Here is a 67,794-nt window from a genome sequence, read left to right as displayed (position 1 = left end):
TGTTGAGGTCAGCAACGACCCAAACTGCTGAATGAGGTCAGATGATCCACAATGACCTTGACTGGTTGAGTAATGAATTCATGGAGAGGAGAGGACAAGGAGGAATCCTTCCATAGAAGGACACAAGTGTCTTGACTACGTATATTTACTATAGGTGGTAAAATGAAACCTGGTTCTCAAATGAAGGTTGACCCCAATGTGGCTGAGGAAAAACAAGGGTGGATCAACTCCCACTGCAAGTCCATCTGGCATAAAGCACTTCATGGCTGAAACGAACATAAGAAACACTATAGAGGATGGGAAACAATATGTTTCATGCTCGATATGAGCAAATAAATCAGACAGAGGAATAACATAAATGCCTGTTACCCTTGTACTTGAGGTCGCTGCTGCTATTATAGAATTTATGGTAATTGTCCTGATTACTTGTAGTTGGGGTAAATCAAGATCCTGACACTCTTATAGGATTTACAGAAATGTATTCCTGGTAGGTTAGGTGGACGCCGGGAAAATGAAAACAATATTTCATTTTGCACAAAGCCCTGTGGAACTTAAAATTGTAATAAAAACATAGCATGACCCAAAATATGTTACAAACACAAGATGTGGTTGATGCGAACATTTAGAGATGAGGAGAAATGTTACATTCGATTTTGAACCGCGTCGGTTTTCCTGCTGTAAAAGAATCCCGATGGAGTTATGTGCCGGGGACAAGCTGGAGAGTTGATGACCCCAGTAGATTGAGGGTGACACTGTGTTCCCACTAGTGGAAATGGCTTGGGAACCTCTGACGAGTATGATTAGTGTTTCAGTATCTACAGACGACCAGTTCAGAGTGTTTGGGTAGGTAGAGAAATTGGCTCCTGGAGAATGATTAGGAAAAACCTACTGATGCACAATGCTCCTTCCATATTAGGATTCAGATCACTTGTCAGTGAAAAATAGGAATCAGGTCTGGCCTCCTCTTTGGATAGACAGACCAGATCACGCCACCAAGGATGCAGGAATCTGCACAATATGACTGCAGCTGACGTTTTGTCGCACTCAGGGGAATGATGACGCTCGTTTTTTGAAATCTTTGCCATGGATGACACTTTGACCTGAGACAAGATATTTGCTGCTTGAGGATGTTGAGATCTGAGGCACGGAGGCCCAAGAGTGATGAGTGGCTCGGATGTGAAGTGCTGCTGAACATAGAAGCAGGCTGCAACACGAGGCCTGGCAACGATGAGGGAGGCTGATGATGCTGTGGGAGCTGAAGCGTTCTCTGGGGACTGCAGGCGTGCGCAGGCAGCTTGGATGGTATTAGCCAGAGACTTCATGAAGACGATGAGGGTGTTGTCTGCAGCAGATACCGTGAGCAGGAGACTAAGTTGAGATGAGATGTAGCTCGCTACTACGACAAGAAACCAATAAAGGCAATGCAAACATTTAACATTCGGGACGATTTCCACTGAAATGACAGTTGACATATGACTGGCTGATGGAGATAAAATCTGTTTGGCTTAAATGAAAGCATAAAAAAATCCATAGTCGGGTGACAATGAAGAAAGTGGGAGAGGAAGGAGAGAGAAAGAGAGATGTGAATGAATGAGAGGCATAAAGATGGTTCCTGATTGAACTTATGTTAAGATTCATTAGCACTGTGCAGAATTAGGGCAGGCTGTCTGGTTTCTCTGGGGGCTTTTTACACCGACAAAGATCATATTGATGTTTTCGAGAGACAGCTACTTTATGTTGAGCCTCATTTAATTCCTCTTCACAAGTATTGATAACCTGAACATCAAATAAAGAGCCCGCAATGAAAAGGGATGAACCGTTGGACTAAAGCCACCCCAGCATTGCCCTCTGTGTGCCCTTGTCAGCTGATGGAAATCTGGGTGGACATGACTAAATGGGACCTCTAGACATCAACAAAATCATTAAACACAGAAAGGAAACTCTATACATCAGTCCCGTAAAACACAGACTGCTGTATGCACTAGTGCTGCCACACTTACTCAAGAATTCGTCAGCACAATGGAACTGGGATCGACGTGTTTTTGGTCATTCTGTGTCCAGGTGTGAACATGGAGGACGGAGAGAACTGGTGCTCTCAAATCAACAGGCTGCAGCTCCTGCTGGATAAACTGGAGTGTCAGGTACGAACCTTCCTCCTGTACATTTTGAAGTTGAATGTAGTCATGAAAACAAACTGAATCTGAAAGGCTGAAGACATAAGAACACAGAGCTTTAATACTTTAACTCTCCGGTGGTCACGATGAATGTTCCCACGAAAACAAATACAGTATGTGGCAAGCATCAACATTAAATGTATGAACTTTGTTGAAGTAATGGGCTGATAGGAAATAACAAAATAGCTAAGGCTGCGTGGGCTATTTGCCGTGCTGTCACAGACCTGCCGCCTCGTTTTTAAAAACATTTTCATTAGTAAATAAAAGATAGCCTCCTGCATTAGTTTTGGAGCACAGAATATTTGAATGTTAAGAATAATGAGAAGCGCACAATTGGGCTACACAAACAGCACTGCAGACTGTCTGTACCTCAACAGCAATATCTTTAAACCTGCCTACGAGGCTTTCTCTGGTCTGTTTTGGTGTCGTGTTTTCATCATTGTATGTCTGGTACAAGGTGTCAGCTTAGTGCCCGGATGGTTTCAGCCCCGATGTGCCTGCTTGAAGAGACCCATTGTGTGTTTTCAGTCGTTTAAGTCTTCAAAAACCATCTATCATGTTACATGTTGTGAATTTCTGTTCAACTTTGCGCTGACAGCGTCATTCAGAACAAAGGGTGCGTGCGCTCGCAGCGTGTAGAAAACAATGTTTTTCTAAGAGGAGTCTTGCAAATCTGTGCATCTGTCAAACACAGAGCAGCCACCTCTCATCTCTCTTTATGTATCCTATGACCCATTCTCACGGCCACGTCTCAAAGCCTCTTTCACGCTCTCCTGCTCCATCTTCTGCTCCGTCTCATTCTCTCTCTCTCCTCTTTTCTCTTTATTAGCTCCCGTTATTCCCATCATTTCTTTCCCCTCCTTGCAGTCTCTCTCCCAGCACCCACCTCCCTCTAGTCCGCGGTTTTGACAACCCAGAGGGACTCAGACTGCAATATAAAAGCAATTCATAACCTGCAGGATGCGGAGTGCAATATCCATCCCCACACCTCAACACCAGCGCCTTCACACACATCCTCTGCCCATCCAGCTCCCTTCTCTGCTCTCTCAAATACAACAGAATGAGCTCTCTGCCTCAAAGGTTATTTTCCCCGTATGTACACGCATACGTGCACACACACACACACACACACACACACACACACACCGACACACTTACAGACACACACTTACAGACAAGAACCATAACCTTTAAGATGGAAAGCTCATTCTGTTTTATCACATGTTCTATTTCATTATTCATAACATCTATATGGACTGCATATTGTATACGTCCCACAGATAGATAGAAGTGTGGTGAACGACATGTTTTCCCACCAGTTTTTCTTTAAATCTCTGTAGCGTGGCTCTGACTTCATCTCATCATTCCGTTACGCTGCTATTACATTTTTAGCCCCGGGTTGGCATTATTGACTGAATGGATGTAACCTTTATACGACAACTCTGTTTGAAAAACATTAACTCACATGCATAAAAAACATCAGATGTTAAATACCAGCAGAGCAGAGCAAAACTAGATCACAGTAACAGCTATGATTCACGTACTTAGGCCATTTACTTTACCACTTTACTGTACCACATGTAGTCTGCAGCCTGCACACAGGTGCAATTTGTGCACAGGTGCAAATGACTGTGTGTCAGTGTGCTGAGGCCAGCGGTAGTTTTATCATTACGTGACATCTGTGCATAACTATGCAATGCAATAAAAGATGAGTGAAATATGTATAAACTCAGCTTCTGGTTGTTAGAAAAATCTCAGAAGAACATTTTGATTAAATCAGAAAATATAAAAAGTTAATGAAACAGATTCAATGCATCTACAAATAAAAAGAAGTGAGCAGGTTGCACAGAAGCATTTTTCCATTCTTGATGGCAGACGGATTCAGTGGTTAATTATTCACTGATCTTTCTTACCCAGATGTGTAACAGAGCCAAGAGCTTGTTCTCATATTTGTTACCTTCTTGTCTCAGGGTCCCAAGTTGGAGCCACTGAAAGAGGACACGCTGGCCAGCACGTACAAGTCTGTAAGTCAGCACTGATATCAGAATGTCACCTGGAACACCGACCACTTTGTTTATCGAGCAGAATTCATCATCATCCATGATAATGGCTGTAAACAGTTAGTGGTGCGTGGATTTAACACTGGCTGCCGCACACAGGGTGTAAACAGCTTGGTCATTGCAACACTATATTTTAAGATGACATGTTACAGGATCGTGATGTTACTCAGCCACACACTCACACAGGAAACTGGAACTCGTTTACAAGGCCTCATGTCAGATTTTGTAATCCAAACTCGCATTTCACACCTCTCAAGGTCAAACTATGTGCAGAAACCTTTCCATTGTCATGCCGAAACGCGACACTTCTCTGCCTGAGGCGACTGTGCAGCAGAGTTATCAAAACTCTCTCTTTGGTAGACAGTAGCTTGATTGCAGTGATTGTGCCTCACTGTGCAAATCAAGTAGAATACAAACGACGAACGAAGAAAGACTCGCTTTAATGGATAATTGGCAATTTAAAAGAGTGCGTTTACATTTTCATCTTTTAAAAAGAGCCAAACTCTTCTTCATTTGACATTAATCTTGGATATCGCTACATAAAATACAAGCAGTGCACATTGTTGTACCACTCTGACACTAAATAGGATTATTTTATTCAAAACATTTCACAATGGCCACAATATGCATCTCTGACTGCATGTTTAACTTCTTTCCCTCCAGCAGCACCCTCAGTGTCCTCTCTCTTTTTACTCCACTTCTGATTGTGACATCTCCTGTAGTTGCAGTACGTTCGGAAAAAGCTGACAGGATATTACTGAAACTCTTTTTCAGCTGCACTCAGCAATCACTCTCTCTAAAAAAACGCATTTCACTCATCCAGTTTGTTCACTGTCCTCATTCTCGATGCCAAGCAGCTCATCTGTTTCCTTCCCAAATGAAATGATTCCAGAACAGCCTGTACCAGCAAGTTTAGGGTCTGTTTTGTGGGCTCATGTGTGCTCATTCTACCGCGTTCTCAAACTGCAAAATGTGAAGTAGACAAGTTTCTGTTCATAAGGCTCACCTTGAAGCAAGAGTCGGGCTTAATTTGCTGTCTGAGTATATTTGACATGTTCATATGTGGACAAAAGAAATTACTGACTCATGATCTCCTTGAAAGGTGGAGATTGTGTGAAAACACCCACAGACAGGTGAGAATGTAACCTATAGTCAGGGGTAACTATGGTGACAGTTATATCAAAGCATTTATAACAGTAATAGTGAAGTTTGTGTCTGATTTCACATGTTTCCATACTGGTGGAAAAGGGCAAAACTGTAGAAATAGTAAGGTTTCTATGTCTCTGTTTCTTTGTGGATTTTAGAAGAAGACATCCAGAATAAAACTTTAGAAACCACATCTAAGAAGGCAGCAGTTTCCATGGATGAATCCCTTTCCCATGCGCAGTATAAATTATAAATGGTATTTTTACCGTAATTCCAGAAGTACATATTTTCTCACTCACCTTCAGTGGAGTCTGGTCATGCGGATTATTTCGATTTTATGAGCTGAGGCTTTGATGTATCCACTTGCAAAACATCTGCCTCAAAGACAGACGGGCAGTGTTCATCTGTAGTGTTTTTTGGTAGACAGTAGTTCAGTGACAGCTCTTCCTCGTGATGCCTGTTCAATGTTTAAACGTGATGAATTAAATTTCTCTCTCCTCCGGTGTACTGAGGCGGTGACAAAACTTATCCCAAACATGCTACATACGTCCAAAAATACGCCTTGTTGAAATGCAGATGAACCGACTCTTCAAGTCTGTTGAAACGGTGGCCGTAAAAGAAGCCATAAGAGAAGCTGCAGCAGTGACTCACTCTGGCATTAGATTGTTGAGAAAGTAAAGAGGACAGCAGGTTGACATGGTGCACTGGGAGGCCAGACGCCAGGCGGAGGACCTCAGTTCAAGCCCAGTTTCCCTGTGGAGGATGCTGAATCGCTGCGAGCTGCAGGGACGTTGCTTGCTATCTGGGCATATTGATTTATAAAGGGAAAAAAGTTTCGTCTCTTTTCTTCTGTCATGAGGTCCATGGATTGATATGGAAAACGGGTGACTGAGAGACTTAAGTTTTATGTAACATTTTCATTGTACATTTAGGTGATAAGTGGGAGAAAGAGCGTGCACCAGTGAACAAACAGAGCTGATATGAAAAATAACTTGCGACACTGACTTTCTGTGAGGTCGCTGTGCCGCTGTCAGTATATTATATGAAGAAAATGACAAAGCACTCTGAAAGACACTTATGAGGTATCATGGCAACAGAGTTATTATAGTGCAGGTAAAGTGTCAGAAATCTGTTATGTAATAATAACGAAGAATTTAGGAAAAATCATCAAATTTCACTTAATTACTTCACGGTTACTGCCTCTGTCTCACTTTGTGCAGCTGTTTCCACTCAGGCTTTCAGCCGCAGTGACAAAAAAGACCGAATGTACTGAAAAATGGGCCTTAAGCAGGAGCAAAAAAAAAACAAAACACGTGACATAACAGACATAACCACGTTTATTTATATCTCATCTGCTCTTAGTGATTGTGAGATACGTGCCCTCGGGGAGTTATGATCAGTTCATCATCAAATGCTTCAGAGGGATCCATCTTGACAATATCTGCACTCATGCCTGGACCTCAGGGGGCGGCGTGAGCTTGATGCCTCCTCACACACGCACACACCAGCCAGTCGTTTAATGCGTCATCTCATCTTGTTCCCCTCTCGGCCTCTTGTCTCATCGCCGACAGAACATCCTGCTGGTCCAGAGGCAGATGTCGGTGACTGATGAAAATCTGGACAACTTCAGGAAAGTTCTGAAGGGCTACATCGACGCCACCTCAGCCCACTCTGACAACCTGCAGTGAGTGTCTCCAGGCAAAGCGAGATACCTTTTAAACACTGTGTCAGGCTCTGCAACAAAGACGCAATGCTGAATCAGAGGTTTGAAAAAGCCAAAAGTGATGTCCATGAATAAACTGACGGGGGAAAGGACATTAGCTGCACTTAATGAAAAATCTCCATTTGCATTTTAACATCTATTATCGTTGGATATTAAAGCAGATTTTATGTGACCCCAAACTGTGAGCAGCTTGATTGAAAATTACCATTTTAATAACAACTGAATGTTTCCACAAAGCGACGCTGCCACTGCTGAAATCTTTTAGCTTTTAACGCTGTCTGCTGTCTTGCAAGAATCATTGCTGCCTGTCTCGTTCTGACATCTCGGGGAAAGATTCAAACTTTTTCGTGTAATTTATCCTTGCAAACTCGCTTTCACTTTGTATCCCTCTCTTGCCCCACTCTACTTTTCATCTCTGTCCTGCTGTCAGTGTGTCCGTTCAGAAGCTCCCGGGAAAGTCGTGTTACATAATGTATGAGTTCTGGCAAGACCGCATCTCCTGGATGAGGTCAGTATGGCGTGTGTGTGTGCATGTGTGTGTGTTGTGGTTGTTGTGCGTGTGTGTGTGTGTGTGTGTGTGTGTGTGTGTGTGTGTGTGTGTGTGTGTGTGTGTGTGTGTGTGTGTGTCAGATATTGGCAGACTGTTTGGCACTCTTAACTTTTTGATGGAAATGTTCCCCACCAGTGAAGATGAGCAGATGGCCCACCTCTCAGTTCTCTCACACACAGAAACACACATACACACGCACGCACATGGATGTAGTTTAAATGCTTTAAATGGTATCTATGCCACACACGTATCAATGAATATATTCATCTACCTTGCGGAACAGACCTGTTGTGTTTGATAAAAAATAAAGAATTTCAATTCAAACTTTGAACATTTTTATCTTTGAAAGATTGTTTGCTGTCTTCAAAATATTTGCCATTTTTAAATACAGAATAGCTCCAGCGTCAAACTCTCGACTACAACAGAAACACTAATGGACATTTAATTTTGCGACATTTAATTTTGTGATGCTTAACTCTGATTTCTCTTTTCACCCCTATTTTCCTCCTTCGTTGTCCGTCTCTGTAGCTACCTGCAGTCCAACGACAGTAAAGATTTCCAGCGTTGCATCATTGACATGTTGCAGGATGCTGAAGTAGTTTCGACTATGTTGCTCCCAGGTTTGTACACGTGTGTCTGTGAGTGTATTCACGTGTGTCTACAGTGTTAACGGACATTAAGTGGCATGAGTGAGAATGTGGCAGAAAACCAGCGATGCAAACCAAACAGGGTTTGCAGCAGTTACGGCTCAGCGACGTCACATTAGACCCAAACTCCTCAGGTGCTGAGAGGAATTCATACGTTCCCGTCTGCTCAGTTGCTCATTGCCTCTGTGATCTGTCATCTCTCCTGCGGCTTCAGAGTGGTCTGTGATCATACGGCGCTCGGTCACTCACACAGAGCCTTTCTCCCCTGTGTCAACAGCAATTCCGAGTCTTTTGAAGAATGTCTTCAGAAAAATAGCCTGACTGGGTTGTAGAATTGAGCATGACACAAGTATCAGGGATGTGTTCACACATCACATGGCTTTGAAATGGTCTCCTTGGTCATCGTAGGCCGTGATGCAAACTGTATATATCCAGATGCTGCTATCAGCAAGCGATCATCCGGTGTGGGCCAGATGACATTTGCAATGGTAGTATATCAGGAAATAATCTGCTTAACAGTGTTGCTGTCAGAGGAAATTATGCTTTTTTGACAAATATGTAATATTGTATTTTAATTTCCATCTGCGTGTGTGTTTGTGTGTGTGGCTCCTACGTTTCCTCTCTGCATTGCATTGAGGGATAATTAGTGCGCATCAACAGTCAACGCTCAAAATTCAAGTGTTTTGTTTTTGTTATTTTTAATTCATACTGAAAGACTTCTCTGAGAGGACTTTTGTCCGTTCTGGTGTGAACACACTGCATAATCAACCCCCTCCAGAAGCAGTCCATAATATGGAGTTGGGACAGACAGACATCATTATGTTGGCCTGATATCAGAACCTTTTTCACATTGGCTACTGGCCAACTGAAAAATAAGATTAGTTAATGTGATAATTGCAGAGTGTGTGTCACATTCAGCTGTTAATTGCATTAGTACATTAGGCTTGGATCTGCTATGACACGGTAAGATGTACTAAAACCCCCCGTCTGTGGAAATTGGGGGTGCATCCAGAATTTCTGGGCCTTATGACAAGAACTCACTTTGTGAATTTGGCTGTTGAGCCTAAAGGTAGAACATGTTTTCGAATCAGACACTTGCTGTGCAAATATTGGATGTTTCTAAACAAACAAATATCCAAATGGGGATATTCTCTCCAAACACTCTGGGCTACGTTCACACTGTCTGTTGAAAGGGAGTCGATTCTGATGTTTGGCTCTCACGGCACAGATCAAATACTCAATGCGTGTATTAGAGAGGTGTAAACAGGGTAGAAAAACTTCACATCGAATATGTTGTTGCCTTCTTTTGAACGCATTTGAATGTGGAAATGTGGCCTCCATGTGACGCACACATCTTATTTTGTCGTCATCACGTCATCGACTCCTCAGCAGGATCAACACATGGCGGAGTACCATGAATCACTGCAGACCGGGCTACAATCATGACTCCTCTCTCTCTCATCTTGACATTTGATTAACTTCTTGTGGGCCCCTAGATATGCTTCAGAAAGGAGTTGCATTAATTATCATTCCTGCCTCTTTGCGTCCATTATAGATGGTGAATTAGCTGTGTGGGCTGCACGGGTTGTGCTCGTTGCTAGGTTACTGAACGTGGTTGTTTACTTCCTCATCTTTGGCTCGCATGTGTGCGTGGCGGCTGTTTAAGACATAACCGAAAGGAACAAAGGAATCAGATGTGGGTCACTTTTAAATGCAGGTGTGATGTGATACTGGAAAAGAGTCGAAGAATGTGTTGCTTCTTGAGGATAACTGCAGAAATTCAGTGTGTGTGCGTGTGTGCGTGTGAGTGTGATTAATCTACAACAAAACTGTAAATGAAAGCTAATTAAAATAAGCCTGGATAGATAGTGCCAGTATGTGGCTAAACTCAAAATAAAAAGAAATCATAACCACAGAGTGAAACTTATATGAAAATATGACACCAAAAGAATCATTTAATTGTTTTTACTCAGCAGTTTTAGTCCTCGTAGGAGGTTTGTCTCGTTAATTCTCCTTTGAAAAAGTTAATAAGTTAGTAAGTGAAGGTCCTGAGATGTGGACAGTTTGAAAACAGCAGAACAATATGTATGCAACCTTATGACCTTATGTCCAGCAGCTATGAAGCTGTGATTTTCCTGTGGTTACATAATTTTAATTGCCACAATCCCCAAATGAAGTAAATCATTTACACTTGCAATTTCGCTGATGAAATGTTTAGCTGACGGATTGGGGAAAAAAAAAGGAGTGTAATAAAATCTAAATCACATTAATGACTTTGAAATGGACCCTGACGCTTCCCTTAGGAGTCATAAATTGGCCAGAGTCAGATGGGTGTGTGGTGACCTAACTCTCCCTCTCTGTATGTGTGTTTCCGCAGCTTCCTGGTGGATCATGACTAACAACTAACTGCTGAATCCAGAATGTCACATCTACTGCCTACACTGTCACACGGACAAAGACACACTGGCGCATCAACCCACCCACCCACACACACATACACACACACACACACAAGTACATATACAAACACACAGAGGAATTCAAAAGGCATCCATGTGTTTGAAAGCAACAAGAGACGGAGACAATGGCGTCATCCAGCGTTCTCCAGCAGCATCTTTTAATGTCCCTCTGTCCTCGACTGCTCATTATTGTGCTGCTTGTATCTAAAGGGATAGTTGCACCCTATAGCCAATCTATAGACTTGATTCTGTGCAATGCAAAAGCCATTTTAATGATTTTTTTCATAACTCTCACTTCTGCCTCCTCTCTCTTGCAGTGTTTGCCTGATATTATGCCGCTGGAGAGCAACCGAACAGATACGAGTGTAGGCTACTAGAGCAAATCCAACTGGAATGAAAATTGCCATGCCAGTAGTGTTTTGTGTGTTTGATGAGTTGTTTACTGTTGAGTACAATTAAAAAGGAGAGAAAAAGCAGAGAGGGTGAGGAGATGAAGAACTGCTGCAGCCTAAACATGCATGCTGATGACTGTGACCAAGAGCTTTTCAGGAACTGTTCCTTTAAATCTGTATATGCTGTAAGATACTGTATCACTGTTTTTCTTTCATTCAGCTGGCCTACCGTCATGTGCACATAATGCCAAAAAAAAAAAAAAAAAGCTACACCTGCCCTGACATCTATCTGTTGCTATAGTATATTAGTTAAATCTCCTCAGTCTTCAATCTGAGACGCACTCTGTCTCAGATGTAACAGTATCTCTAAAAATGTGCGAAATTAACACTCTGTGGGGAGATTTCATTGTATCAAGTTCTAAAGAGAAAATATATTTAATGTATAATGTATTTATTTTGATCATGGTAGACTTGATCTCATCTGTACATATGGAGCAGATACGTCAGATATGTTCATATTTCTGTTGTGTTTTAGTTCAGTAATGTACTCCACTGACTGTAAAAAAAAAAAAAACTGAAAAGCAACTTTAATAAAACCATTAAAGCTAGTTGTTTGTTTCAACAAGTGAAAATGCGTCTGAATATTCAGTTTTGACACATGCACTCTGTATGTCGGGATCCATAGAGTGGCTAACTTGTCTCTCTGGACTGTGGTGTCAGGAATTAATTTATAACATGTTGATCAGAGCTTCAGCAGCTCAAACTCAAGAGTCCGAGTTGGGCGATATTTCTCTTTGGGCACGTCACAAGCAGCTGCTAATACAGACGCAGTCATTTGATTAAGTGCTAATACAAAAAACATAGTAAGCTGGATTCAGCTTTGTATCTGAGTTGGCTGCATATACCGGATGAGTTCGAACTTAATTGTAGTGAGACGTAGAAATCCAACAAATCCAATAGGAAATGTGAGGGGGAAAAAAAAAATAGCCTGAAGCTGAAGTCTGGCTCACAATTAGGTTCAAAGAAACGTGTCACTTTATTTCTATCAATAATTCTATTCACTGCAGTTCTGTGAGCTGCAAATCCCCACAGTGCTTTGGAAAATGAACAGCACTTGAAATTTTATTTTATTTTTTTTATCATCGACACACCTCCCTGACCAAGACTATTCAACTGTGTGAGCAGGATGAATTTCTGAGCGCCGGTCACAGGCTGCATTGCTCCAGTGGTTCCCAACAGTGTGCACTTGTGGCCTCGTTACAGGCTGTATGAGTTGTGAGCCGTCCAATCAAACTGTGATTTCAGAGGGCCTCAGGAGGTAAAACTAAAAAATATATATTTGTGTTGCAGGATTATGTTTCTCTTTACTTCTACGGCAGCAATCCCCTTGTAGGGATTTTGAATCCCAGGTTGGGAGTCCACTGCGCTACAACTTCATACAAATGCAGGCTCTTATCTCTCCAGTGTTGCAATACAAATGTCGCAGCAGTGCACTGCAGCATACGAACCTGGACTTGAGATTCTGCATGCATCCAGTGTATTGTGAACTGAACTAAAGCTGCACAGAGAGCTCAACGGAGGTCCACATGCATGTTTCCTTTTACAATTGGAATAGTTCTCTGAATAGCAATGAAGTACGTTGTTATTGACTGAAGCACATCATTGCTGAAATAGTTTGTTCCAAATTTACAAATGCTCACACACGCACGAGCAGGTGATTGATTGAGGTTTGAAGCCCTCTCATCTTTGGCCTCCTGTCAGGCAGGCTGTCCGCTGCTAAGGCAGAATGAATATGTAGTGGCAGTGGGGGCATCCATGTAGATGAGGCTCTGAGGATGTGGACTCACACCTCCTGTTCCTCATCTGTTCCTCGAAACACAGAGGGCCAAGTGTCGCCTTTGCATCTATTACCAAAACTGGAGAGGAGAGTCTTAGTTACAGCGAATTATATGTGACAAAAAATAGAGCCTGTTGCTGTTTGAAGTGGAATATTTCTTGCAGATGTCTCGCACATTTTACAGAACAGAAACATTTCCTCCTTTTTTTTCAACTGTTGGCTCATGTAGCCTCAACATTTATGCAGCTGCTAGAAATCTGATCGAAACACAGATTGATCAAAGTAAATGAATTGTTTGGCTATTGCTGAAAAATTATGATCTTATAATCAAAAATGGGGTTTGGTTTCATGCCGATCTTAAGGATTATAACTTTTAAGAAATCAGAAGTTTGCTTCTTAACGTAAACTCCACCTCAGAGTCTAACTTCCTGCCATACACAAGATATAAATTACTCCTGCCATAGGTAATATTCTCCGAGTCAAACAGTGTGGATACGGTGTTCCACCTGATGTATTGTATATCTTGGAGATACGGCAGGAAATGATTCACACTGTCTCTGTTCCCTTTCTGCAGACAATATAGGGACACTGTGCGGCTGCTGCTGGATGAGAAATGTATATACTGAAACCACTGTGGAATGCATTAATCTCTCCAAATACAGGCCAGGAGCCTCAGGAGATTTCTTCCTGGAGTTACATACAGTATATCCCAACAACATACTCAAACAACATGAGCTCAGATGTATTCAGAGCATTGGTTTGAATAAATAAAGAGGTCGACAGTAAGCACTGGTGCATTTCTGCAGTCCGTTTATTTTCCTTTTTACTAAGTAATATTTTTTTCTATTGTTAATTTCCTGATTGTGAAGCAGAATTCTCTGTGCGTTGAAGGGAGTGTGGCACGCCGATGAATAGCTGAAGTCAAGGTTAAAACCTTGTACAAGTATTTCAGATCTCTGAATAAGACTGCCGCCTCGCCGTTAGCAGAAGAGGATAAAAAACATAGAGGCCTTTTTTCATTCCCGTTCAGGCAGGTGCCCTTGACTCTGATGTGTGCGAACACATCTCATCACTTCAGAGAGCCAAGGGCCAGGGCTAAGGTGGCCAAACGACATCTGTTGTCCTGTTTCGTTCCTCCCCATTGCCGTTTCCTCCGCCTTGGTTACCTCATTGTGCAGAAGGCGACACACAGATCCAAAGTCAAAGCGTGTGTCACCTCGCTGTTAGTGAAGGATGAAAGTTGAGAATGTTCAGGATGGCAGAAAACCTTGAAGAATGTCAACACGAAGGTACAAGATGTTTTCTGCAGTGTAAAATGAAAAACATGAAAATTAAAGAGGCTCCAGATGATGTGTTCAAGTGCAACTTATCTCCACAGAAATCCAAAGACTGAGGTCCAAAGGTGGCAAGGCGACTGCTGCTGTCCACTTTTGTGTCTCAGTGTCACCATTTCTCCATTTCACCTGGTTGTGTGGGAGGTAACATGCTCTGATGTTGTCTCACCTCTGAAAGACTGAGTCACTCGTCCTCGAGACTCCTCACAGTGACTTGAGTTACGCTGTACTTCAAAACTGTGCAATTAATCAGCCTGCTGGGGAGTCACAGCGACAGGTGTGCCGGACCTGCATCGAGGGTTTCAGGGCAGGAACTAAACATTTAAGTACATAAATACTTACATAATTAAATACTTAAATACAATAATAATTATGTAATTAAATGCTTCAGTTAACAAATAAATAAATAGAGTCAATTGCTTAAATAAATGAATAAACAGTTGTGTAATTGAATGTGTAATTGCCACCATCAATAAATAGACACATCATAGATACACAGATGTTAAATACATTTGTGTTTATTTATATTATATATTTTCACAACTCTAGAATTATCTATTTATTTATTATTTTATTCACACATTAATTTATCTACTTATAAAAGTATTTATTTACTCATTTGCTTATTCTTTCCTTTATCCACAGTGTAAGGCAGTGCATCGTGGAAAGGTTTAGCCTCCTTCCTGACAAGTTAGCATGACATGGACGATGAGCTCGTCCAGTTTCTTATGAAAAAACTGAGCCCACTACAGCCTCTGAGTGGCAGGAGTGCATTAATCTCTTTCATTTCTTAACCTGTTAAATATTTCAGATGTGTTCCAAAACGACTGCACCAATAAATAAATAGACCAGGCTTGCCCTTTATGATAGCTGATGGTAGTTTAAGCTGCCAGTGGTTTAATCTCACTGGTTCCCAGCTGTGACTGTAACTTACACCCTGCTCCATTCGCCTCTTAATGATACTCTCGGACACTCCAAACAACTTTGGATTTTTAGACACACAGCGCGTAATGATCAGCTGTGTCAGCTGGTAAATTAAAGAAGGACGACGTGGTCGATATCCTTCCAATTTGTTCAGCGAAGCCTTCAACCTGATCTAAAAAGTGTGGGAATTGGCACTTGCCTCTGCCTCTGTTGCAGCACACACGATTTCATTCAAGATCTGCAACGAGTGCTGCCATCTTGAATTAGCCAAAGCCGTGGATTCAAGTTTATTTATATATATATAGGCTCATGTTTAGCAGTCCGCTGCATCACCAAGTCTGGACTGCAGGCAGGTCAGGTCAGCAGCCGGACTCGTTTACTTCGGAGACATGCTGTTGTGATACGCGCAGGATGTGGTTTGGCTTTGTCTTGCTGAAATAAGCATGGCTTTCCCTAAAAAGACGTCGTCTACTTGGCGGCATATGTTGCTCCAAAATCTGTTTACACCATTCAGCATTAGTGGCGCCTTCACAAATGTGCAGGTAAGCCATGCCATGTGCACTGATGCTCCCCCACACCATCATGGATGCTGGTTTTTGAACTGTGATCACAAGCCGGACGGTCCTTGTTCTCTTTAGCATGGATGCAGTGTCCATGATTTCCAAAAATACGTTTTATATTTTGACTCATCAGACCACAGGACAGTTTTCCACCTCGCCTCAGCCCATCTTAAATGAGCTCGGGTTTCCTCTCTTTGCACGGCAGACTTTCAGCTTGAAGATCATGGCCAACCACTGTTGGTTTTGGACCTTGTCCCTTGCAGACAGACATGTCTTCAATCTTTTTAATGACATTATGTACAATGAAATCCCCAGAGAAACATTATTTAAATTGTTGCACTATTTTCAAGCGCTGTCTGTCACAGAGCGGTGAGCCCCTCCCCATCTTCACTTCAGACAGACTCAGCCTCTCTGGGAGGCTCTTTTTATACCCAATCATGTGACTCACCTGCTGCCAGTTAACCTCGTTAACTGTGAGATGTTCCACCAGCTGTTTTCTTTTAGTATTTCACAACTTTTCCAGTCTTTTGTAGCCACTGTCCTAACTTTTCTGAAACTCTCATTGAAATGAGGAACTAATGTTCAAAAAACAATGAAATTTCTCAGTTTCAACATTTGATATGTTGTTTTAAATATGGGCTTTAAATGTTTGGCAAATTATCACATTTCTATTTACATTTTAAACAACTTTTTTTGGAAATGGGCTTGTAAATAAATAAATGTAATGGTAAATAGATAAATAAATGTGTGAATAAAGAAACAGATACAAATGAAGAAACTGTAAACTTTAAAAGTTTTATATTTATTTTTTTGCTTAATTTGTGATTTATTTATTCATGGTGACAATTAAGTTAAATTACTGTTTATTCATGTATTTATGCATTTTGTTCTATAATTCTGTATCATTGTGCATTCAGTTGTATAATTCTATACATATGCATCTGTTTAAACATTTAGTTATATAACTATTTGAGCATTTACAGATTTTGTTTCCGTCTTTGAGACCCTCCATATAAGCCTACCTGGTTAGGTTTTTGTCAGTTAAAATAGGTCAGAGCTGACGTTTGGTTTCACATTGGTTGATTGTGTAATTAGGGTCATAATAAGCTGCTTGCACAGACCTGTAAGGCTGTTTTTCTGTTGAGGACGGGCTCTTTTAACCCCAAGCTATTAGTGTTCTTGATCTAACCGTTTATAAACAAATAGTTTTTGCAAATGTTTCTGCATTGACTGTTCAAATGGATTTTAAGTGCTTGTTATGAAGAGGATATGAAAGCCACATTTCATGCAGTGTCTGTGTTTCTACGCAGGTCCGGCACAGCAGCAGCAGCAGCGGCAGTTTACAAAAATCTGTCTCAGAACCAATTACCATAAATCGCTCCTGACCTTGAAGAACATTAAGTGTTCATAATGGAATTGTGTTAAATTCCATTTGCAAATTTTACCGAGGGGCACACGGGGTGAGAGAGAGAGAGAGAGAAGGGAAAATAAGAAAAATGTCTGCAAGAAGAAATTTGAAAATGTGAAAAAGACAGATGGGAATGGAGAGTTTCATCATCAAAATGAGTTTCTGGTGTCTTATGATGTCCAGCTTGGGACTAAGATCCGGCTCCACTGTCCTCCCTGTGATGATTTACTGTGGCAGACCCTCCAACCTGATTCTATAGTTTCAGCCTCATGCTGAGCAGAGGTGACACACACAGCGTTAGCCCTCTGTGCATCCATACAGTTTCCTCAGGTTGAGTGCTGAGTGCTCTGGCTTTGTGTGACGTCTTTGTAATTTCGTGAGCTTTGTGTTCGTGCTTTGCTGTTCTCTCCTGACTGGGGCTCTGCGCTGCTGTTGAGCTGGCTTTTCTGTTGTTTGTTCAAATAATTTCATCAGTGTATTAACATAGAAGCTCTTTAGCCATGCTCGAGCAGCCTGGCTCTGGGGATGGCAGTGACATGTATCTCAGCAGCTATTGGACGGATTGACATGAAATTTGCTACAGACGTTCATGTCTGATTTCATGCAGCCTCACAATGAAGTTGACAATTTGGGCTTTTGCTGAGGATCAAATGGCTTCCAGTCCAGTGCTTTGGTTAATGACGAAATACCTGCAGAGCTAACAACGCGCCTGTCATCCTCTGTCCATTATGATTAGCAAATCTTAGCATGCTAACATGTTGATATTGCAAGCATGTTAGCATGCTAACATTAACGTTTAGCTGAAAGCACAGTGAAATCCAGCTTCAAAGATCTGCCAGCACAGCGGTAGACTCTTGTTTCTATGGTTTATGGTTCTCATCTTATCTGCTGATGACGCACAGAGCTTGGTTTTACACCTTTCTGTGAAACCCTGTGAATACTCAAGGATGCCCGTTGTACAGCGCAGGCCTACATGAAATATATGATTGACACATAATGGTCCCATATGCTTGACCTGTATCTCATTAAGCATCTATAATGAATGTTGTTTAGATAGATAGATAGATAAAGTTTCCACATGTAGAAAGACAAACAAGAGCAATTAAGTTATCCAAGTTATCAAAGGTTTAGTGTAATTTTGTTGTTGTGGCATAATTGGCACATTTTTAAAGGTCATTGTAAAATGTAGTTTGTCTACTGTGTGGGAGACTGATGATTCATTAAATGAAACCATTAAATGTTATCGCATAACAAGTTCCAGAGCTGCTGATGTCAGAAACCGTATCGTTTTCAGGGTTTGAACAGGAATGATTCATTCTCCAGTGAGCTGTTTTTAAGTTAGATGATACAAGGAACTAGAGAAGTGAGGAGAGAGGATACGAAGAGCGCGAGGAGAGGGAGGGTAGGGCGTGAGAGAAGGAGTGTATCGCTGCTTTGCATACTGTAACTTGTTTTTCCAGGCATCATGAGAAGAGCTTTGAGAACAAGGGCGGAATATAAAGTGACCTCCATTACTCTGCCTCCAGCGAGAAGTTGGGACAGAAAACAGGCACATAATTAAACCAGCCGCTCTCCACAATCATAGCAGCACAGCGGCCAAGGAACAAGCAGAGGCAGCTCACCACACACTGAGACGCTCCTCAGTCCCTGACAGTCTCAGACCAGCTCGCTGACTGACTCTAGTTTCTCACATGGACTTGTGCAAGAGCAGCCGACTCATAACAATGATAGCAAATTAATTTCTTTAATGCACAACAGAATAAAAGATGAAACGCTCTCTTAAAAGATATACTGTGGGTATAAACAACTCCAGGATGCTCCTAATGGGCTTAATGTTTGTGTGTGTGTGTGTGTGTACATAGATACTAATAACCAGACAAAAAGCTAACCTCAGAATTTTCTGCCCGTGTAACATTTGAGCCTCAGCATGAAACCGCTCAATATCTGATCTTCAGCATAAAGCAAACGATCCTGATACAACACACGCAGGCACTGAAATAAACAACAACAACACCGATCCCAGCACACACGCTGACACACGCAATTATCTCTAGACAACAGATGAGTCACGGTTCATTTTTAGAGCGACTCACGAGCAGTAAATACACTTTATAATCATGGTCTATTGTAGACCTGCGCTTTAAAAACTTATGAGACACAGCTGAACACAGCGCTGCTTATAAAGACAAACAACACTAGATTTCTTACATGTCGTCTGAGTCCAAGCAGATTTACTCAAGTACTGTACAAGTTTGACATCATTGTACTTTTCCATTTTATACTGTACGTAAACTCCACTGTCATTTAGAGGGAAATATATTGTGGTTTTCATCCACTACATTAATTTAACAGCTGCAGTTGCAAGTTAATTTACAGATTAAAATACATGTTGGGTTTATTAAATTTGATCCATTATTAGACATGAAACTACCCAGCAGTATATAAAGCAGCTATAGTCATAACAAAACTATGCTACTCTACATTACGCTGTATAACTGTAAAACACTCACTAGGGCCATTTTCCTGCTTTAGCAGTACTTCTAACACATATTTTCAGTACATATTGACCTTTAGCGCAGTATTTTTTTCACAGTGTGGTATTTCTACTTTTACTTAAGTAATGTATCTAAATACTTACTACCTACCTATCTATAAAGTACATTTTTGTAATGTAATGTATTGAAGTATAACTCCACAGTACTGGTACTTTAGTATTTTCATTTGGTGTGACTGCTGACAGCCGTAGTTGCTGCACATAATCATTTTAGATGCCAAACACACTGCATGATGAGCTCCTGAAATGTCACATATTGCTATAGATTAAGGTACCAAACAGTTTTTAATATTGGACAAGCTACAACACAAAGATAAACATCACATGTCTGAAAGGGGCAGTGACTCACAGGGAGTATATTTTACTGCTCATACTAATACTAATAGCAGTAATACGAAGAATTGAATTTGAGCACCTACTGCTTTCATCACAGACCTTTGAAAAAAGACACCCACTCATTGGTTCTTCTGCCTTTGCAGGTAAAGCGATGACTCTCGCCTTCTCAAAATATAGTTAATGCTGCCATCTCGTGGTTACACTTGACATTACACCATTCTGCTGCCTGCGGGCTGTTGTAGTTAATATTTTGCTTCTTTGATGTAAAACACAATGATGACCAAAGCGGCTGTTGAAGACAGTTAATCCCCTACAACCCCTGCTGCTATTAATACAGACCTGACATCAATATAAATTAACTGCCAAGGTGGAAAACATTATACATTATACATGGCAGAATTCCCACCCACTTCAGAATAATTCATCCTCGAGGAGAGCCTCCTCATTACTTCATACCTGGATTCAAAGCTGCCTCTTGCATATTTCATCAGGAGCCACTGAATGATTCAAAACACTAAGGAGACACAGAGGATGCAAAAATTAGAGACTTGTGTCGCTTTTGAGAGGAATCCTGACCTCACAGTTTGCTTGTTGAACAAGCAATTGCTGTCTATCAATTGATTTACTGTAAGAATATTTCAAACATGTTTAATTAAGTTACATAGATAAACGAGATGAAATATGTTATTCACTGCTTTTGGAAGAGCCTTTTGTGGTTCCATGTATGCCGGCTTGTGATGAAAATGACTTTACGATCAAAGTGATATTTGCTCTGTTCTGAACTCATTAAGTCCAGCAGACCTCTGGAGCCACGCTGGACACCAGTTACTCCAAACCAAATATCTGAAATGCTAAGCTCGCTGATGAAAATAGCATAAAATGAAAGCAATGGTGCTATTTACATTGTATCGTCACGAGAATACAAGAATATATTATAAGAACTAATATAACACTAATGTATGCTGTGCTAACAAAGCCTTAAAGGCAAGACTCTGTTCCGGATTCTGTATAATTAATTACATTTAGTTTCTAAATGGAAATATAGCCATCTGAGTTTCTAATTATACAGATTATTATACAGTATTTCTGATTAATGCCGATCTGGTGCAGTCATTTCTGAGATCTACTGACTGATTCAATGTCAGAACTGATGTTTAATTTCCTACTTGACTGTTAACACCGTGACTGAGGATTATTCCATCACCCATCCTCACAAAGACGATCAGAGAAAAGAAGTAATTCTATTTCTTTATTTCGTACTTCATGTCAAGATATCTTTTTCATATGAAGTTATGCCTCATAACAAAAGAATGTGTTTAAAGAACGAAGAAAATCGTGGCTCACAAAATAAAGGCATTCTCTCATAATATTCTTTACAAAGTCAACTCACAGCGAACAAAAACAAGAACAATGTCTCAGTTGTAACAGCAGAGCACGATAAATCAAAGTTCTTCACTAAACTTTTGACTTTAACCTAAGTGTGACGGAAGAAAAAAAAAAAAAAAAAAGGAACAGAATGATCTATACATAGAAAAACAATTTAGCTCCTGAGATTCTCCGTGGGACAGAGCCGCTGCTCTAAACCTGCACCACAGCAGTGAAAGCACCAGAGATTTTCACCCTTTTGATCATTTCAAATGATGTGACATGGATTTAATTTGCACCTCTTCTCTCCCCTTTCGGTGAAAACAGTTCTTGAAAAGCTGTACTCCAAACCGCTGTGTCCCCTGATGCTCATATTGCAATGGTGGAAGATCTGGAGCAACATCTGACCCTGCCATACACAACCGGTGATGTGAACAAGTGCCAAAATGAAACTGCAACAAGAATGAAGTCTTAAATGCATCCTCCTGCGCTGACTTGGTCCAATCACCATCGCCCCCCTCTCTCTGCTGTTTGAACACGTGATGATCGGAAATGAAAAATAGTGACCAGACCTCTTAGTTAAGCTCGTTATAAAAGTAGATACGATGTAGGGTTAGTGTACAATCATCTGTTCACGAGTACAGCTGCAGGCAATGACGACGGCTCTCTCTTTAGCGACTGAAAACTTTGGTGATGCAGAAACGGCTTGAGATACCTGAACACTTCACTTTAATATTGCTTTGACAAAAGTAATCGTATGCTGTACAATATTCACTGACGGCACGACCGTTTGACACACGCATTCACACATACGACAACCTGACAGGGAGTTGGCGAGCAAATATTTATGTATATGGGAGAGCTGCAGAGACGACTCCTATGTGGTCTACTGTCAGATTGTTCCTATAGGACGAAGACAGACGCTTTATGGCTGGTACTATTACACTGTTTACATTTTCCACCACCTCCCCATCTTTAAATTTATACACAACAAAGTGGGAATATTGGTTCACGGGGGATGAGTCTTTACACCTCGCTGTTTTTTAATCTCCTCTGTCTTTTCTCATATGCCTTCCTCTCATAACTTCCTCCCCGCAGCCAGAGATAAACTCAGATCAATCGTCAGTTTTTTTCCGCCCCTCGCAGATCCAAGATTTGGGGTTTTTGGACGAGGACAAACGCGTTTCCATCTGTTAGGGAGATCTGTTCATCCAATAGATGCATTTGAGACGAGTCCTTCTGTTCCATGCCAAAGCCAAAGTCCCAGTTGACATATCACTCAAACAGTCATCCATAATCTGTCCTTTTTAGTCTGCCAAAGAGTATGATGAAAAATCTGTTATCCTAACTTAACCCACAATTAGTTCCCTCTTGCTGCTGATTCAGTTCTTCCCCATTAAGGAAGAGGATAGGTGACACATTCGCCGCTCGTGTCCTTCACCTCCTAGTGTCCATTGGTCTCAGGTGCCGAGGCAGGGGTGGAAGGAGTGGAGGAGCGAGAAGCGACTGAAGCCTTCTCTGCACCAGGACTGGAGATGGAGGTCACGCTGTCGGGGGCCTTGACCCCGGCCAGGCCGACAGGAGACACCCCGGCTGCCGCCGCTGCCACTGCTGCGGCCGCTGCGGCTGCCCTGCCGGCAGTGATGGCAGAAACTGGTTTGGGTTGAGCCTGAAGTCCCGGGCTGCAGATGAGGTGATGCCTCTCCCAGTCTTTATGCTGGCAGAAGGAGCCGCAGTAGCGGGCGGCGTTGCAGCCGCTGCACGTCTCGCTGGCTTTGCGGCCACAATTCCAGCAACACTGAGGAAGAAAGAAGACGACTGTAAGTTTTCACAGGAATGGAAGGTCAGGACAGGAGTGTCTCAGATGTCTTTTTTTGAGTAACTCTCTGCCAAAATAAAACGGAAACATCCAGGAGATATGGATGTTTCTGTGGATGGACGCATCAATTATATTGAGTTGTGTTTCTGGCCACCTGACAGATCTCCAATGGTCACTCTCCACTCAGCTCTTTTGCTGTCCACCAACACCGGAGGGAAAAATCTAACTTTTGAGCTGCTAAATGCTCCACTGTCTCTTTGTCTGATGTTTGATGCTGGACGAACAGGAAAGTTTTACACCGCAAACCCAAAACTTTGACTTGAAAGATGCTGTGAAGCTCTGTGGAGGTGAGTGGAACAGCAGAGTCTGGCCATAATTCTGTGTGGGTTCAACCCCCTGCCATTTAGATGTAGCCACCTGATCCTTTTAATCTAAAAAATATTGATTATAGCAGCTTTAAGGATGACTGTGCACATTTAATTGTAAGCTCACCTCACTGGAATCCTCCTGTTCGTTGATGACCATGATGGCATCCTCTTGAGCCTTCCTCTTCGCCTCAGCCAGAGTCTTCTCCATCTTAGCCCTCTCTGCAGCAATCATCTCAAAAGCCTTCTGTTCAGCCTCTGCTACCGCTTTCTGGACCTCATCCATGGCCTGGCGCTTCACCTCGTTCACCGCCTCTTCTATATAGAAGGGGAGACAAGTGTTTTAAGTTTAGCTCAGCTTGTTTTGCATCAGTGAAAACAGACCACGGATCAGCACACAGTTGCATGTCGAGCGTGCTCCGTCTGCAAACAGTCAATTTTTTTCTGTATTCTTGATTATAGCTCGAGTAAAATGCATTCGGATTACATTTCTATGTAACTCAATATATCTGTATTCACACATCAATACGTGTAGAAAATTGATGGTGTTCTTACCAGCTTTCCTCCAGATCTCATCTGTAACGTATGCTGAGCCTGGCCGTGGAGCAAAGTCGCGCTGGGAGTCTGCGGGAAAGCAGAGACAGAAGGGATTAGCACCTGCCAAGGCTTACAAAGATATTAAGATGATTCATTGTTCAAATAATGGTTGACTCTGTGACTGGCCACCCAATCAAGGTAACAGGTGCTTACAAAGAAAGGCCACAGAGGCAGGCAGAGATATTATCTTTGTCCTCTAGTCTTTTATTTAGTCGTCGATGCAAACAAGTCTGCATATCTGGGCCACACAACCAACGTAAATGTTGTTTATCGGAGTCTTGGACTGATCTGAGATCTGACAGCTTTTGAAAGGAATGTGTTTGGCTTGGAGGGAACTGCAGACCAACAAGCTGTGTCAACATTCTGTCTGTTCCCTCAAATCTCTCTCTCCTTGTGCATCTCAATTCATTTCTGTGTCGCTACCGGGCTCTGCCTCTCCAGCACTGCCACCTGGCTCATCTCCTCTTTCCCCGTCTCTTATCTCCTCCGTCTCACCACCGCTTTCTTTCCTTTCCTTCATTTACATCCTCTCTTCAACCAAGCCTGCACACACCCGCCATTTCCACCCCCACTACAGCCTTCCTCAGCCCGAGCCCAGGCAGGCAGGCAGGCAGGCAGGCAGGCAGGCTTCCCGGCTGGGGGCCCAGATGGTGCTCTGGCGAGTCAGCCAGCTCTGGGTCTCTGAGCCTGCAGGACGGCAGGACGGCCCTTCTGTGGCCGATATGGCCGAGGCCAGTCCTGGCACCTGTCTGTGACTATGGACCAGCAGGGGGACTGCAAGGCTGGCACTCAGAGAGAACCGTGCCAGTACACAGAAGACGGGGAGACTAACTGTGGAGGATGCAACACACTGACATGTGACTTGGCTGCAGTTTTGTCAATGACCACTAGACGGTGTGCAGAGCACGAAACAGAAGACAGACTTTCCTGGTTGGTCTTCAGACCTTTTAGTATCATGCAAGTACAACTCAGGATATTCACATCATTACATCTCATTATTAAGAACACATTCAACATTCGGGTTTTGTAACAAACTTGAGACTTTGTGTACATCTAACCTCTATAATCCTGAATGAATTGCCAAGAGTTGCACTTTCCTGCCAATAAATATCATTTTTTTCATAATCTGAGACTGATGCCCAGGTGTGATGCTTATTAATATTCAACATAAAGCTCACCCAAATTATGGAAAAAAGACGTCTATTTTGCACTTAAATATGTGTGTCATTGCCCTATTTCAAAGCAGTGTCCAGCATCTAAAACAGCATACAGATTCAATTCTAACAACTCTGATACTCTTGTGTGGCAAACGTTCGGGAGTTGATGTCTCAAAATTTGGGCAAATAAAACCATCTGCACGGCTGGATAATGCTACTGAGATTAATGAGGTTTTCTGTAAATTGGGTGAAGTTAAACAACTAACTGACTTCCATTGGTTTGGCTTCATCCCAGAGTCCATGAAGAAATCTTCTCTTGTGGAGAACAAGAGGCGCCAAACACAGAAACGGCAACAACACAGCTGGTCTCTGCGGCATACCGACATAATTGAATCGAAAATGGTGGTACCCACCCGACTCTGCAGAGTGGGGGCTGTGTGTCTTGGAGAAGGGAGCGGAGCCGGAGCCTCCTTTGCGTGGGTCCTCTTGCTCGCTCGAACGTCGTCTCCAGTAGTTGAGCTCCTCGCGATCGGACTCCTGGCATCGTCTGAGCACGCTCACCGACCTCCGTGTCTTTTCCACCATGTCCACAATGCAGTTCAACACCTTCGGGATGAAGAGGGACACAGAATTTTATTGACTGAATTTGCTTTTAGTTATTTATGAAAGAAGCATATCCAAATCTTATCACTGCCCATTACATGTAATATAATCTGAGGCCATTATGTTGGGAGGTTATTGCTTCTAAGTGACACTTTGACTGGACGTGGCACAATAATCTGTTTTACTAGTCAAAAATCATTTTAAAAAAATGTCAATGTATAATCCAGATGTGCTGTAGATGTATCATTGCTTTCATACTGTGAGAAGGAAAAGCCCTCTTTAGAATGAGACCCCCGTAAAACATCACATTTTACATTCTTCCTATATCACAAGCAACGAGCAGTAGTTTGGCCTGTCTGCAGACTTACATGGTCCAGATGCCTCCATTCATCAGCCCACTCTCGGTCTGTCAGTCTGTGGTCCACCGGCTCCTCGCGGTAGCCCCCGTTAGTGCCTGATTAAAACACACAGAAGACAGACCACAGGCCGATGTGATTTACATTCTTCTTAATGTAAGAGAAGCCACAAGTGAAAGTAAGTAAGTGAGTGAAAGGTGTGAGTATGGCTGCATATGTGGCAAATCTGTGCTTTAAGGAAATAACAACAAGAAAAACGTTTTTTAATTTTCAATACAGTGGCTTCATTGTTTCACCACAAGATCTCCTGCGATGCTCAGAAACTGGGCACAGATATTTCATCACACAGCAGAAGAGACATGACTCAAAAACTCAAAGGCATCGCCGTCTTACATCCAGAATTAAGAGTGACAGCAATGAGGTAAAGTAAATGGGGAATAAGAAACAAAAGATGGACCGAGGGATTGTGAGGGAGAAAGGTGGGGTAGAAGAGAAGAGGAGAAGCCTGTGATGCAAAACAGACGTCCAGCACCCGGAGCCTGCACACATCTGGAAGTCAGCTGTCAACCACACACACACATACACACACACACACACACACTCCCCAAACTTCTCCCTTAGCACCTCCCCTCCTGGAGCTCACAGCATTCCAGTAGGGAGACACTCAGGCTGAGTGGAGTGGCTCCACTTCTAAACACAACCAGCCGGTCTGACACTCACTGTGGACCATTACAACCATGAACACGCAGGCACGCACGCACGCAGGCACGCACACACACACAAACACACACTAATTTACCAAACTATCTGATTCCAATTCAATTATTACTCAACACTATGACTTAAGCAATATCTATTGTATATTTAATAATGGCTTGCACACACATGTCTTGATACATGTCCACACACATGTGCGCGCACACACACACACACACACACACACACACACACACTACAAAGACTCTGCAAACCACAAACTCTTAAAATTGAGTAACAAACAGCCAACAAGAGGCCACATGCACACTAGGCCTGCTGACGAGAATAATGATTCCCTCATGCACACACACACACGCGCACACGCACACACAAACTCACTCACTAGCCTTCCCCTCGACCTCTTCTCTCCTCCTGGTTCTCATCAGTGTTCATCAGTTCAAAGCCACAAGTGTGTGGACTGATGTGTTTATGTGTGTGTGTGTGTGTGTGTGAGTTAAGTGGCGGCAGGCGGGCGGGAGGCTGTCAGACAAGGGACTAAGGCCTCGTAAACACAGCACCTCGACCATGAACGTATCAAGGTGTGTTTCTGTACGTGTGTGTGTGTGTGTGTGTGTGTGTGTGCCTGTGCCTGTGAGCTACTGCTGTTTCCACTGTGTGCTGACAAGCCTCAAATGGAGGGCAGATATACACCAGAGTAGATCCAACCCTCCCTGCCTGGACAGTATAGCTCTGTTTATACACACATGTGGACTCCTGAGATATACAGGGACGGCTACACAAACACACAGACCACCCGTTATCACTCAGATATGTGTGTGTGTGTGTGTGCGTTTTCAATGTGAGTGTGTTCATTTCTAAATGAGGCAGTCACTTGCATTCACACGGCTGTGACGAACCAGGAGAAGGTTAAAGTGTTTGGTCTTTAAGTGATTCGCAGGAATGTTAAAGTGATTTGATCTCTGGTTTAGCCTGCAGCTATCATTTAATACTGCCTTAATAGATAATGTCTGATGTCTGTTTTAATGAGCTGAGCTGTTCCACCTGCACCGGCCATGATTAACCCGGCCACAAAATAACTTATGTATAATTTAGCATCACGTACCAGGAAGTCTGGGCCTGTCTTTGAGCTCGCGGATCTCCAACATGCGCTGGCTGTGCTCGCGGTGCAGGATGTGTGGCGCTGCGATGTCATCCAGGGCGTAGTGCTGCAAGGGTGGAGGGGTCGGGTGAAGCTGGGTGTTTAGGGGCAGCGGGTGGGCAGGGCTGTGTCGGGGAGCAGGGCTGATGGTGCAAATTCGTTTGGCGGCGGGCTCCATGGCTACAGGTGGACGTTCGTGGAAGCCGTTCTCTTTACCTCTGAAGAGGAGAGGGCAGTGAGCGGTTAAAATGTGAGCAGAGGGGTGAAGGCTTCCTCTCACATAAATTCTACTTTGATTCCAACCTGCTGGGGCTGTGTCTCTTGGTGCCAGCATCAGGGGGCTCCATCAGCAGCTCGGAGGAGTCCGGGGAAGAGGCCAAGGTGGTGCTTAGCAGGAGATGCTCATGCTGGGACAGGTACTGGGCTGGGGTCTGCTTGGCTGCCCGTGCACAGTGGAGCAGCTCCCTCTGCAGAAGAGGCAGGTTTGCCTGGCAAGAGAGAAAAAAAAAAAGTTGGTGAGGTTTCATTCTAATTTGAGTGTAAAGAAAGAGAGCACTGTAGTGCCAGGTTAAATGTCCGCCACTCACAAACTGAGTCACACATCAGTCATACTTCACATACTCAGAGGCAGATAGAGGCCGACAGAAATAGAGAAGCAGCGTGCAGCTTGTCCAGCAAACAGAGCAGAACTTGTTGAACACTGTAACACAGCTAAGAGACACAGTGCAGAGGTGCCTCCCGGGGAAGACGTCTGGCTGGGAGTGAGGGGGGTTTGAGTAAGAGGCATTGACTCCTGGAGGTCTGGCTGTAAGGCTCAGTTTGGGTCTGGGTGTTGTTCTATGGCTGCCTCCACGGTGGCTGCGGCTTCCCTGGGCTCAAATCAAAATGGCTGAGTTTTCTGAGCTGTTGCTGAAGTGGGTTACTAACAGCTTGCACATGGAATGAGCACAAAATGTTGGTCACAGCACAGACATGCACGATGACACAGAGGCGTATTAACTGAGAAACATTCAAAACAAATGATACACAGACGCCACTGCTCCCTCATTCCTTACCTTCTCTTTTTTTTTAATATTTATCTGTGACTGTCTCCGTCCTATCTTTCCATCTCGCTTTTGTTCCCTGCATTTCCCTAATTAGGAACAGACTCTGGTGTGTTTGCAATTACACCACTTCCTCACTCCCTCTTCTTGAGCAACCAACTAAATAACCATACCGTTCTCATTTTGTGACTCTGACCTCCTCCGATCACGTAGCGCTTTCAACCATCAGCAGATTCTGTAAACCAAGACCCCTTTGTCATCTGCCCTCTCAGCATCTCTGTCACTTCCTCTATCTGTGTGCCTTCTTCAAAAAAGATGCTGAAACCTCCTCTTTGAGCTCTCTTTTGCCCATCTCCCATGCTCCTCTGCCTCCCTTCTTTCCCTGGGGCCCCAGCTAGCAAACACATGTGCTGTGTGTCAGTTGAGCACAGGGCTCTCTGGGGTTCAGTGGGACGGATGCTAGATTGGCGGCGCCTTGGCAGCTGAATGCTCTTTTAACGGGACAGCGGCTCCATATGGCGCACTGAAGCCCATAAAAAGGGAAAGGAACGCTTTATAGGCATGTTTCACACTTCCGAGTTCCCACTTTTCCCTCTCTCCTCCTCACCCTCCTCTCTCTCTTTTCCACTTCCTCACGCCCTGACTTTGTCCCATCTGTCTATCCACCCCCCCAATCCTCTCCTTCTTAAGACAGACTACTCTAAGGGAGCTGGAATCAAGTTGTGAGGACCCCACCCCCTCGTAATAAATTAGTGGAAAGGGGGGAGAACAGAGGTTTCTTGTCTCAGTGCTCTCAGACACACAGATGGAGAGGCTCCAGAGGTGAGTAAGAGGTAAGTGTGGAAAAAAAAAGTCGGTTTTGACTGCTTGAAGTTAAAGCGGTACAACTGACTGAAGATTTATGGGCTGCTTTACTTTGGGGAGCTCCTAAAAAAGTATACTCTTGCAGACTTCCCGGGTTACAAAGGGGCTCATGAGGCTGTTTAACACACACACACACACACACACACACACACACACACACACACACACACACACACACACTCATCTGTTGCTTGTCAAGTCAACACGCAAATCTTGATAGTTACTTTGAACTGCAGAGAAGCAGTTTATTCAATTAGAAAACCTACACAGATGTCTATTTATAGAACACAGCATTGTGTCCTGGAAACACAGTGACACAGTGTAATGAATCTATTGTCTTTCCATCATGACTCACAAGCTGTAATGCGATTGTACATAGGTTTTTCAGAAGCCAAGGACCTTCTCCTTATCACTTGTTATTCCATGTTTAACAGTCTCAGCCGAGAGAAGTGAGGGTGATGCTTTTAGCTGGAGGATTCTGACGGGCCACAAGCGAAGCGTAGGGTGTAAGGTTTAAATTTTAACTCAGAGGGGGGAGAAAAATACTGCTGTAAAGAAAAAAGGAAGTAATCCAACAGAATAATGCAAAGCAAACATAGGAAGACGGAGGAGGTTGGAGATGTTTACCTTGAGGAAAGGGATAACAAAGGGGCGTAAGGGGAAGTTTGTGGCCTCCTGAAGGCGTGAGTGGAACTCCTCAATGGTAACTGTGGAATTCTAGGAGACAGGGAAAGTAAAGATCAAGAAATGAATTATCAGTGATTAAAGTAAAATGTGTATCTGAGAAGATGCAACGCCAGAAACGTCTCCTGATAATGAAGAACTTACCACGAGGGCCAGAACAAGGCTCCTGACGCTGTCTCCAATCTCAGGGGAGATGTCGTTGCCGAACTGCTGCAGCGTGGTCAGGAAACGTTTCAGTTTGCTCAGCTGGCGAGCCCCGCAGGTGGCCGGCAGCTGCTGGTTTGCCAGCGATGAGGAAGAGGAAGAGGACGGTCCGTTGCTGTAACGCTGCGGCGGAGATGGCACTGCATTTAGGGTTGGTGGGGAATGATGATTCCCATTGGTCACTGGGGAGGAAAGGCGACATGAAGCGTGGAGAAATTAAGAGAAGCCCCCCTACACATTAAGGGTTAAGGACACCATTTTCACAGGTAAATGCATTGAAATATCCTAGTGAAGGGCTTCGAAGTCTGAGCATGAACTACAAATTTCGCTAATCGATATGAACTTTGTGGAGGAAGCGACTGGAGAAGTAACATCGGAGGCTCGCTGGGGACAGAATTCAAGAATGAGCCTTACATGCTGTGGTGGAAAAGGAGGCCGGGCGAGGGCCGCTGGGGTTGACAGAAGGCAGGGGTGGCATAGTGGAGCTGACGCTGCTGCTGGGGGCTGATCTGGAATGAGTCTTAGCATCCACAGGAGAACCGGGCATGGCAGGGCTCTTCTTCTCTCTACTGTCTGCAGAGGGAGAGGAGAGAGAGGTCAGCTGTGGGCCAAAAACCTGAATGCTTCTTAAAATGTTGTCCTGTGGGCACAGCGACGAGTGAAAATGAAAACCAGGTTTTTTATAGCTAAAAATTACTTGAATTGTGTCATGAGTGTCATTTCTCCAGCAAAAGGTTTGTTTTTTACACTGTAATATTGTCTATTGCATAAAGAGAACGCACAAATGTACAAAATAAAATAAAAGATTAGCATTTTACTGACATTTTTACACTCACTTAAGTGTCCACATGACAAATAAACAAACCAATAAAAAGACCACTTTCACTTAGTTTAAATCAATGCAAAAGCTTCAGGACTATAGGCACAAAAGAAAACAAACCCCCCCCCCCCCCCCCCCCAATTCACATCATACAACACATACTGCCAGGGCACCAACCACCCCCTCACCCTGCCCCATCAAAGAGCCAGATGTCTAAAGTTTGGCCCCTCACTCCCAACCATTCAGATCAATAACAGAAGAAATGCTGAAGAAGTCTATTGTTTGGGAGAAGAATGCCCCCTCATTGAGCTCCCAGGCAAATGGAAGGGGAGAAAAAAAAAAGAGAAAGGGACGAGGTTATTTCACGCTTTACTAACAAGATCGGCAAAGCTTTTGAATGTTAAACGCCACCTCTCAATATGCTATTGCCGCTGAATGAGACCACCAGATAAGGGCCATGGAGAAAGTGAAATGGGGGTGTGGTGGTGGAGAGATGTGGGATCAGAAGCTCTCTTTGTCTCGTGGAGAGCCATGAAGGCAGGGTCCCGTCTCCATTTAGAGTGGATCAGACTTTTCTAACTGCTTCAAGAATGAACGATTAATAGACAAGTACGGTCGCGCAGGTCATGGGTCAGCAGAGAGCAGCTTTTTAAATGTGGATTCATGGTTTTAGGGCTTTGGCTTCAATGGCATCGTTTATGTCTTTTTCACAGCTATGAACTCTGCATGGCCTTGAGCCACACGGTCCCAGTTTATAAAAGTTTAAGTTGGAAGGTTTAAGCTGTTAGCGGGTAACTCGAGGGAAGTCAAAAGGAGGAATTACACCTACTGAATCAATAAAAAGCAGTTTGGACTGCGAAAATATGTGAAAACAAAGAAATCAATGCATCGAGAATTCAGAGAAAAGTGAAATTAAATGTGAATATACAAGCATGCACACATGAAAGAAACTTGAACTCTCACTTTGACAACATCTCTCAGCCCTGTTTGCCTTCCCTCGAGTCAATCTATCTGCACACTTACTCAATCTTCCCAATGCAACTCATCTGTCATGTCTGCAGCTCATTATGCAGCGTTGACTGTTCTTCCTTCTGTTCTGCAGTCCACGTTAACCACTCTTTTTCTCTGCCTCTTTCTCCCTCATTCTTTCTCAGCCCTGTGGCCTGCCTGCCATCACTCCACCTGTTCACCAACACAGGGGGCAGGAAGGAGGGATCTATGCAGACATTTGGACTGTCATACCCACCACACACGCAGTCTGCCAGTGCACCGCAGGAAGCAGCCTGCAGCACACGCACACACCGGTTCCAAAGCTACGCACACTCCAGCCGTATGGCCAGGAAATTAGACTGACATCTCAATAACAGAATCAACGGGGCATATGGCCTCGGTGTCAACACTGTAACCATGTAAACAACTTTATGGGTATTCAGCAGTGTTGCAAATGTATTCATTAATACTTTGTTGACACATCATCAACAGTTCTCCACTGGCAGTGAACAGCATTTCGGCGTCCAAATCAACTCTCATCATTATAAAGCATCTTGTAGGCCTATTGTGTCTAGCTGACAGGCCTACATGAGCTTCCAGAATACAAACACGCACAACACAATGCAAAGATGTCTTAATGTGCATGCCGAGAAATTAGGTTGCAGCTGTGTTCATGCAATCTTAAGATGCGGCATGGTGTGTCGTTAGCCGTGCCAGAGGTAATGGCCAAAGCGGGAGACATCAGGTGTGTGTGCATGTCGAGCTGACAGCCCACAGAGAATTGCCTCTGCTTGTCAATTAGACAGCGTACATAGCTGGATGACTTCATCTGGCTTGCGAGCACCTGAGTCCACCATATATAGTCACAGGACTGTCAGGGGAGGCAGCTGTCGCAGCAGCCACAAAACACACACACACAGAGTGTGTACAAAGTGGTCTAATGTTAACTCAGGTGAATATTAGCTTAGAGGAGGATGTTTGTCTGGTCTAAATGCCACCTGTCATCAATGCACTAATGGAACAAAGGAAAGGTACATACTCAACACACAACAACAGTACTGCATGGAAACACCCAGGTGCACTGACAACATTTTGAAGTAAATCAGGATGTGAGCGGATCAGTGCATGCTGAATATAAAACTGGGAAGCAGACACTCTTAAAACACATTTTTGGCTGATATAATGACAAATAATTCTAAATTCTTCTCATAGCGTTCTGTGCTGCTGCTCTGTCTCTCGTCTCCTCTCATGTCAAACAGGTGATATACAAACAAAGTTTTATAATCTCATAAGTTACTTGAGCTCGCTCATGTGCTTTCTACAACAGTTGTCATTGCAGGGATGGAAAGGTAATGTGCATCTGTGGCGATGGCTGTTGTTGCTAGCCAGGTGTTCCTTGTTTGTTCAGCTTCAGGTGATGCTTGTCTGCATTAAAACATTCAATCGGCTTTAATTGCCTCTGCCTCTGCAGGTGATGATTCAGAATGTTGCTCAGAGAAAAACAGAGGGGGGAGAAACAGAGCAGGGCTATTCTCACTGAGCCACTGCTGTGACTGAAAGCAATCCATTAAATACTAAAATCGGAAATGACAAGACAAATAAAGTGCAGAGAACATTCATTTACCTCCGTGCGTAACGTGAGGATGGATAACCTCCTTTGAGTCTGTACAAATAAATTACCCTTGATGTGATATATAAATAAATGTGTTTAGTATTAGGGTTTTACTAAGCTCATGGTTTAACTGAAGTTTAAGCTCTCTGGCAGCTGCAAGTCATGAAGCATGTGTGTGTGGCGAAGTGGGATCGTGTGCGTGCTCGTTCTGCACTGCTATCTCTGTCCTGTCATTGTTGATGAGGTGAGAGAAGATGTAATACAGGCCTGACTAATTTATCAGTGGGCAAAAAGACAACTGAGAGCATGTGCAATGCTACAACTATGCGGGCTTGGAGCACAGACATGTTCACGCTCACAGACCCATAAACATGAAACACAGCTAACTGAATATAAAACAGCTTGTTAAAAGAATACTGCGTTTAGCAGAATATCTGTCTGTGTTTTCTGGGCAGGAGGTAAACCAGAAGCTAAGGATGTGCATGTTTAGCCTAATGTTGCACAATAAATATGAAACATTTTGAGTTGCTGGAAGCTTATTTTCATCTTTTTGGAGGTGCTGCTCGTTTCTACTCTTTGTATTAGACATGGCTAGGATAAACGAGTGCACACAAATGAGACGTAATTAACTTTCAAAGTCCCAGTAAAACAGTACACAAGTGTCAAAAACTGTTGATGTATTCCTTGGAAGTATAAAAGCATTATCCTGTCTACTACCACCCACACACTGGCTTCATTTAAAACAAAATAATCCCTCAATTACAACGAACATCTAACATCTCAACTAAGGAGACAACAGCAACATATTTGATATATTAACTTGGGGGAATAATAATTAAATAAAACCCAGAGTAAGCATAACGAATGTTGGCACACGGGGAGTGAAAAGGGCGATGAGTGATGTGAAAAGGATCGAAAAATTAAGGGGTTGTCTTGAAGCTCAGGGCAAAAAAGGGACAAGCCAACAGCTCCCTTAGCACCCATGCAACTGATGGGCACTTCTCTTTCTCTCTCTCCTCCTCCTCCTCCTCCTCTTCCTCCTCCTCCTCGTCCTGTACCATATGGATCTAATCGGCCAAGAGCTGGCCAGCTGGGACCTCCAACAGTCACCTGTGAGGGAGGGAGGAGGGGGGTGCAGAAGGGACTGCTGGAGCCTCCTCCACTAAGCCAAGGCAGTCCCCTCCTCCACACACACACACACACACACACACACACACACACACACACACACACATCTCTGCCTTCCCTCCAAGGAGAGGAGGAAGGAGGAGGATGTGGAGGGGAGGGGAGGCACGAGGCGGCTGAATGCAAGCGAGTGGACTTAAATGCTGCGGAGACAAAGGCTGCACCTGGTCCCCGTCCATCCACGCACACCACCACAATACAGCACACATCTGTTCCTCTATCCTGCGCTCCCTCCTGACCTCCACCCACGCACACACAAACACAAGGCAAAGACAAGGGTGCATGCGCCAACACTCACACAACCAACATCCACTTAGAAAGCAGATAATCCGACTGCGTGGTGTCTCTCAGTGTCAGTTTGTTGTTATAAACTCATAGCTAAAGAACAGGTTCAAGGACTTAAGAGGCTTTTCAGTGCGTGGAAGGTGTCAAAGTTATTAAAATCAGGAGCATTGCATCCCCTGTCCTTGTTTCAATCAATCTAATTTATTTTATTGCTCTCTTGGGACTGACAACACTTCAGTTGTTGCCACAATCCAGCTGATTCACTTCCACGTAAGCTGTCACCAGACACTTTTTACCGTGTAGTTTACAGCACACTGGTTTACGATATAATGACAAGATACATGTTACAAATCTATGCTTATATGGGTCATTTAAAAATGCGTCCACACTTGCTTTATTTTAAGCTCCGTTTTACACCAAAACAGACATTTTTATGTTTAATTTTTGTCACTCTGTTTAATTGTCACCATACTTATAACACTAACACCAGCAAGAGTGTTAAACAAGCATCGACAGAAAAAGAAATTAGTCTGCAAATTAGAGGTGCCAGAGCTGGAGAATGAGGGATGCACGCAGGGATGGGAGGGAGGCAATAACAAGGATAGAAAATACTGTTTTCATTTGGTTTCATCTGAGAGACAAGTCTAGCTGTCAGACTCAGAGCCAGGCTGTTTTTCTTGGCTCTCATTACCACCTTCCAGCCCTGTAGACTACATATTTGGACAAAACCCAATGTCAACACTCTGCTCCTCTCTGCTAGGGGGAGGAGAGACGGGGAGGTGGTAAAGTTGACCGTGAGGGGGAAAGCAAGAGAAAGATGTGTGCATGTGCAGAGGGAGTTATGAGGGACACCTTTGAGGGAACTGTCGGTGAAGGAGGGGACAAAGCGACAGAAAGCATGTATGTGCCTTTCATGCACATGTGTGAGGTAGCACAGATGTGCTCTTGAAATGAACTCACGGATGGTGAGAGAAGCCCTCGCGTAACCTCGTCACTCGGCGAAATGATTACAATAACACCGCTGTAATCCAGCATGCCACATGGTGAAAAAAAGGGCCCCGCAGATGGAAATGCACTTAGTGGCAAAGCGAGAGAGAAAACGAAAGGAGGGACGGCGAGGCAGACAGACGTCTTCCATAAAAACTAAGAATGAGCAGTAAAAGAGGCACAGTGATGTGATGCTGGAAGCAGAGGAGGGAGCGGAGGTTTGGCAGAGGCTGGACAGCGAAAAAGGACAGTGTCCACGTGTACATGAGGTCAGGCCGCAGGGAGAGGAACGAGGAGAATATACTGGAATTTAAAGCTAGTGATGTTACAAAATCTCCAAAATGCTACAGAGATAACTCATCTTCTTCATGACTGCATCTTGGAGTTGGGGCTTTCTTCAAACCCGATCACTGGAGCAGGACTGACACTTAATGTGACGCCAGCACCTACTATAAAGCAGCAAAGTGGGAGGAAAAGCTCTGTTTATTTTCTGAATAGACATATTTAAGTTCTAACTTTAGAAGCACTTCCAACGAGAACCATAACATAAACTTATAGTGTTGTTAAATTAGCTAAGAGACTCCCTTGTCCCTAAGCAGAAGGACTATTAAAAGGAGAAAACTTCATATATTAACTGCGGCACCTCCCAGCTCACAACTCCATTGCTCTTAAAAATTGGAGCAAGCAACAAGGCCTGTGACTGGAATAAATGTCAAGTTTAATGTATTTGCCATAGACTCACACACGTGTGTAGTTGCTTTCGGGCTCTATTACAGATTCCACTGCCACTGGGTCAAATGAAAGTGCGTTATTCAGAAAAACAACGCAGACACACACCCACGTCACACGCAGCTGGGCTGCCAAGGATGGCATTGGAGGTGGATGTGTGTCATCGTGTGTGTGTGTGTGTGTGTGTGTGTGTGTGTGTTGGCCCCATTTGCCAGGTGTCGGGTTCGTCATCAGCTGAGCAGAGGGAGGACGGTTCTCCCTGAGGTAACACACACACACACACACACACACCTGTGAAATGGCCTGCCTGAGGCGAATGCACACACACCCACACAAATAACAACTGTGACATAACAGGGACGATTCGAATCTGTCAATCATGACCTCAGACCACAAAGGCTGTGAGACACACACACACACACACACACACACACACACACACACACACACACAAACATGAAGACTCTCACACCAGCTCCCCTTCTCTGAGGGCCAGTAGATTATCTGCCTATCTGGTTACAACCCTTCTCACCTCTCTGTGACTAATTGTTTTGCCTGCCCATCAATCATCATGAGCCTGATTCTTTAAAGCCAAGACTGCAAAGTGAAAAGCAACCAGTTTCAGCATGTATCTTATTTTTTCCCCCTGCACATTTATTCTCAGGGTGGGAAAAAAAACATATGTCAGACCAGACTTATAGAGCTCCCCTGACACAGAGTGAGGATATATATCATGGTGTGTGTCTGGAGGATTAAGACTGGGTGGCTCCTATACATTACAAACCCAGACAATCAACTTAACCTGCAGCCAGGCAAAACACTGTTTCTCCTCAGCTCCGTCCTTTGGTAGACGTACTTACGCAGACACACACACTCTGAACTCATAAGTTACGGTAGTCCATAAAACAAAATACAAGCTCCAGACATGAGAAAACAAAGCACACATTAAGACTGGCCTGTTTCAGACCAGGTGTCAGAGGCCTTAACAGCCGAATGGCCTGGGCTCAGGTCCAACCAGATGTTGCTGTCACCACGGGCCACGCTGAAGAACATTTACGCCGCCTTTCTTGACCCAGACCGAGAGCGTTGGTGCAATGACTCAGTAGGTTTTGTGTTAAGGTTCAACTTAAGACCTTTCCTTCAAAAAGTTTCAGGCATTTTGCTGACATTTATCCAGAGTGACTAACAGAAAATAAGCAGGTATCAGGTCGGCGTATCTTGACAGTAAACATGTCGGTTGATGGATGTACACAAGCTGTTTTGGAGATTTTCACAGTGTATTTTAGACACTTTCTCAAAACTGACAGAAAAACAGTGTTTTGTATATCAGAGCCTCTGATCTGGCTTTCTAAAAACATGCTGTCAGTCACGCACGTAGTGAAGAACGCTGAAAGTGAGTCACATCACTCAACACACAAGCAAAGCTCATGAAAAACTACAAACAATTGTACTTACTGAATTGTAGTAAAACAAAGACATGATCCTTTCTCCAAGCGTGGTCTATACAGATGACTAATCTGCTACCCTCAGGTTTTGGGAATGCAGTGAATCAAAGCTGAGCAGTAGGTATGGTCCACAGAGTCCATAAACAGAGCTGTGGGCAAGCTTAGCCCAGCTGTATAAAAGACCCGAGCTCAACAGCCGCTGAGAGAGACAGATAAGTAAAACAAAGAGGCCAGCTGTGCTCAAAACAATGAGGAGAATGAGACCGAGACAGCTGTGGAGGATGAGCGTATGTTTGTGAGCGTGTGGGCAGAAGCGTGTTTTCATGAGCGTTATCGCTGTGTGTGCACACTGTATGGGTTTGAGTGCACATGTTTAAGAACGCAGTGTATTTTTAGCCGATGAAGCAAAAGCAGATATCTCTGGTTTTAGTTATTTTCTTAAATCATGTCTTGTGTGTGTGTGTGCGCGTGTGTGCAGTCAAGGGAATGTGGATCACACTGGTTATGCCTTGACAACAAGCACAGTCCTTACTTACGGTGTAGGAGGATATATGCTGCTACAAGATACCAATATGTGTGTTTGTTTTAAGTTTTTCGTCTCTGCACAGCAAATGATAAAAGACAAAAAGCCCCTTTTTTTCTTTTAGTGGTGAAAATACAGCATTTTTTGTCCACATCTTCTGAGAAAGAGAGAAAGGAAGAGAGAGAGAAAATAATGACTATGACAGACAATTCGTGGAGAGAGGCTGCACCACCCATTTCTTGTCCACCCACAAACCCAACAACACATGCAAATACTTTTTTTTTTTTTTTTTTTTGCTCTTGCAAGACCTCTTGAGTATCAACTCTTGCCTTTTGAGTTTTGCACTGGAAAAATAACACTGTTTTTCCAAGACAGTAACACAGGTTTAAATGCATCCCATCAAAAAAAGGTCAACGTTCCTTCTGTCTGCCTGTGCCTGCTTCGCTAAGTATTGGAAATTTTAGCTTAATGGCTCCTTCACATATTTGGGATATGAGTGCAATGTCAGAATAGTAAGTAAGCTGCTTTTTGCTAACCTAAATACAGCAAATTAACACCAGTCCAGGCAAACCCACGATACAGTACACTACAGGTACACTCAAAAAGCGCTGAATTACAGATGCTGAACTTAAGGTTCTGTGGCCAGAAAAACAACACTACAGGGATGCTCCTGCTGTTAGAAGGCAACTGTCCACGAACATGTTAGCAGCTGTGCTTCTGAGAGACTGCTTTGGACTCATGTTGTTCAAAACATGGTTAATGCAGCTTTCAGAGCTCTTCAACTTTTTAATTTCCCCACATTTTTTTGCACGTATATGAAAAGCCCGTCAGTGTACTGCATATAATTTATTATCCTTTTATTTACGCAGACAATTAATCTCATTTCAGAACTTGAATTGATTTGGTTGAGGAATTCAACAGAGGTCATTTTACAGCCTTTTAAGCATGTGCTGATACTCTTCCCTCTCAGACAAGTAAATAAAGGTCTTGTCTTGGGTCAATGAGTGGGTGTCTCGGGCCAGCAAGGGGTCACTAGACCCCTGAAAAAGACCCCTGACTCATGCACTTAGCACAAGGAGAGGGCTCCCATACAACGTCAATCGGGTTGCAATGGTGAAGATTGGGGAGCGCAGGTGGGAAGATGCTCACTGACACAGATCCACGTCTGCACACTTGCTAACACACACACACACACACACACACACACACAGAGAGAGAGAGAGAGAGAGCTATTTCCACAGCCAGGAGACGTCCCAATGATGAAATAATCTCTCAGAGCACTACTTTTAGTGACTGAGCGGTTTCTGTTTAGTAAATGGCCTAACCCTTTCATGTCCACACGCTCATACACATAAGCCAGCGAGCGCATTCAAACACTCAACCTCTCATTGAACCCCTGGGGCCAGATATCACAGCCGTCACCACTGGAACTAATAGAGCACTTCCTGCATCAAACTGTTGAAGCAGCTGCTCTATTCGGTGTGTATGTGCATATGTGTGTTGAAAAGGGGAGTATTCTGTGGATGAATTCTTCAGATAATAGCACGGCGAGCAAGGGTCACGGTGGTCTGTTTCTCCATTTATTATGACACTTTCAGCGGAGAAACCCACAGCTGGGAGTGAGGTCAAAAAAGGAAAGAAAAGCTACAGAAAGCTATAAGACAAGCAACCTTGTACTTAAGCAGACACAGTGTCTGCAAGACACCCGGTGCACACATGCACACACTCACTTCCTTAGACGCAACCATACACTTTTCAAGTATGTGATCAAACACTTCAAAGCCACATAAATCCATGATAAAAAGCCGAACTGCCCATTAGGAATGAATGGAGGTCATTTTTTTTTTTTTCATGTATTTATTTTTTTTTGGAACAAACACACAGACTCAAGCACACAGAGACAGAACAGTGCCTGCTGTCAGAAGTGTGACAGTGTCCAGCAAACCAGACAGGGGTCTCTGGTTTGAAGCTGTGCAGATGACAGTTAGTCTCTCCTATCTCCCTGATGGACTGGTCTGGCCTGGTGTGACACTAGCCAGGTCTTTCTGCCTTTTTATCGTCTGTTTCTCCCTCGAACACCTCCTCCTCCTCCTCCTCCTCCTCCCTCCATGCGCAAAAATATGAACACATTTTCTCCTGCAAGGGACTGCAGATGGAAAAAAGTCACCCATATCACAAAGAGGTGTCAAACATTGTAACTCGAGTCACTTATATACAATATCCATGTTACTGCTTTGTGACATTTGCACTCTGCTGGAGTCCACGTTCTCACTGATGTCGGTGTTGTATAACATGTAGGCACAGCATGAAAGACAGACACAGCAGTTCCCCTCCTCTTCCCATATGTCTGGGATACTGTACAACAGATGCACACGTCTTCTTTACCTATTTTCTTCTGCTCTGCTTGCCATGTAGAAAAACTGATTACTATCTGAGTAAAGCACAGCTGAGAGAGCGATAAGTCCCCGCCACACATGGAACCAATCACATCACTGGGTTTATTTATCCGGTTGAGGTAGCAGTTTTTGATGTTTACATTTATTGCTTAAGGCAGGAAAAAAGAAATAAAGTTCCCACATCTCAGCATCATTCCAGGTAGATTCAGCTTTTCTTCTACTTGCCACAAGTGGAAGCAGATGGGAAGGATCAGGAGCGAGTTGAAAAATAAAGAAACAACAGAAGGCTCCGTGTTTTGGCAGCTAGATCTGTTAATGTAGCCGCTTTTGTGCTCACTAAAGATGTGATGAAAGTTTTCTGGAAAAATGACTAAAACCTCAGATATCATATTGCCACAGCATCCAGCATTCAACAAGAATCTGCTACTGAGGTCACCACATGATGCCAAATGCTGAGAATTACCAGAGCATTCATGGGTTGAGGTGCATTTGTGAAAGGGGCTGTATGAAGCGAAAGAAAGGGGAAACTTGGACAACCTCTATGCAGCTACTACGAGAAATTCTTCCACAAAACATCTCAATCACACTCCAGAAGATGATCAGAATCTTCTAATATTCAACCACAAGAGTCTCTTAAGAAATCACAGTTTTTTTTTCCACAAAGCAGGCAGACGAATTCATCCCTCCTTCCCTCCTGCCTCAGTGGACAAGGATGAAGAGATGAAGAGATAAAGAGGAAAGGATGAGGCACCATCTGTACAGTACAGAGCAGCCTTGGGAATTAGGATGGAACACACACACACACACACACACACACACTAAATGCACCGTTTGCAAAAGCAGGCACGCTCACCCACACAATCAGAGATAAATGACCGCTATTCTCTGAAAATACACCCAGAAATTCCACAGTGAAAACCCCCACTCTCCTCTCCTACCTCCACTCTAGTAGAGTCCACTCTTCAGTCCTTTGAGAAAGTCAGCTGCAGTGGTGGGGTTCTGCTTTCTTATCCTTTCCTTTTTGTCTCTTTCTGTGACTCCACGCCTTCATATGTCAGGCATGTGTTTGCATTCCCACATATGTGAGCTCCAGTGTGGCGAAGGCCAGAGCCAGAGACACAGATGGCACCCAGATGGAGACAGATAACCGAGCAGACCAGCGCAACGCTGCACTACACACTCTTACTCTCTTACTTTCTGTCCGTGTCTTCGCCGTTTGTCCCTCTCTCATGTGAAGCTCCCTCTATCACTCTCACTATCTCCTTCAATCGGTCGGCCTCGGCTGTTGTGCTTCTTTTCTTTAACTCTGTCTTCCTCTCATTGAATTTGCCTCCTCTCGTGCGCTCGCTCTCTCAAGCTCTGACTCTCCCACCCTCTCGATCTCTCTCTTTCGGCTCTGGCTCCTCCCCTGTTTTCCCACACACTGTCTTCTCCTCTGTTTTCACGGGGCGGGTGCTCCAGTGACGTCACAGCCCCAACCCCCTGGACCCCCCCCACCCCCACCCCCACCCATTCCCCCATGGATCCTGGCCAATCATTCACTGCTGACTGGCTCTATTCAACCTGCATTCACCGGCAATGGCCCCTGCAATTAACATAACTAATTGCTTTGGCACCTAAAGGCTAAACAAGAGGCTGTGCCAAGTGAGACAAAAGTGTGTGTGTGCATCTGCATGTGTGTGTGTGTGTGTGTGAGGGAGGGGGTCCTTTGCAACCCAACTCCCTACCACCCCCCTGTTACCCCTTCAAGAGAAGAGGGGATCCCCCGTTAAAATGTTTTTATACTAACTAACCCCCCCTCTTCGTCCAGGCTCCTTCATTGATGCCCTCTTTTGTCTCAGCTCCTTAATGCGGCCGGCTCAGCCCTGCCTTGCCAGCCAACCCATTGGGGGACACTTGAGGAGCATGAATGAGTTATTCTTCTCTCCTCCTCTACTTTCTCATCCTCCGCGCTCCATCTTCACTGAGTTAAACTTAAATCACTGTCTGATTTATGCCTCGCACACAAGTGCCACAGCGGAGACAATGCGGGTTAAGATAATGGAGCCCGGCTGAGACTGGGCAGCCTGCATGCTTTATTCACTTCTGCCTATTATTCCCCTCTACCAGTTTACTTCTGGAAAGTACAGAGGATGGTGCTAAGTTCATTCTAAGCCTGGGGTAAATAAGGCATTAATCTGGTTTTAATTAGGCAACTGACAATTGAGAGAACATGATCAACGTGTGAGAATCCACAGGCACTTGGCTTGTGTAAACAAACAAGCAGTCGCTGACAGATAAACACAGACAGTTCATTCAGAGAAGGTGCTGCCCTTCTCTTTGCTGTCATGCACAATCAAATACACACAGCACTGAATAACTTAAGATGTAATCCTATCAAAATGAGCATGAGGAAAGCGGGAAGAATCCACAGTAATATTATACTGTATCGAAGTGCTTTTAAGTAAATGACAAAAAAAAGGCTTTCTGTGGGTTAACATATTTCTGTGGGTTGTCAAAAAATAGATCTGACTGAATAATCACCCATAATAACCTCTATCTCCCCTCCTCTCTCCTTGTAGGCCTGCTTTATTCAGGGTGCATCTGGTCAGCCAGCAGGCTCAGAGGCAGGGCCAGGTGGCTGCGAGAGAGGGAGAGAGGGAGGGGGTGGAAAGATGGAGAACTGAGGAAGGCCTCGCATCTGAAGCTGTATACTCTAACCCACATGCTATTGTAGCACATAGTAAGCGCTGGGCTGCAACTGACACCGCCGATGGAACAAGGCTACCAGCAGAATTAGGTTGAAACCCAGGTGTAATGATGCAGGTGGCAGATTACTGAGCATGCTCATTAGATTACCGTTTTCCGAAGTTACATCTCACCCAGTAGCCCAGACTGGGTAAACCGAACACTGGCTCTAGAGAGCGCCTTTTGCGTTTTTAGCTGCCATCATAGGGGAGGGTGAGGCGAGGTGTGTTCAGTTGGTTGTAATGTGCAACCTCACCGCCAGATGCCACTAAATCCTACACACTGGTCCTTTAAGTACTTCAATCCCGTATAATTCTGTACCACCGGCTGTCACATTCATGTTAGGAGTTTCAAAGCATCTTATTTCGAAACAAAACTAATCAACCATTTGATCAGCAGCACTAAAGCTGCTAAATACTGTCACAAATGAGCACAGAGCCTGAAGTGATGCCTCCAAGCTGCTTACGTTGACCAAGTAACACTCATTACACGTAGAAAAGACAAGAACAATTGAACAAATAATCGATCAACAAACGTGTGCTGAAAGACTAATCAGTTTATCAGCTAATGATTAAAGCACTAAATGACACAACTAACCACAACAACATGACCATTTGAGGGGAGCTTCCCTCAAAAGAAACACTGATTCATCACTACCACGAAGCACTCTCCGGTGAATATGCACACAAACTGTATTGCCGCACATTGTGTCATCCAACAAGCTGTCCATCAACGCAGCTGTGGTGTCAACGCAGGGTAGCCCAGCAAAAAAGGTCAACCAAGCTCAACTTTTTCGACAACGCAGCATCCTGCAAGGCACTGAGTTAGCCATTCAGTTGTTTACCACAAGACTGATGCGATGAAAGATCAAGCAGCTGCTGCCATGGAGCTGTAAAACCGTCTGTGAGTATGAGGGAGGATTATATAGCACAAGTCGACATTTATAAGGGATCAATTAAGAGTAAATTAAACCCAGAAAATATTGGATTGACAGGTAACACAAAAGTAGCCACAGTTGTCTCCCCATGCGTGATCGCCAGAGAGATTCTTATGAGCGCTTTTAGGTTCAAAAGTCTCGCAGCACTTTGAAGTTGAAGCTCCTTTCAACAGGCGCCCAAACAAGGAGAGTAACCTTTACTGTGTGCTATACCAATCATCTTTGTAATGGAAAGTCAGCTTGCTGCCGTGTGCACGCATACTGTATGGCTTCCTTTTACTCTCGCTGCTCAAGCCTCACGCAGCTGTTTGCCATTGTGTGTACGTGTGTGAGATAAAGAGCGACAGAGCAAGAGACTACGCAGCATCTGTTTCTGTTCACACGCTCCCTCGCCAAACTTCCACTTTTAGAAAAAGTAAACAGCATTTTTTAGAGAGGACAGAAAAAAAAAATAGGAGGAGGAGGAAACGAGGGAATAAGGGATTTTAAGTTGGTGACTGAGTAAACGAGATTCAGATCACTAAAGTCAGACAGTCTGAAAATAAGAAAATAAAAGTTCAATGCATTCTGTTTGTGTATGTGCCCCTTTACATTCAGTTGCTCTGATGTTTGTTTAATCATTTCTTTTGAGTAAGATCTGGCTTGAAGATATTTTCAGCACTGTTCAATGTTTCTTTTCAGGCAGGTCATTAAAAAGTATTGTGGCCTCAGTTATAAGATACACCAAGAAACCAAATGTGTAACCGACCACAAAATCCATTCACCTTCAACAGTCTTTACACTCTGAACTGGATCACTGGATGCACATGCGCCTCTAGTGAAAACAGTGTTTTCTAAGGATCATTATCATGACAATGGATGTCGATGCAGTATGGCTGCATGAAAGGCATACAGAAGTGGTGCATGTGCTGGGAATGGCACACTGTGTCTATAAAAGGGGACTAATGGCTAACCTTCATTTTACTAAAAGGATAATTAATTCTGGATAGCTGGCCTTTCACATCAACCATAGCAACAACACAACAAGGCTCTACTGATGCGGGCATGTTGCAGCGGGTAGAGAAGATAAAATACCAACAAGTTTAAAGGATTAACAGATGCAAATATACGAGATAGATGGTTTATACTCCTTTGAAGCAGGATCGTACAACTCGGTAACATGATGCATGTGTCCACTCTGCCACGTGGTCCATTGAATAAATAACCCTGTCACAGACAACAGGTTTATACAATCTGCCCTCACCCTCACTGTACACACACCCATGATCCTGATCTCATATGAGCATCCCAATCAACGCTTAATATTCATCAGCAGTCTTCTGGTGTCGCTAACGTCAAGACAGAAAATGAGAAATGTGAGATACCCTCTGACGAAGCAAGGTCTCCTGGGCAACAGGCAACAACAGCGCCGCTACGTGTTGTAGACGACCAAAACTCTGCCTCCGGCTCACACTGCGCGGCTAGAATCATCTTCATAAGGCAATGCAGCTCACACATGGTGAGAGCATTTTGTTCTCAGCACTCACTGAGGAGTTTGAAAGGGTAATCTGGGAGATGGGATTTCACTGGGAGAGTTGCTGCCAAATCAGTGTGAAATGATGACAGAGATTTTCATAAAACTCATAAAAAATATGCTGCTGCTTTGTATTGTTTTCTCAGCTTCCTGCAGTCAGAGGCTTTCCCACTTCGCACTGTGTGAAACCAGTCTTTGTGAGAGTCATATGGTGTGTCTGTGATGTGAACGCGGCCTTATCAGTCGTCAAGCTTGTCTGTTATCAAGCAGCGTGGACGACAGAACGATTAAGCCTCTAAAATGCTAAATTTTTTGTGTGACAAGGCGACGTGCAATAAATACACAGGCACATTAGCACTTTTCGTTTCTTTTTTTAGGCGCTGTGTTGTCAATGTCAACGAGTCAAGTATCTCTTCTATGCTTTAAGATGTTTCTTCATTCAGCAACTGTCTAGCATGGTGTCAAACGCTTCTCATGTTTTTGCGATGTTGTTTCATTCTCATGTGAAGAGACAATCTGTAGGACTATGCCCAAGGCAAATTTCCCCTCTGGGACAATAAAGTTTACTCAGATTGCTGAAGGGGCTAAATGGCTGCCAATAAAAGCCGACCAGAATCAACAGTACCAGACACACAGAAAAAAAAAAAAAAAAAATCTCTTCCGACACCTGCAAATTCTCAACAATGGCCAAAGAACATTGCTTTAGTGTGCCAGGGACCTTTAAAACACTGGACATATATTTCTCCTCTTTCTTTCTGGCTATCTGATAAAAATGTCTCTTTTGGTCAGTTATTCATGTTGTGACCATTTTTCCCACCAAGCCTTTTTTTTTTTTCTCTAACCATCTTACCAGCATTTGCCCCACTCCCTCTTCCCTCCCCCCTCTTCCCCTCTGTCGCATCGCTGTTCAGACTCCTGATGTTCGCTAATCTGATGCAGCCACAGATTTCCCTGTCTGATCTCTCATGACCACATTTTCCATTGCACATTTATCTAATAGGGACACGTCATTTTCCAGGTCCAAGTCTGTCTGGAGGACCATTTACTGTAAAAAAAACCCCAAAACACAACACAGTTAGAGATCAAGTAAGATGCTTCTTGGTTGTAATCAAGGCTAAAGTGCGGGCTATTTTCTCTCTATCTGCAGAGTCTGATAAGTGATTGGTCATATAAACAAAAAAACAGATTTTACTGTATGTATTGGTTCTGGACAGTGAAATTTTAAGAGTAATATTAGAGGATGGCAAAGGGAAGGATGAGATTCCCAGAACATGACCCTCCCACCCACCCACACACACACACACACACACACACACACACACACACACACACACACACACACTTTTGCTCCTACTTCAATGCTATCACATACCAAAGAAATAGAAAAAAAAAAAACAACAACATTTAAATCTAATATTCGTCTGCCAACCACATGAAAGTATTTTAAATCCAGCATTGTTTACATGCATGTTTCACAGTTGGCATTCTTCTTTTCCCCTGTCTTTGTTGGCACATTGCAGCATTTCTTGGCGTGTTACCGCCACCCATTGATCAGAGGACTAGTGTGACACCATTGGTTAAAATGTGTATCGTGTTGCCCGCATGTGTGCACGTGATAAACAAAACGGGGACCCACACATCGAAAAAACAGCTCTACAGCACCGCTCGAGGTCTAAAACCCCACAGCGAATCTTTAAATGGCAGTTGGCAAACCACAAAATGGTCCTGGTAAGCAATGTGGCTCAATGGATAAAACTTTTCACAAACATGCCCGATGACAAAGGCTTTGTTTTCAGGGCAAAGCATCTAATTCTGTGCCGCTTTCTGTTATCACTTAGCATGTGGTTCAAAACAGCCAGTTGTAGCTGCTGTGTTGAGATACCTGTGTTGAGAACTTTGAAGAGTCTGATCTGCCTTAGTTAGCGAATAGCATTTGCAACACTAAATTAAACAACTTATTATGGCCTTATAATTATCTGACATTAAAATAAGGGCAATCCACACCACTACAGATTTGGATGTCAGGGTTAAGGTTAAGGTTAAGCTTAGGGTTAGGGTTAGCAGGACAGAAAGTTTGGGGTTGGTGTGAGTTGAAAGAATGGAGGCTTTAGTAGAGCTTATGTCACTGTCTCACTTGCTAAGCCAAGTCTCGAATATTTTCAAAACCTACATTGTTTCAGTTGGCCTGCTGTTGTCTTATTCTCTGCCTTTTACTGGTGCAATGCTACATTTCTTGTTGCATCACTGCCACCAGCTGTACAAACTACATTTGCTTCCTCATGCACATGCCAGGAGAACATGAGATAGAAAAAGAAAAGCTCATCAAAACATTGGTTCATATCGCCACTAGTCTGACTCACAGGATGTTGGCTGGGGGTATAAACCGACCATTGGCCAACTATTTCAGTAGGAATTCGCCTATGCCTATGTGAAACAACAAGCTCTGAGCCAGAAACCTACACACTGAGTCTTAGATTTAGCCTCTATGTAAGTATATATCGATCTCTATGTATCAAATCTGATTTTACTACAGTTGCAGGACCACAACAACCCGTGAATGCACCTTGGAGAAGCCCAAACTCTGTTTCACAAGACTGTTATGCCTGATGTTATGCCTGATGTTCTATTCTATTCTATGTTGATCCATTTTCTGACACAGACATCATCAGTTGGTGTTGTTTCTGACCATCTCCTAACTCTAGCAACAGCGTGCGTCACTGACACTGACTAGAAAGATTGTGATTGGTTTGAAAAAGTACAAACAAGAAGCCAAGGTTTTTTTTTCCTTCTACAGCGGAATGATAATGGGTTCAGCCGGACCTTTCTCCGACACCGAGACAGCACTAAAACGAAGTGTGGAGAAAGGCCAGTGTTTTTGCTGGTAGTTTGGATGGATGGCCATAAAGAAGGGGAAACTTTTGAGTTACTGGCCTTAATTTGGACGTGGCCTCGGTTCAAAAGTATATTTATTCCCTCAAGACTCATTCACGGCTCATCCAAAGGACATTAACAACAAATGGGTGGCTGGTTGGGGGGAGCCCCACAGTGCTCTGACACAAAACAACCACTGACTGGTACTTTACCCCCTCCTGACATCCCACTAGCCCTAACACGCCCCCCCTTTCCCCACAGTCCACCGACCCGCCCTTGCCCTCCCTCTGTCCTTCCACTCCACGACTATTGTGCCCTCCTTTTCAGGCATCCTCATATCACCCAAAACAAATGGGTCCCGTATTTTCCTCTCTGTCCTCCTCCTCCCCCTCCTTTCTCTTATTTTCTCTCTTTCTCTCTCTCTCCTCCACTCGGTGCCGATGAAAGGAAGGCATTGAGCCGGCAGTGGCATTCCAAAACCTCAGGCCTCGGCTCCAGTGTGTCTGGCTATTCAACACTGCTGGGAGCCATTAGTTTAAGTAAGGTCTGACCCGCCTACTCACCCACGGAAAACCCTCAGATCTCCTATTACACTCTGCACACACAGGGGAGACACACGGCTGCTCTTTGGGTGCAACTAGTGTGTGTTTGTGTGAAGACGGGAGAGAGACAACTAGAGATGAGTAAATATAAGAAGTGCGAGTATGAGGGGGAGAGAGAAATGCATGCACGAGTGTGTGTTTATGAGTGAGAGGGAAAGTGAGAGAGAGAGTGTGTTTGGGAGTTTCTGAGAGAGACAGAATGAGAGAGCGGCTGCATGTGTGCTTAAAATTTATGAGCGGTGAGTCTCACGCTCACTTGGCTGCATCTTCCTAAAGTTTCCACACAGGGAGGCCAAGTGCGTAGCCAGACGCCAAACCCTTCTCACCAATAACTCCCCTTAAACGATATTCAACAACCACGCGCTTTTCGAAGTCCCTCCAGCCTCTCTCCTGTTTAACCTATGCACCAGAGAGGCTGTCAGGGATATCCATCTATGGCACTCAGGCTCAAATCCTTAAATGCAGCAATTTCGCTAATTAGAAAATGATAGCACGGATCAGAACTTGCTCCGTGTTGCCAGCCTCACCCAATTGTCGGCACATAAACATGAATAGTTCTCATAAACAACTCCATGTTTGAACGAAGTCGTGAGTTAAAGGAGCGTGTGTGTGTGCTCGGTCAGGCCCACACACAGATGTATACAGTGAGGAATTACACACTGGACATTCCTCTCAGTACAACAGGCTTTATTTCAGTGACAACACTGTATATTGTTCACAGCTGGCCAGTAAAAGATTTGTGACTTTGCCACCTTTTTATGTTTGCCAGGCATAAATGTTGGCATCGTATGTTTCTTTCTGTATCGTTAAATTCTTGTGACAATGCTGTGGTTAAGGTCTAGCCGGGTTTAGGCACAAAACAACTTGGTTAGCAAAAGATCATATTTCAGCTTAAAATACCAGATTTAGTTGCCACAAACATGGCTGGAAAATGTCCCAATGTGTCGTTAAAAACACTCAATTTTGCCAGTAGGGGCCGCAAGAGATCAATAGCATCAATCAATGCCAAATGTCGGGTTGGAGGTTAGTTCAAATAAATATTGATGAGATTCCTTATGATCCTCTCGTAAAGCTCAGACTTTTGTCTTTTCAACAGTTTTCGCTATTTTACGACATGCATTACGTAGCATAGCAAAAGGCATTTCAAGGAACTGGCTAGGACGAAGATGAGGCTTACCCAGTCTGCTGCCAGCCACATGTTGGCTTTTGTGCTCGTCCATAGAAAAGTTTGGTCTGATCATGAAACGGAGCGCCTGCAGATTAATTCCATACCTGATATGTTATGATCCACTACAGTTAGGCACGATATGAAATGAATAAATCTCCATTTTTATTATCTTGGCAGCCATATTGAATGTACACCTGGTGGTCTACTGAGTGCGGTCTTGTAGTTTTATAGAGAATTGATTATGGTTTAGCATTAGTCAGTCTTTGTCATTTGGTTGCCCACCTGTAGATGATTGGCTGTCCCACTGATTGCTATGCGAGCAATGATTTAAGTCTTGGAAGAGAGGGGCCACGGAAGACACAACTGAACACGGATATCGCTTCTTATGTTCAATGTTACTACAACAAATGGACTTACATGTCAAGGTTACTGTGTTAAGGTTCAACTTCCACTCAGGTTGAAGCCATCGCACTGAGCTGCTTCAAATGCATGCACATCGCCAGCGGGGAAAGCTGTCTTCACTGAAAAGGCAGGCGATGACAACACCACCTACGATATAATGTTATTTTATACTGTGTGTTTTCGCCTGCTACCAACACTTGATTCTATATAAACCTTCTGCCTCTCTCTTTCTGTCTCTGAGGCTGTAGGAGCAGCTGTGTTGTTCTCTTCCCCGGCGATAGACACACCTGTGATCTGCAGGTGGTTCATCTGGCAGCGGAGCCGGGAACACCTGGCCAGGCAGGGAGATAGAGCCTGCAGGCTTTACTCTCGGCGAGTGTTTGTGTGTGCGTGCAATAGTTTGGGGGATTTCTGAAGGGCTCAATTAAAGTTGAGGGGAGATAACGGCTGTCTTTGCACACACACACACACACACACACACACACACACACACACACACACACACACACACACACACACATTCAGAGGCATGTGTTGGCATTTCCCAAGGTTAAGCCTCAGGGATGTTTGGGCTTGTCAGTGTTGCAATCCAATCCTTAATTTGTGTGTGTGTGTGTGTGTGTGTGTGTGTGTGTGTGTGTGTGTGTGTGATACACAGAGGGAGTATTTACAGTTTTACTTGTTACAGTTCTTTTCCATTTCAAGACATAACAAACCAAACTAAACCTCCTGCCTTCCAAGTTCTCCCTGCTTAGTTTTACTGACCAAATCGTACAAATATCTCCTAACAGAACAACAAGGGACATGACAGCACCTGCTTTGTTGTTGCTTTGCAGACCCACCACGGGTATGACATCTCGCTACAGTACTCTGCTAGGACAAACAGGCAGAGACAACAAGCAGAGACACCAGCTGAGGACAAGACACATAAACAACAGTACCCAGAACACATTCCACCCTGGGAGCAAGAGCAGACAGAGTGCAATCCACGTTTGTGTGTGTGGAGAACAGAGCGGGTCCACTTCTCTGACAGCACAAAGCCCAGCAGGAGTGAAATCAGAGAAGGGACAGATGAGGTGAACTTGACAAAAGTCATAAAACTCACAACTGACACGTGGAGAGAAGAGCTCGGGAGTGATATTGGCTCAGGCTAAGCTCCTCTGTCACATTCACTGTGTGTGTGTGTGTGTGTGCGCCTGACAAAGTGAGATTATGAGGCAAGGCCACACATCATCTTCATCATTATCTGTCAGGATGTGAAGCAGTCATTATCTGGGTCAGAGACTTTGCTTGTTCACATAAGCGTTACATGTGTTTCAGCTGATAAGTGATGATCATTTTGGCTAAGCAATCCCATAAAACATATATTTTCCAATATACAGAAACATTACTGACAAAAGAAGAGGTGATATAATTTATATATAATATTATATAGAAATTCATACCATATGAAATGTTCTATAAATCAGATATATGACAGGTGGAGAGAGGTTAAAAAAAGGGTGATATTGCCTATATCTTATAAAACTGAACTGAGACTCTCCAGTAAGAGCTTATACACAGTTGGATGTCAGCTTTCCTCTGGGCCATGACAGGACTCTCTGCATGGTGGCCGAGACAGACGAGTGAGGATGGATGGAGGGATAAGGACAGATAAATGGAGACGGAAAAAAGGAACGGGGACAGAAAGATTGGGAGAGAACAAAGAGGGATGGACGGAGGGAGGCCGAATGTCAGACAGAAACAGGAGGTGAGAAAGAAGCGCTGGAGTAACCCTGGAAGGCGTGGAGAAAAGGGGGAACCAATGCTAACCCCTCTTTGTCTGAGCCAAGTGGGAAATGATGGAAGGGGGGGGGGTGAAAGGCATGAGGAATGGGAACAGAGAGACAGGGGCATTAAAAAAGCATAGTGTGGTGATAAGTTCCTTTCACTTGCCTTTTTTTTTTTTCCCTGACCACTCCGATTTACTCCGAAGTGACTGGGCCCTTTTGTTCCCAGCCAATGTCCCTCCACTTAAAGCAGAGGACCGAATAAATGCCGACACACAATCCTGGGACCTGCACGCCGCCGCCCTGATAAAGCAGGACATGATTTTTTTTTTTTTGGCGATGATTTAAATGAAACACAGAAGAACACACAAAAGAAGACTTAATCCCTTTCGGCTGAATGTTTCAAAAGCCATATGACAAATATGCAAAACCACTCTCGAACCCAGCGAGCCGCCTTTTTGGAATAGTCAAATGCGTCAAAGCGATGTTTACGCTACCTTGTGACACCTGAATACAGAGGTCATGGCGGTGGCTGGCAGTATAACAAAATGACAGTGTTAACAACGCTCAGGAGCCGAGCTGAGGGCTGTAATCAAGAGAAGAAAGCTCAGAGCTGGGTTATCTTTCAGAGGCGGAGAAGCAATGTTTTGTCAGGGGGTGGGCGAGCGCGGACACTCTAATAGCCCCCGTCTCCTGTACGGCTGGGTATTTCTGAGGATTGTTATTGGCGGGTGATCCTCGGCGCAAGATCACATCTGGATCCTATCCTCCCAGCCGCTCCGTGCAGTGCCGCACAGCAACAAGAAACAGCTGTGCAAAACTGGCTTCAATTAGCCTCACATTCTCCCTGACAGTTAATTCCTTTCTACTCCATTTTTTTCCCTTTAACTGTTTGGTCACTCCTCTCTCTCTCTTTTTTTTAAGCTTTGCTTTGGGTTGCCACACTGTCTGAAGTAATAGGCAGGGGGACACAGTGTGCTGAATTAGAAACAGACAACATGACCGAAAGCTCAGAGATCTCACGAAACACAGAACATGACAAATCCTCTCTGTTTGGAGAGACAGACGATGCTGTTTGCAGCGGTTTGGGATTTAACACAAGGGAGGGGACTTGATAATAAGATGCAGAGATGATATATTTTAATTTCCTGTCACTGGGTAGTAAACGCTCCATTACAATTAGTGTTCGTTTAAATCTTAAGTTTTCACAGCATGCGAGCCTTAGTGCGAAGTTAAATTCTGTTCAAACTGTCATTTGGCCACTTATTATTGCTCAAAGAGAAGATGCCAGATCCTTTGTTGTGGTTCTCACATGTGGAGCACTGGGCAACAATGTGACCCCATAACTTCAGTGTTTAAACATCACTTTTCCCACTAAAACCACACTTAGCAAACACTTAAGTGTGATCCAGCAGTGCAGCACACCGAATAAAATGCTGCCGCTCATGAGTCATTAATCAAACTCAGCTCACACCAGTTCAACAGCACACCATCTTGACTCAGCTAAACTGCACCGGGGAATCCAGCTCAGATTGGTCCTGTGACAGGAAATGGGAGCCAGATTTTAGGTAAGGGAGCCGATCTGATGGGCTTGATGAGCAAATCTGGAAGGTTCTGCAGTCATTGTAGCCCTGGGGCCTGAGTAAAACACTAACAGGTGGTACTGCTGGTGGAAAAGACCCACGCAGAGACCAGAGGGAGTGAGAAGGATACTGGGCTCACAGCCTGACACACACAAACACACACCAACAGCCAACCGCTTGCATGACACATAGCAACACACACAAACAAGCATTAACGCAGAGAAACAGACGCAATTCAACGCATTTGGATACATATTCAACATACGTACCTGAAACTAAACTTCTTCTTGCATACGAAGACATTAATACACACACACACACACGCACACAAACAGCCCACAAAGACAAGCTGGGGTGACTCAGAGAAGATCTGCAGGCACCTCTTTCTACCTCCAGCACAGGCAAATTCTCCCACATGGCAAAACACAAAGGGCCCACGTCTGGCAACGCTAGCAGCCCACTCAAGCCAAAACCAATTAGGTCTCTAATGCAAACCTGCAGGGCCCCTTTGTCGTTTATTTCCCCTTTTAATGTCAGAGGATTGGAATCTGACTCTACAACCTACCCCAAAGAAAAGAAAGAGAAAAGGCAAAAGGGAAAATTATCGGGGGTTCCAAATTATCCACATGTTTTCGAGTAGAGCTAATTGAATCAAGGGAGAATGGAAATGACTGAGTGGTGTGAGCAATGTTTAGCCTACATGCTCTTTAACACATTTTCTCCCAGTGTACACACAGCATCTCTGCTTCTCAGAAGGCTATTTAGCTTTCCGCCTAACATTAAATTACTCCAACTAAACAACAATTACGGTAAAAGAGAAGAATACACATATTTTATCTGGTTTGGGTTTTAGTTGGAACTGAATTTTCCAAAAACGGGAATTACTTTCAAACCCAAAATCCATCATGTTTATAGTTCTATATTACAGTGCACGCTCTGCTGCTCCCTGGTGGTCACTGTATAGCACCATCATCATCATCATCATCATCATTATCACCATCAGCATTACAGTCATGTCTTTGTCATGCAATTATTTGTGTCTGTGTGGTGAATAGGGGACCAATGGGAGTCCTCGGGGGAGTCACAGTGACACATGGGGGCCTACAGTTGTGCCCTCGGGCCCTGTTGACCCCACTTGCATTGCAGGACTGTACCATTGACCCCTGATGTAAAGCAGGCAGACAGAAACCGCAGGCAAAAAAGGAAAAACGTCCTCCTGGCATCAAGCAGCAGCTCCAGCCTGGTTTCACACCGCCTGGTGTTTTTGTCTTAAAAAGCTGTAAACTCCAGATGGTGGAGAGGGAGGAAAAAAAAACTTTGCCTGGTGGATTAAGGGCTCCAAATCCTCCACTGAAAAGACACATAGACCCAAAGCTGCTATTCAATCAAATGGGAGCATAATAGCTGTCTTGTGGAGGCCATATAAGGGATAATGCATCCAATAGAGTATGTGTTATGCATAGTTTATTCTCACTCTTTAATGGATCCTAATGAGCGTAAGATCTCAGCAGACAAAGGGATGACTGGGTTTTTGTTTGGTCATTATAATGATTTGATAGGATCTGAAGTAACTCATTCAAAGGTCTTTTCTGAAGACTGCTCTGGGAGAAGAATCAGAAAATAATAGAGCAGAGAAGTTTTTTTTTTTTTTTTTTTTTTTTTGGTATACACATTATGTAGCCTAGATAAAGCTTAATTCTGCTATATTTTCATTAGGAGGCAAGGACTGCCCTTCAGCTCAGATCCTGCTCCTTAATTATGTAAAACACAACAATGAGAGCGCTGACATATGGGTTCATTTGTTATGGCTCAGCTGCAGCAGAGCGTGCAGGTGCGAATATACATACCTGTGGATAAACGTCAGGTAAAAGCAGCTCAAGTGGGATGCCTCGTTTCACTCGGCATGTTAAGCATAAATCAAAGTGTACTTACAGTTTAAAACACTCGGCATTCCGACCATGCTGCTCGTATTTTGGAGTTTTTCTTCCTCTCGGCAGAATGACGGCTGATAGCCTTTTCAAAGTCCTTCAGTTTCTCTTCGACACGGTCTCGACGGGATGAAGATACTTTTTAAAACACTTTTGTATTAAAACAGACACGAAAGCTGCAGGAGGCGATCGATCCGGTTCAGGTCCGCGCACCAGGTCCTTATTCTCGAGCGCGACGGAGAATATTTGCGTGGGCGGTTCTAATTGTACCAGAAAGCCGATAACGCTCCGCTGCAGCAGGGAACAGTGTCTCAGTAATGATTAACTCCGAGCGGAAACAAGAGGACACCCGCCCGCATAATCCTCACAGCGGACACACTTCCATTGCCTTGAGCAAAGTCGTTTATGACCTCGACTTGTTGGTGTATTGATTTTGTTTTTCATAGCCTAAATCCGCAGAATGGCTCACAAGTTGTCATTGAGACAAGCAAGGATAGGGAGCGCCTGATGGAATAAAAACGATGGGTTGTGCTTGATAATATGTGGCTCTGAGGGATGAGTCAGCGTCTCAGTTTGAAGTGCTGAACAATCTAACCATGCTTAAAGTGGAAAACAAAAGTTGATTCTTTATCGTGTCATCTGTTAAGCTTCATAAGACTGAAGCCAAACCCTGCGCCGTCAGACTCTGCTGGACCTCATCCAGAGTCTCACGCGTTATTCTTCTTTACAAGCATAATATTTGGATGCTGGCTGAGGAGGTTGTGAGTTATATCACCCCCAGCACACACACAATCACATCCACCATCAACCCCTCCACACCCCCTCCTCCCCTACAGCCACCCACATATGCCACACGCTCCTGTCCTCCCCCCCTTTCCTCCCCCTCCAGCCCACCATCCTCCACTCCTGCCAGGCTGCCACCTGCTCTCTGCAGCATGCTGCACAGCTGCTCTGCTACAATAACAAATTAAGGTCCACCGTGGCAGGCAGGAGTCATTACCTACAGCTCCTGCTATGGATGAGCCAAGGAGCCATGAGCGACGGTCTCTGTGTGCGCGCGGAACACAGGGTTCCCCCCCCCCCTTTTTTTGTGTAAAGCAAGGGGCCAAGGGGCCACTAATTGTTATGATGTGAGGCAGAAGATCAGGGGGTGCCACAGTTTGGGGACACAGAAGCCAAGAGTCACCGCTTGCTGTCTCACTGTCAGGAGCAAGTCACGTGCTGCTGACTGTGCTGTTTTCATAAACAATGAAAGAAGAGAAAAGATGCACCAGATCCTGGCTTCAAAATGACTCATTTTATTTCTCTGAAGTGCTTACGTTCAATTCACATATTGTTCTCTTATGGGTGGATTATTGTGACAGTTGGTGACAATGTTAATTAGAATCTTGCAGTTAATTAACCGACTTGCTTATCAAATGCAGAGGAAGCTTTAATTGAAATAAAACATGAGAAAAAAAATGACTGGACTGTAGCGTTGTGGTACATTTGACAGATGAGATATAGAAGAAGCAAATGTTAGAAAGAGTTTGCTTTGGAGAAAATGAAGTTGCCTGGTGCCATCGCTAAATTGTTGCCAGTGGCCTTCTGTAATGAAAAGGGGAGAGTCTGTAGTTCCGCATATCAACCACCCACATAGTCTCTGGCAGGTGCACACAGTAAATGCAAGAACACAAGACACAACTGTTACTGTGATACTTTAAATAAACTGTCATGGCAGCTTCTTCCTCTAAAAATATATGAGCAGAATGGCTACTCCATCTCAGTTTAGACACTTTACTTTATCAAGGTTTTTATGATTTATTGCATCAATGGCGTGCATTTTATTTTTTTTTTTGGCTCTGCTTCATGGAACAAATTTGTGTTTATGTCCATCCTTTTATCCTTATTCTAGTCTAGTTTTTTGTGAAAGGCCTGAGGATGGAAAACAGCAACATGAACACAACTTGCATACATTTAATGCAAGAGAAGGCTGTAGAAGTGAGGCGACTTAAGGTAAAGGGAGGCTTGCAGCAAAGATTCAGCAACAGTGTGTACAGAAAGACTGAACTGCAGTCCTATTAGTTGGGTTGTCTGGTTGTTTGACTTATGGAATATATGACTTTTAAAGCGCTTCTGTGCATACATGAACTACCACAAGTTTTTCATGTATCCAATTACTGTATCATCATCTTTTGTTATTTCAACATTTGAATCATTAATCAGTGTGATTTAAATTGACATTTGTAGCATGTATTCAGTGATTTACTCATATAATAAATCAATCAGACTAAACCTTTGATTGTGACAACAATGCCCGATCTAGCTCATCATGTCAACCAGCTCTGTGGCAGGTTAACAAAGAGATGACTAGTCAGTTAGCCTGAGTCTGAAGTCAAAGAAGAATCAGGCTCAGACGGCGGTGGGATTTGCCGTGGTCATTATGGTCGCTCTGTGTGACAGCTGGCCATTGCCCCCCTTGATCGCCTTTCAGCGTCTTTGTCACAGCCCCTTTAATCACACCAGCAGGACTGTTACACAGAAAATCAGCTGACCTGATCTACTGACTGACTGTCTGAACGCACTGAGCTGGAGTTTTTTGCAAGATCTAACACTCTTTCAATTAAAAGTTCAGCCAAGAGAGTAAACGATGTCCTGTGTGAATAGAAAGTTTAGTCCACTGATGGTGGGTAACAGTATACTTTACAGCAACAATCGTTTTTTTATATATATTTCAGCTCATTGTTTTGGTTTTCCAGTCTGCAACTATGATGTTTTGGTTCACTCTTACTACTCCAGAATACCCATTGTTAGCTAGCTGCTCAGCACCTAATAGCAGACAAATTTAGCAACAACTAGCTGGTAAACATAGTGGAGCATTTAGCATCTTAAGAACCAGATGTTTCCCTCAGGGGTGAGAGAAGCCCAAAAACACAGCTAAAAAAAAGTGAATATTGGAGGTACATTCATCTGGTGGCCAGAAACACAACTTGAAATGAATGTTAATGCTGCTCCATATCTGCTGAATGTGTAGTCAACTGCTTGCTAACAGGTTCACAACATTAGCTTTAAAAGAGATTATATGTCAGTGTTATATTCACAAAAATAAAGTGACCCAAAATCTGTTATTGCAGGTTTAAATTGAGCAAAACAGTAAAATTTCTGTCCAAAATCAATCTGTTTCAAGAGTTCAGCTTTGATGAACAATTGCAAACCATCTTGAGAGTGCCAAACTTTGTCGAAAGTGGAGGTAGCTATAATATTAGCTGTGTCATTCTGCGTGCTAATAGTCTACGCCATGATCTTCAAGCACGATGCACAAATGGACTTTGCTGTGTTATTTTCTGATGTGACCAGACACTGAAATACTAGGAATCTGTTACGTAGGAAAGAAGAAATTTCTCCTCTCTCCTTCTGTGTTTCTCTTGTCTTTATACTTTTGCCGTGGACAAGCTGCAGGACTTTGTCCCACCCTGACCCCACACGTGTGCTCCTCAGCCTTAAGATGAACTGGCTGCCCCTCCTCTCTGCTCTGAGTTAAGTAATCACTGCCTTGGAGTGATCCGATGGTGCCAACAACACTGTGAAAAGATGCCGTGAATATATAAGCCCACACATTTACCCTCTGAATCTCACTTACCCTCTCCACTGTACAGTGGTTGACCTGACACACTCTTAATCCCCATGAGGGAGTGTTTTCCCCAATTATTTGCTCCTTCACTTCACTGTACTGAGTCAATAGGGGGCAAGTCATTAGCTAGGACTGTTTACCCTACTTTCTCAGCAGTCGTGCCATCTGTGTGAGCTCTGTAGGTTGCATAAGGCCTGGCAGATATGACACCTCCACAAAACCTGTTCCCTGTTATCCATTGTTTCAGTCTGCTCCTTCCAATTTTATCTTTTCTCTCTCCCGTGCCTTCCTTCTTTCTCCCGAGGTTTGGCTTTACATGATTTCACTCTCCTCATCAGTAGTCTTTTCATGATTTATTTCTCCCCACCTATAGTACATCTCCCTCGTCCTCCATTACGTATATCTCTCCTCTCCTCCTGTCATCCCTAACAGCTGACAGACCAGACCCTGCCTGGTGGTGACACTTCACCCACGCCGACCCACGCCGACCCGAGCCAGATCGCTTGTCCATGTGGGAGCCAGAGCCAGGGCCAAGGCCAGGGTTTCTGCTGTGGGGGCGCCGAGGCCAGCAAGATGGCCCTAGTCATCATAATCATTCATTGCCTGCTGGTCCTTCTGTCCTCGTCCTCCTCCCACTCCTCCTGCTTTTTTGTCCTCCTCATGTCAGGGCCACACGGCACGCGTATCAGCTGAGCCCAGGATGGTCAGAGTCAACGGGGTCAGGTGGCAGACGCCTGGTTAAGTCTCCTGAGGCTGCAAAAGTGTTCGCGTCAGCTCATACAACTGAAACACACTGACAGAGACAGACACACATGCATTCTCACAGATGCACATTTACAGAATTTATTGCACCCAATAACACAGAGTGTGTAGACTCTAGATCAAGCATTGGCAAGAGCTAAGTTGTTGGAAGGTTTGATGAGGTTGAGGGACGTTGAGTCTGTCAGACTAACAGATAGATCAGCATTAAGAAGGAGGAGGGGGGAGATTATAAACACATGACCAGATGGAGAGAGAGATAGCCCTATTATGTAGATCCTGTCTCCTCTCCTATGCTTGGATCCCTCATGCATATATACCTTTACATTATTCAGGAGGTTATAATGAGAGTAACTGAAAGTGGTGGGGGTTAAAAAATGGTCGCTGGGCGGTTTAGACGGCAGAAGGTGGGCCACAGGTGTACAAGCTTGAGACTTATTCTTCTGTTTGACCTCTCATTATCACCCCCAAGTTCTCATTCATTATAATCCTATGTCCTCGGGTGTTCAGGGAGCAGCGTGGTGTGTCTGTCTGCCGCAGTCTGTTCACTGCACAGTCTGTCATTCATATTTTGAGAATAAATTATTCCATATTTTTGAAAATCTGTCATTGTTTGCTCATCTGGTTGCCTGTTTTGTGGTCTATCCATCTGTCTTTCTGTCTTTTGCCACATTTCCAATCTCTTCCTCCACCCTCTGCTCATCCTGACCACACTTTCAGACAGTTTTCTATTGTCTTGACAGGTGCTTATCAATAACGTGAGCACAGAGTACAGCTGCTCATCACTCATCCGATCATCGCATTTGATTGAGATCTTTTCAGAAGCCCACTGTCACATCCACACATCTCTCATCTCCCTCTCAACCTATTTATCTTTTTGTCTGTGATCAGTTATCTATCTATCCACCAGCCTGTCCTGGATGGCCTGTAGAGGAGGGGTCTGGTCTGTTGTTGCAGAGGAACAGGTGGGGCAGGCTAACAGTCAGCGCAGGCTTGAACCACACACACACATATGCAAGCTGCAGGGAGGCAGTCAGTCAGCCGCTCAGACACTGGCCCATATGGTAGACCTCTGGAGCTGTTGCCCTTTGCAGCGGAGGGGAGGGATAGATGGAGGGATGCAGAGATGGTTGGAGGATGGCAGGAGCAGGAGGGGGCAGAGGGAAGCGGGGGAAGGTTGAAATTAATCAGCAGGCCACCCCAACTGTCCACCGTCTTTAGGGAGTTGAGACATGCATATATGTGGCTGATTGAATCGGGGTTGTGAAGATGGCAAGTGGGGGTTGTAGCGTGCTCTTGTTGTGGTGTTTGGGTTTATCTTTTCACATGATTTTATTTATTTACCAGAAATACAAACTTTCTTTCGCATTTTCAACATTTGAACAACTATTGCGTGAGCCTGAGCATATCCCAAAAAACCTTAAATATTCAAATGAATGAATTATCAAGATATAAGTTTTAAAATGGTAAAATAAAAATAGACATAAATTTATCCCTTATGTGTAATGTAAAATGTTTTCTATGTGGGAATAAAGTCATTTTTTTAAAACCTTTTCTTATCCTCAACATATGTTGTCATCTGTATTTCATTATATTTTATATTAATTTTCACTTAATTCAATTGTGGGTTTTTGCAGTGGTGGAAGAAGGATTCTTATCACCTACTTAAGTGAAGTACAGTATAGAACACCACTGCAAAATACTCTGCTCCAAGTAAAAGTCCTGCCTTCAAAATCTTTAGTTAACTTCAGTTTTAAAAGTTTAGTAAAAGAGGTATTAGCAACAAAATGCACTGAAAGTATCAAAAGTAAAAGCAGCTGTTATGTCGAATTGTCCCTTTTCCCTGTTATTAGATATTTTATTGATGCATTAACACGTAAGCAGCAAGGTCCAGGTGCAAATAACTTCAAATATTTCCTATAGTGATGGGCAGTTAAATCTATATCAATGCCTAATTTTATAAGATGATCATTATGTTTTTGGATGCCAAATCCTAATGTATAAAGTAATGAGTGACTACAGCTGTCAAATAAATGTAATGGAGTAAAAAGCTCTGATATGTAGAGTAGAAGTATAAAGTAACAGGAAATGAAAATATGTATGTTAAGCACCTCAAAACTGTACTTACAGTTAGTACATTACTTGAGTAAATGTTACTTTTCACTACTGGGTTTTTGTTGCAGTCAGTTATCAGTTTTTACATACAAAGCACCATGTTACTACTCTTAAGCAATGTGCTGGAGTAGAGCCAAAACAACAGGAAATGTGTCACTCTCCAAATACTTACGGAAGGCACCACATATGTTTCCATATGACAAGCAACTTTTCAGTACTACGCACGACCACATCAATCCCAAAACTACAAATGTGTTTTCTATGAGAGGACATGTATCCTTTTGTGCGTGAGGGATCCTTACAAATCCTGTTGTTCCATTCACTGAAGCTTTGAAAAAAATATGACGGCCTGCTACTGTGGAAGATAAGCTGGCCACCTGCCATCCACATCACAAAGGAACAGACTGACAGATGTATAGACAGGAGGTCAGATGGTCAAACACTTTGTTATAATGCTAAACGTCATTAGGTAGATGCACCGCTTAAGTCAAGCACTGTCACTGAAGCCCACAGTTCATTGTTGCTGAGCTGTTTATATGTGTTGTTCTATACATGTGCTAAATAGTACATCTGAGGGTTTTTGTCTGAACAAAGAAATGTACAACAGTGGTGAAAGTTTGCATGTCAAAGTCTTAGAATGCATAGATACTGTAAATAACTCCTGTTTCTTCAGTTACGAGGAGCGTTCACCACAATCTCACCCCGTCTTTAACGGGCAATAAAGACAGTCTGTCTGAATCACGGGACAAACAACCTGAGAAACACACACCTGATTATTGCCTCAAGAAGTTTTAACATTTGGGTTAGACATAACCAAAGCTAACACTTCCTTAGAGTAATGTTAGTGGCCACCTAGTTCAGTCTAATATTCCCCCTCCCTTTTTTTCTGGTTTTGTACGTGAAACATCTGGCCCTTTGGTTAGCTAGATGTTAGCAAGAAGTCTGTTAAAAATACTCCATTGTTCATTAGCTGGTCGCTAATTTCGTCTGTCTGTCATTTGGTGCTGGACGCAGGGGACATACAGTGAGTTTATCATAGTTGCTTGTTTGTTTGTTTTTTGCTGTGGCTGGAAAGAAATGGATGAGAGCCTGGAGACTGAACCATTCAGAGCATTTGTGGGCCATAAGCCAAACAATGAGCTAAGAGAGGCTAAACAGCTTAACAGAGATCAAGTGTTAGCTAATAATTCTGTGAGTTTCTCATCTTTTTACAGACACATAGTCATTGGATTCTTCCTCAATCTAAGAAAATCTTTTGGTAAAGCATTGAATATATAATTTGTCAGATTATATGATACAATTTGTTACATTTTATACTTTCATTTGAAAAAAAACAAAACAGAAAACCTCCATCGCTCTCATTGAAGCTAACTACTAGACAGTTAACACATTTTTAGTCTATCTCCTTTAGTCAGCAGTATCTGAGTGTTAATTGGTGGTTAATTGTTGGATGTTTTGGTAACCAGTGCCTTCTGGTGACACCTGGGCCTTGTGTCCCTATATTGTAGATCTAGGCTCTGTTGCTCATTCTCTCTCCCATGTTTGTCCTTATTATTTTCAAAATTAAGATTTCTTTACAACCTACATGATTGACTTCTGTGCAGAGATGTTTATTCAAAAATGTTTTAATTTTTACAGGACATTTGGTTGGATACATAAATTTAATAATAACGATAATAATTTGTGCATTTAATCCTGGGACAGATTGTGGTGGTGTAATGCTAGTTGATGGCGCTATAATTAATTAATCTCAAGAGGTTAATGTATACAGTATATGACATATATTTTTGTCAATCTGTAGAAAAAAACACAAGAGCCTTAACAAGGTCAGATGGATTAAATCAGTCAGCCTGGTTTTGGAACAAAAGAGACAAGTCAGAAATTTTGCCCTTAAAGCTGTTCAGTTGGTTTTATGCCTTCTGTTGTTTCTTTTTTGCAATAAAACTGGCATCACAGAATAATTTAGGAACTCTGAAAGTCTTATCCCTTGCCAAATATCTGCGTAACATTCAAAAAGATGCCCTTGTTTGGCAAGCTATTTAAATTTGTCCATGTTGAGGGAGTGGAGCCATTTAATCACTAGGGGGAGACAGAGGATTGGATACCAACCTTTAAAAACACTGTGCTGAACAGAACATGCTGTTTATAGTCTGTGCATTATGTTCAATGGATGTATGCAGTCCAGTTACAGGAAATGAAACTGCAGTTTAATATATATATATAAAGGCAAACATTAACCACATATAAAATAATGCAGGAGTTCAGGTTGAGGTAGAAGGAGGTTCTGTTAACGCAGCATCTTTTAACCATCTGTATGGGTTGACAGCAATTTTCAGTCAATGTTCCAAACTTGTTTTCATTAGGGGAGCAATTGCCTTTCACCAACCCACCCACAAGAGTGTTTTCTAAAATTGGTTGCTGGAACTTGTTTGCTATTTCACCTGTTGTGAGGCAGATGCAACACAGGCTGCCACACACACAGCTGAGGGGCTGGCAGATTACTTGCAGATGCAATAGAGCATAGAGAATGTGGACTGCTCCATCAGCTTGTTTCAGTGACTCATGCATGTTCTTAATGTCTACTCTGGGCAATTAAGTGCACCTCTGCTGAGTCACCAGGACAGTGCAGTATTTATCCATGTTGAGTTGGAGTCAAGACCAAATGGCTTGGTCATAGCATATTACTGCTGAAGTCATAGGAGCTTACTACAAATGAGTTTCAGATATATATTAGGCAGCAATTTCAGTGTTTTCCATATTATCTGAAACATTGATTATTGAAAGAAAAACTCGAAGGTTAAAACTTGAGGTTTGCACCGCTATTTGAGCATGTTTGAGGTGGAATTATTGCAAATCAACTTGTGGATTGGATATAAATGGAACCGCCTGATAGATCAGACTGATAGAAGGTGGAAGGAAATAAAAGAAATAAATCAGAAAAAAAGAATTGGTTCAAAGAGAATGATATTCAAAATGTCATCTTGTGGGCTGAAAATATTGGAGAATAATCAGAATGGAGGCAGACAGGAACTGAAAAACTGAGATCCCACTAGCTGACACATTTCTTTACCATACATGTCATATGATGGGCAGCTCCAGTGTGAATCAGACTACTGACCGAACAGTGATGCCATGCTGTAGCCATTACATTTTTAAAAGACAACACTAAACTTATATAATTACATATATATGTGTATGTGTGTGTCTTGAAGTCTTTCTCTCACTCTTAAGGGATTCCCAGTCGGCACATCGGGTCCATTGCCTTTGATATGTGGCCAGTATTGATTCAGCTTTGTCAGTGCTCATATACTGTGCCGCCAGCTCATTTAGTGTCTACTTTAGGGAAACGTGGGGCTAACCACCCTTTAGAGGACCTCATGTCCATCCTGCATCCACCTTTTATTCCGATTTTGCTGGGTATTAGTTGCAGGGTTCATTTGCCACAAGCAGTTTAACTCAGGAGCAGTTGTTGCCATAGCCCAGAACTGGCTCATTGCTTATGGCCTGATATTATTTTCATTTGCTCTTTCAAGGCAAAATCAGCCTGAATGTATTTTTTTTTTCCTTTGTGCATTTTATTTTAAAAGACAAACTAGTCCTTTTTTCTTTTTTTTGCTTGAAGTTGAGGGATTGATAGAGGAACATGGTTGAACTGGGTTTCTTTCCTCCCATGTTAACATCACATCCATTGTAAGCATGTTTTCTGTCAGCAGAGTTCAAACTGAAGACGAACAGAGGATTTCATGCCTGATATGAACTCTGTCCACTGGAAAGGACAAGCAGTAACTCTGGCCTGGGAAGCACTATTGATTTTATTTTCTC

The 67,794-nt window shown here is 43.5% G+C and overlaps 2 protein-coding genes across 3 annotated transcripts in view; one reads left to right on the top strand and one right to left on the bottom strand.

Annotated features, from left to right (window-relative positions):
• The window catches only part of necab3 (N-terminal EF-hand calcium binding protein 3), a 37,015-nt gene extending 25,236 nt beyond the window's left edge, over nucleotides 1–11,779 (top strand). The window contains exons 8-13 of the mRNA XM_076740935.1: nucleotides 2,062–2,141; nucleotides 4,145–4,198; nucleotides 6,952–7,064; nucleotides 7,534–7,611; nucleotides 8,182–8,273; nucleotides 10,678–11,779. Of these exons, the coding sequence (XP_076597050.1) occupies nucleotides 2,062–2,141; nucleotides 4,145–4,198; nucleotides 6,952–7,064; nucleotides 7,534–7,611; nucleotides 8,182–8,273; nucleotides 10,678–10,706 (446 nt within the window). The 3' untranslated portion in view covers nucleotides 10,707–11,779. The remainder of the gene's footprint in view (nucleotides 1–2,061; nucleotides 2,142–4,144; nucleotides 4,199–6,951; nucleotides 7,065–7,533; nucleotides 7,612–8,181; nucleotides 8,274–10,677) is intronic.
• Nucleotides 11,780–21,340: 9,561 nt separating this feature from the next.
• cbfa2t2 (CBFA2/RUNX1 partner transcriptional co-repressor 2) lies at nucleotides 21,341–57,934 on the bottom strand. Of its 2 annotated transcripts, none has more exons than XM_076740992.1 (11): nucleotides 57,493–57,934; nucleotides 31,431–31,589; nucleotides 30,957–31,198; nucleotides 30,756–30,845; nucleotides 28,525–28,709; nucleotides 28,186–28,439; nucleotides 26,379–26,464; nucleotides 25,821–26,013; nucleotides 24,209–24,277; nucleotides 23,781–23,971; nucleotides 21,341–23,267 (listed from the first exon to the last, which is right to left on the bottom strand). In XM_076740992.1, exons 1-11 carry the CDS (start codon nucleotides 57,518–57,520, stop codon nucleotides 22,914–22,916), a joined length of 1,851 nt encoding a protein of 616 aa, XP_076597107.1. In that variant the 5' UTR covers nucleotides 57,521–57,934; the 3' UTR covers nucleotides 21,341–22,913. The 2 variants fall into 2 exon arrangements, with proteins under 2 accessions (XP_076597107.1, XP_076597116.1); XM_076741001.1 differs by lacking the exon at nucleotides 57,493–57,934 and adding an exon at nucleotides 42,927–43,443.
• Between the last annotated feature and the right edge of the window lie 9,860 nt (nucleotides 57,935–67,794).

The sequence above is a fragment of the Chaetodon auriga genome, chromosome 2 (assembly GCF_051107435.1).
Source record: "Chaetodon auriga isolate fChaAug3 chromosome 2, fChaAug3.hap1, whole genome shotgun sequence".
NCBI lineage: Eukaryota > Metazoa > Chordata > Actinopteri > Chaetodontiformes > Chaetodontidae > Chaetodon > Chaetodon auriga.
Note: the sequence above shows the minus strand (reverse complement) of the source record. Positions and strands in the feature narration are given on the sequence as shown.

Excerpts from the sequence above, each read along its gene's own strand:
- cbfa2t2 (XM_076740992.1), bottom strand. The coding sequence starts at position 57,520 with ATGGTCGGAATGCCGAGTGTTTTAAACT. Across the intron at positions 31,199-31,430 it reads CTCCTTTTCCACCACAGCAT|TGACCAATGGGAATCATCAT; the intron begins GTAAGGCTCATT and ends TTTCCTCCCCAG. Across the intron at positions 28,710-30,755 it reads TTGTTATCCCTTTCCTCAAG|GCAAACCTGCCTCTTCTGCA; the intron begins GTAAACATCTCC and ends CTCTCTTGCCAG.